General features: G+C 48.6%; 2 protein-coding genes and 1 long non-coding RNA gene across 8 annotated transcripts; 2 read left to right on the top strand and 1 right to left on the bottom strand.

Annotated features, from left to right (window-relative positions):
• Window positions 1–19,812: 19,812 nt before the first annotated feature.
• LOC108351555 (uncharacterized) lies at window positions 19,813–33,658 on the bottom strand. Of its 3 annotated transcripts, none has more exons than XR_015624995.1 (3): window positions 33,310–33,635; window positions 28,989–29,198; window positions 19,813–23,664 (listed from the first exon to the last, which is right to left on the bottom strand). It is a non-coding gene; the product is annotated as an uncharacterized LOC108351555 (long non-coding RNA). The 3 variants fall into 3 exon arrangements; XR_015624996.1 differs by having other exon boundaries at window positions 28,989–29,079; XR_015624997.1 differs by lacking the exon at window positions 28,989–29,198 and having other exon boundaries at window positions 33,310–33,658.
• Window positions 30,251–40,496, top strand: Krt75 (keratin 75). Of its 3 annotated transcripts, none has more exon segments than NM_001389262.1 (9): window positions 30,255–30,790; window positions 31,259–31,473; window positions 32,309–32,369; window positions 32,608–32,703; window positions 33,372–33,536; window positions 35,207–35,332; window positions 35,461–35,681; window positions 37,536–37,570; window positions 38,654–40,496. In NM_001389262.1, coding segments are annotated over 9 exon segments (1,629 nt in total). In that variant the 5' UTR covers window positions 30,255–30,319; the 3' UTR covers window positions 38,893–40,496.
• Window positions 40,497–40,881: 385 nt separating this feature from the next.
• On the top strand, window positions 40,882–50,337 carry Krt90 (keratin 90). 2 transcript variants are annotated; one of them, NM_001008825.2, is given in 9 exon segments: window positions 40,882–41,428; window positions 42,997–43,205; window positions 43,529–43,589; window positions 44,365–44,460; window positions 45,543–45,707; window positions 46,533–46,658; window positions 47,429–47,634; window positions 48,187–48,221; window positions 49,370–50,337. In NM_001008825.2, coding segments are annotated over 9 exon segments (1,599 nt in total). In that variant the 5' UTR covers window positions 40,882–40,948; the 3' UTR covers window positions 49,591–50,337.
• The last annotated feature ends 1,385 nt before the right edge of the window (window positions 50,338–51,722 follow it).

Here is a 51,722-nt window from a genome sequence, read left to right as displayed (position 1 = left end):
ATGGTACTGGACTTTGTATGTTTAGGTGGGCAATTATAGATTATCAATTGAATCTAAGGATATTGTGTTGTGTGTTCTTTTATGTGACGGTTTGAGTGTAGGAAAGTGTGCGGCAGCTGGAGACACTGGGCTGCCACTGAGGAGTTGGGATATGTTTCCACCAAGATATCTAGCAGATATCTTGAGGCAGTGAGGTGCCGGACCTAGCGAGATAAAAGACAGCTGTACTTTTTTTATTTTTTATATTTTTACAACAACAGCATTTGAAAATGCAAATACCAAATGTAAAAATGTTATCAGGCAGCACCTATGGATGATTGGATAAGGGATACGACCAATATTGGTTGTAATGTGTACCATGCTAACATCATAGGTCAAGCTGTGGCTAGCGATCTCCAATGTCAAATGCAGGGCAATTCAACTGCAGGAAATAGTCATTTACAAAGAGACTATAACTAAGCCACTAAAGGTCTCAGATCTCAAAATGCTCAGTGTTTTAATTGTGAGAAATGTGGTCATTTGCAACAAAATTATGAACAAAGCTTCTCTGAGGACAATTAAGGGCAATGGGTTTTCTAAATATTACCAGAAAGAAGGCCTAGGCTTCCTGGGGGTGTGCAGGTGATGTGCCAATGGTTACCACTGGACCAATGAGTACAGGTTCAAGAAAGATATCCAAGACAATTTCTTACCATCAGGAAACAGCCTTGGGAGCCTGGACTGAGGCCCCACAAAAGAAGTACAAGCCAAATTTGCCTATTTTTGGACAAGGAGTAACACACAGACCTAAAAACCTCAACTAAGTATTGCATATCCAACGCATGCTACACAAGCAGTGCTGCTCTAGGTTTGGACATAGATAAACATCGTATTCTATGCCCCCAAACTCAATGTTATGAAACAACTAGTGGAGTTTATGGTCCTTTGCCTGCAGGGACAAAAGGGATGATTTTAGGAAGGATGGAATGACTTCCCAAGGACTCATTGTACATCCGAAAATTACAGGTGAATATTTCAAAGGGAAAATCATAATTATGGTCTATTGTAGCGATACGTGCAATAGAGCTTTTATGGCTGGCTTTCAAAGTGAATGAATGGTAAAGCCGTTGTGTCTGGCTTTGAGTGAAATGTTTCAGCAAAGCCTCTGCTATGTTTGGGTCAATCACTAGAGGCTGATAAACTGTTTTGAGACTGCTTGAACCTTGAAGAAATTTTGTCTCTCCAGAGCAGCTACACTTGATACTATGTGAGAACTTGGCGGCCATGGTTCAAGTGGTTTTTACTTTTGGCTTATGGCTAGCCATGCTCAAACGGGACTAATACTTGTGTGGGTTGTCTGCTCTCATTGGCCGCAAGGGCAAGATAACCTGTAGTTGGAACCTTTCCCAGTCCCAGTCAATGTTGTATAATGTTTGAATAAAGTAACTGGAGTGAGCTAGCTGGGTGTCAGTCTTTCCCAAGAAGGCTGAACCCCTCTGTGCCTTTGGGAAAGGAAGGCTTTAGCGTCTTGGTGAGTTTACTTCTCTGCTGTAGCACCTGTAACCAACGCCAATCAATAGCCTATATAAAAAGAGAGACGCAATGTAATCCAGGTGATAGACTCCTCAGCTGCTATTGTTTCCCTCCGTCAAAGGCAAAGCCACTCCAGTAGGCACAATAGGAAAGTCTGGGAGTACTGGAAAGCCTGTGTTCTGGCAAATGGTTGTTAATGATCAGAGGCCGAAATTAAAATTGCAAGCAAATGGTATTTAGGTAGATGCTTTGATGGATACAGGAGCTGGGATAACACATATCATTTCATAAAAACCTTGGAATTCAGAATGGCCACTTCAAAAGGTTCATAGCCAGTTCCTAGGAACTGGAAAGTTATTTCAGATAACCAAGTGTGCAATGGGTGAAATATGTGTGACCAGAAGGTCTAATAGGGAAGTTAAGACCTTATGTGGCTGACATAGCCATAAATCTATGGGGAGGCAGTCAAGTACAACAGTGGGATACTCAGATTAATAGTCCTGCAATCCTAGACAGCCCATGATGAAATTAGGGGTGAACTTTTAGGTACTCCTGGGGAAGTTATTGATATATCTCATCAAAAACACCTCCAGGCTGTGCCAATTGTCTAACCACAGATTTTTGGGTACTTTGTGGGTTCCTTTCTTCCGTCCTTCTCCACCCCTCTTCTTCTACCTTATCAACCCCTTAACACTAGGTAGGAGAGAACAAAGGATAGAGGGGAAATGGGACGGTGATATCATTAGCCTACTTCCTGCTGGTTATGGGCGTCGAGTTCCTTGGGTCAAGTTTGATCTTCACTGTCAGGATACCTAATTACTTCTTACTAGTCACTTCACTCATGACTAGTTGATAAACTGCAGCCAACAGCACCCAAACACCAACTGGCCAATCAGCTCTTTCTATCTGGGCTATCTAGTATTGCAATAGACTCCGAGATGTCCCCAGAATTCCAAATGTGACACAGTAGCAGGAACTATCTGCTATTGGCAAAATACCCCTTCTAGAGCACGAGGCAAGTCATAGTCAGCTGCTTTGAAGCAGCCCCATATGTATTTATTTCTCATATGGTATCCATACTATATTAACTATGGGACCTTTGAAGACTCCAGGATTGGGGTTGGGGATTTAGCTCAGTGGTAGAGCGCTTGCCTAGCAAGCGCAAGGCCCTGGGTTCGGTCCCCAGCTCCAAAAAAAGGAAAAAAAAAAAAAAAGAAGACTCCAGGATCTCAGGTGCTTCTCTCTTTTTGTATAAAATGTTGCAGTGTTTGCATAACATCTTTCCATGACTTTCTGTAAGCTGTGCTTCATCCCCGGACTACAGCTAACCCCTCAGTGTGCAAAGGTCGGAGACTGACAGAAGGACAAGGTCTCTACATGTTCAGTGAATTTTATATCAAAAATTTTCCATTCCCTGGTGCTTTAATTCACAGATGTGAACGGTATGGACCGTTCTAACTATACAAACTCGGTGGCCTAGTTCCTCTTGTCTTGTTTTTCTGAGACTATGTCTCCCTCTATTCTTGTGTTCACTTAGAATATCTGCTGGAGATACCTACTTAGAGCAAAAGGCATATGAATATGAATGTGCATGAGTAAGTGAGAGAGATTGTGTGAGTATATGTGTGTGAGTATGTGCATGTGTGTGGGGGTGTATATGAGTGTGAATGTATGTGTGTATGTGTGTGTAAGTGTGTGTGTGTCTGTGTGAGTGTGTGTGAGTGTGTGTGTGAGTGTATGTGTGAGTGTGTGTATGTGTGGGTTTATATGTGTGTGAGTGTATGTGTGAGTGTGTGTATGTGTGGGTTTATATGTGTGTGAGTGTGTGTGTGTGAGTGTGTGAGTGTGAGTATGTGTGTGTAAGTGTGTGTGTCTGTGTGTAGTGTGTGAGTGTGTGTGTAAGTGTGTGTGTCTGTGTGTGAGTGTGTATCTGTGTGTGATTGTGAGTGTGTGTATATGTGTCTGTGTGTGTGAGTGTGAGTGTGTGTATATGTGTGTGAGTGTGTGTGAGTGAGTGTGTGTCTGTGTGTGTGATTGTGAGTGTGTGTATATGTGTCTGTGTGTGTGAGTGTGAGTGTGTATATGTGTCTGTGTGTGTGAGTGTGTGTATATGTGTCTGTGTGTGTGAGTGTGTGTATATGTGTCTGTGTGAATGTGAGTGTGAGTGTGTGTATATGTGTGTGTGAGTGTATGTGAGTGTGTGTATATGTGTGTATGAGTATGTGTATGTATGTGTGGGTGTATATGTGTGTGAGTGTGTGTGTGAGTGTGCATGTGTATATGTGTGTGAGTGTGTGCAAGTGTGAGTGCGTGTGTGAGTGTGTGTATATGTGTGTGTTTAAGTGTGTGAGTGTGTGTGAGTGTGAGTGTGTGTGAGTGTGTGTGTGTGTGTGTGTGTGTGTGTGTGTGTTGGTTCTGGGGATTCATTCTACCCACTGAGCCATCTTCCAACTACAATACTGAGGTTTGATCTATTGCTATGTGTTGTAATGCTAAGTTCTACACCAGACAGTCTAGGCCTATGCGTGACTTATCATGTTTACCAGACTTTGTTGTACAGACCTTGTTCCTTGATTCAAAATGACTGGCTAAATAAAAATGGCTACAGCCAATCACTGGAGGAATTAGAGACAGGTGGGATTAGAGTAGCCTGGGAGGAGGAGGAAGTAGAAAAGGGAGGAGGAAGCCAACATGAAGGGAGATGGACCGTGAGCACATGGCCAGGAGAAACAGCAAGAATCTGGGGTACACTTCTGGGAAGATAGCCAGGTCAGCAGATAGAAGAGCAGATTAGGGGTGACCCCCTAGTAACTGCCAAAGCCAAATAAAATAACCATTGTCTGAGTCTCATTTCTTGGTAAACTAGTCAGGGATAAACTTAAAATGGTTCTACTACACATCTCTATGTTATTCTTAGAATTTCCTCATGGCCGAGATACTTGCTTGACCACAGGATCTTCAAGAGCAAACAGGTATACACGCCTCGGGGTTAGAATCATGTTTTGGAGAGGTTTCCTCGGGTCTGTGAATAAAGAGCTGTATCCATGTGGATGCATAGAACATAATTGTCCCAACTGGGAAAAATCTAGAGATATTCTGTTGATAAAATTACAACCCCTAGAGCCAGGCACAAAAGCTCAGATGCTCAGTCACAGGGGCAAAAAGGGCAAAGTGAGAATGAGATTCCCTCTTTTCACTCCCTTCACTCCTGGTATCTTCACTCAAAGATATTAAGTTTGTGTTTTGCTCCAGTCCTCAAGAGGTGAATGGCAGACTAAGAATGGGTGAGACAGCAGACTAAGAGGAAGCTCAGGACATACTGAAGTAGACACTTTAGCTGCTTCCCACTAAGGCTGCAGTAGTTGCCATTCTCCTCACAAGTAACGTTTGTCTCTAACATTCAGGCTCTGAGACAGACAGGGAGAGGTGATCACAGCTAGATAACGAAGATGTCAAACTTATTGCTTTTCCTCACCCTCCTGACCCTCTTGACAACGCCCTGGCAACTCAAGACAAAAGACCAGTGCTGTTCCTCCAGCCAGTAGGGCACCCCTGCTGGTTCCCAGTCTGATAAGTTCAAAGCCTGATCAGGACACCTTTGCTCAAAGTCTGTGGGCCCACAAGCCTCCCTGTCTTCTTTTCAAATGGATCAACCCTAAATTAGGGGAGGAAGACTCTTCAAAGACCCTTAAAAAGCTCTCACCTTTAAAGAGAGACTAGACCATTCTTGAAGCTCCTATGTGCCCCTTCTGCTCTGTAGAAAAGCTTTATGTGCCTACTGTGTATGCATGCCTCTGTGTGTGTGTGTGTGTGTGTGTGTGTGTGCGAGCATGCCTCTCTCTCTCTCTCTCTCTCTCTCTCTCTCTGTGCATCTCTCTCTCTCTGTGTGTGTGTGTGTGTGTGCCTCTGTGTGTGTGTGTGTGCATGCCTCTCTCTCTCTCTCTCTCTCTCTCTCTCTCTGTGTGTGTGTGCGTGCCTCTCTCTCTCTTTCTGTGTGTGTGTGTGCATGCCTCTCTCTCTGTGTGTGTGTGTGTGCATGCCTCTCTCTCTCTCTCTGTGTGTGTGTGTGCATGCCTCTCTCTCTCTCTCTCTCTCTCTGTGTGCATGCCTCTCTCTGTGTGTGTGTGTGCAAACCTCTCTCTCTCTCTCTGTGTGTGTGTGTGTGTGCATGCCTCTGCTGTGTCTGAGATATCCCCTGCTGTTACCTGTAGCATTCAAGATTTCCCCTGCCCTTTAGTTCTTTAGTTGGCAGAGAAATCAAACTAATGTAGGCCTCTAGGCCATAATATTTAGATCTATTTTACATGATTGATTATTTGTATGAAGTAATTCAAGTTCCTGGCATCTAGGTATCCTCCTGTGTTCACTCCTAACCATCATCCGCCTCGTAAAAATGGATGCCTCCCCCTCTTACATGAGCACCACTTCACTTTCTTCCCCAATATCAGGCCTGAGATGGCTGATCTAAGCCCACATACTGCACATGTGATTCTATGTCCACAAGGAATGGTGAAAGTGATTCACAAAGCTCACCTATAGATGTATACATTCTCACCTACATGGATACGGATTTAACTAAAATCTTAGCATAAATAGCAATCTAAAGTACTATAAGGTAGAACTATGACTCTATGTCAATACATTTGATAACTTCAATGAAATGTACCCAAACCTTAAAGGTTGTAAAACAGTAAGACATGGAGAAATAGTCAGGATAGCCATGTACCAGCTACAGAACGCAGTCAAACCTATGAAAACAGTAGGCCCAGGTATTTTCATTGTCTGAGAATGCCAACAATGTTTAAACAAAATGGGATCAGTGCTCTGTAACCACCCCTAGGAAACAGACACAGAGGGAGAAATTTATAACCCACCCTATTGAGCCAGGGTCAGTCTAACAGCACAGCTAGATAAAGCTATCCAGAGGAAGGAAAACCACAAACTAGCCAATACCTCTCACAAGCCTTATACAACAGGGCTCAACAAGACAGTGCTGAATAGAAAGCTGTCGCAGCGACAAAGAATTCTACATGGTGACTAACCAGTTTTCATTCCAAATATGTAAGGCCGGTTCAACATCCAAAAGCGAAGAGTACAATCCAGTATCTCAATGAGCCAAAGAAGAAGAAGCAAAAGTAGGCAGAGGAAGCAGAGGAGGAGGAGAAGGAGGAGGAGGAGGAGGAGGAGGAAGAGGAGGAAGAGGAGGAAGAGGAGGAAGAGGAGGAAGAGGAGGAAGAGGAGGAGGAGGGGGGAAGGGAAGGAGGAAGGGAGGGAAGGAAGGAGGGAGGGAAGGAGGAGAGGGGAGAGGAAGAGGAGGAGGAAGAAGAAGAAGAGAGGGGAGAAAGGGAAGGAGGGAGGGAAGGAGGGAGGGAGGGAGGGGAGGGGAGAGGAAGAGGAGGAGGAGGAAGAGGAGGAGGAGGAGGAGGAGGAGGAGGAGGAGGAGAAGAAGAAGAAGAAGAAGAAGAAGAAGAAGAAGAAGAAGAAGAAGAAGAAGAAGAAGAAGAAGAAGAAGAAGAAGAAAAGACCATACAATCATATCAGCAAGGAAGAAACCAACACCCTTCTGAGGTAAAACAAATAAAACTTTTAATTCATAAGGACTAGAAGGAACTGTGGGGCTAACCTATTGTGTACTGTGTGGAAACATCACCTGTCAATTAAAAAACAAAACAAAACCTGTGGCCTATAGGAAAGGATAGACTCAAAGGGAGGGGCATCTGGCAGGGTGAGAGGAACTCTGGGATATAGTCAGGCACAGGAAGATTCCCTGCCCAGACTTAGAGGAAGCCAGGAGAGATAACTAACTACCCTTGTGGCAGACATAGAATACTAAAAACAGGAGAACAGAAGTTGTGAAGTAGTTGAGGGAAAAGCCAAAGCCAAGACCTAGGCATTTATTAAGTAATAAGACTCTGAGTCATTATCCGGGAACTGGGGCACAGGTGGAAAAGCCCCCGCTGACAGACACTCTCCTGAGCTCGATGAAGAATATCCAACAAAACTCGAGACAGGTCCAAGTGTGGAGAATAAGAGACTGTGGCCTGCTCAGCCATAAACAGACCATCTAAGTCACACTCTCCCTCCAAGGCTCAGGGACCACTGCAGAGGAGGGAACAGGAAGGAACTCGTGCCTGCACAGGATTACTGTGCTCACTGAGCCGTTTCCCCAGAAGTCCCTCCCCTCAGTGATTTATACGTTTGAGAAAGGGAGAGTCGGTTTCCTTTAAGGATGCAGCCCCTGATAGGTCAATCATACTCCAATGGGGGGCCTGACACCTATGTGTACATAGGAAGCACAAATTACATTTTGTAGGAGTGAGGAGAGCAATGAGGAGATGACCTATGGCTGAGGGTCGGGATCTGGTAGGAGGAGGAACTGGCGGCAGATATGATCAAAATACACTGTAAGCATGGATGAAATCCCCAATAAGTTGGTTTAAGATACTATTTCCCAGAGCCTTTCTTAACCAGTAGCTCACCAATCCAGCTGAGCTGTCTGTCTTACAAGCTTCAGGGATCCTCCTGCCTTGACCCCTCAGCTCTAGGTTCCTAAGCTTGTGTTGCAGGGCCAACAGAAAAACAGACTGATCCGTCAGAAGGAAGGGGAGAGGAGGAGAAGGGTGGATTTGTTATTACATACTCAGATGGTGTCGTTTCAGAGGCTGACAAGTTACAACATCTACACCTGCCAAACTGGAGACAAGGACAGTCAATATTTACTTTGATGGGATAAGATAATGCTGGCCCAGTGACAGTCAGGTGAAGGGAATGCCCTGTGACTTGGCCTCTTTTTTCTGTCACTTCCTTCGACTCATTTAACAAGAGCTATTCTCACCATTGAGGGCAGTATGCTCCATTCTACCATTGCAGAGTTAATCTCAAAGAAACACAAACACACACCCAAGTATCTGGGCTCCTCTGTTCCACTCAAGTTGGCACATAAAATTAATCATTATAATGTAGATTGCGAAATGGAACGATTAAAAAAAATGGGTGGCAGATGGTCTGAGTGACATTTCTCATGACTTTCTGGATAAGCAAGGGAAGAGCCTGGAATGATTACCATGCTAAGGATCTGGAGTTGGACATAGATGGTTGCTTGTGAAACTATGGAGCTGTGGATGCAGCTCAGTGGTGGAGTGCTTGGTTAGCATGTGGGAGCCTCTGGCTTCAATCTCCAGCACTGTGAAAACAAATGAATACCATATATAAATGAATAGTGAACATATACATATATATATGCATATATGTGTGTATGTGTATATGTGTATATGTATGTAATATATATGATATTAATTCATATATTCTTTCCCTTCTGTTACCCAATGGTCTAGAGACTATGACATTCTAGTATCACCAAACACATCTACTATCTAGGTCTTTGTCTTTAACACTATGACCCAATGTCACAATTACACTGAGTTTCATGTGCCAATACAAAAGGACCATAGAGTGTCCAGATTCTTGATCAACTATTACTCTGGGCATTCCTCCAAGGATGATGTCTACATTTGGAGAGTAGGCCAAGTAAGGACAATTGCTACCTCACTGTGAGTACCTTTCATTCCACCAATGGGAGGCCAGGGTAGAATGGAAGCTCACCTGAGTCTGAGAGAGAGAGAGAGAGAGAGAGAGAGAGAGAGAGAGAGAGAGGAGAAGAGACAGAGAGAGAGAGAGGAGAGACAGAGAGACAGAGACAGACAGAGAGAAAGAGAGAAAGAGAGACAGAGCTTCTATCCATGGCCTTTAAACTGGGATTCTAGGTCCTCCTGGCTAGGCAGAAGTGAGTGACTCAAAGTGACATTTCAGTTCTGTAGATTTGCGATTCTTCCCATTCAATAATTAGGCAAGCCAGTTCCACAAAGTGGAAGTCTTCATGCATGAATGTCCTTCTGGGTCTGTCGTTCTGAAGAATGCTAACTGATACAACCAGAAAGGGAGGCCCCTCAGAGAAATGATTCACTTTAGGGAGGGTCCTAGTGCGTCTGGCCAAGACAGACAGTAAGGAAGTGTTCAGACACAGATTTCTTTAGTCATTTGCATGAACATCTAGTGTACAGCATCAACCAGCCCCTAAAGCAAACCCACAGGGGACAGATCCCCGGTGGCTGAATTAGAATACTTTAAGCCACTTGTCGAATAAGGAATTATATCCGATTGTGGCCCAATGTACAGAGTAAACATGCATGGGCCTACATAATTATAACCAAACAACTAAAGAAATACATCAACCGCCACAAGAGAGGCAACTTTTAGGTAGAGGGATTTCAAACCGTTTGTATAAGAATCCCTCCCCCAGTGAGGCAGAGGGCAACTCCTCCTCCTCAGGTGTGCGCTCCGAGAGAACAGCTTCTTGCCAAAGGTGTGGTGTGGAAAGGAGGTGACGGGGCACCGTACAGCAGGGAAGGTGTGGAGCCGCCTTACCTAAGCGATCCAGGGCTCCAGCCGCAGCGATGGGACCTATTGATATCATCCCACGATCAGAAGGAGCCTTACCCTCTGGCTCTCCTCCAAGAATCCCAGAACCCCTGCTGGAGTCATCAGAAAAAAAATGTCAAAAAACAATTAATAGGCTGCTGTTCCCCAAAACTTTCAAAGCCACGAGAGCACAGAAACCTGAGAAGCTGTGTCGTTCAGGAGGAGACTAAGGAAACGTAGTAAAACTGTGCTAGGGTACCCTGCACCCAACGAAGACCCCAAACTAAGGGGATGGAGTGTGGACTCCTCCATACTCTGCTTGTTCCTCAGCTATGAGCTGTGGACATGTCACTGTGAAGTATATTAATAGGAGCCAGGTGAGGCCACACAGAGCCTCTCTGTGCTGCCTTCACATCTGGTTGTATCTAAAATGATTCCAAACTGAGGTTAAAAAAGCAAAACTAAGACGCCACCCGCCTCAGAGTGGCATCTGTAGTTTTAACTAACACTGATTTTGTAAGCAGACTTACGATCTGATGTGCAAGAAAGTGAGGTGTGCAGAAGGAATGAAGAGGGTAGGGAGGAGGGGAGGTGGGGAGGGAGGAGAAGAAGGGAAGAAGGGAGGGAGGGGAGAGGGGAGGGAGGGGAGAAGGGAGGGAGGGGAGAAGGGAGGGAGGGAAAGAAGGAGGGAGGAAAGGAGGGAGGGAAGGAGGGGAGGGAGGAGAAGAAGGGAAGAAGGGAGGGAGGGGAGAAGGGAGGGAGGGAAGGAAGGGAGGGAGGAGGGGGAGAAGGAGGGAGGGAAGGAGGGGAGGGAGGAGAAGAAGGGAAGAAGGGAGGGAGGGGAGAAGGGAGGGAGGGAAGGAAGGGAGGGAGGAGGGGGAGAAGGAGGGAGGGAAGGAGGGGAGGGAGGAGGGGAAGAAGGAAGGGAGGGGAGGAAGGGAGGGAGGGAAAGAAGGAGGGAGGGAAGGAGGGGAGGGAAGGAGGGGAGGGAGGAGGGGAAGAAGAAGGGAGGGAAGGAGGGGAGGGAGGAGGGGAAGAAGGGAGGGAGGGAAAGAAGGAGGGAGGGAAGGAGGGGAGGGAGGAGGGGAAGAAGAGGAGGAAGTAAGGGGAGGGGAAGGGGAAGAAGAGAAGGAGGAAGTAAGAGGAGGGAGGGGAGGGAGAGGAAGAAGGGAAGGAAGTAAGGGGAGGAAGGGAAGGGGGAGGAAGGAGGGAGGGGAAGAGGGAGTGGAGGGAGGAAGGGAAGAAGAGGAGGAAGTAAGGGGAGGGGAGGGGAAGAAGAGAAGGAGGAAGTAAGAGGAGGGAAGGCAAGGAGGGGAAGAAGGGAAGGAAGTAAGGGGAGGAAGGGAAAGGGGGAGGAAGTAAGGGGAGGGACAAGAAGAAGGGGAGGAAGGAAGGAAAGGGAGGGGAGGAAGAAGGGAGGGGAAGAGGGAGAAAGGAAAAAGAGGAGGAAGGAAGGGGAAGTAGGGGAGGGAGGGAAGGTAGGAAGGGGAAGGAGGGAGAGAGGGAGGAAGGGAAGGGAGAAAATAAGAGGAGGAAGGGAAGGGAGAAAATAAGGGGAGGAAGGGAAGGTAAGAGGGAGGAGGGAAAGAAGTAAGGGAGGGGAGAGAAGAAGAAAGGGAAAGGAATCAGGTCAGAATTCAGAGATTTTCACTAAAATACCAATTCTATCAAGCTGGTGTGAGCCCACCTCACTGTAACATTTCTAAATTTGTGGTCTTTCTTAATTAGTTTTTAAGACAAGCTTTCTCTGTGTGGCCCTGATTGCTCTAGAACTCACTTGGACCAGGCTTGTCTCCAATTTACAGAGCCTCTGCCTCCTGAGTGCTGACTGGTATTAAAGTTGTGTGTCACTATGTCTGGGTCCTTTCTTGAAATTTTAATGTACATATTAGAAAGGAATAAGAGGTCAGGTTTAGTGGCTCATGTAGGTAATCCCAGCATTTAAGAGGTTAAGGCAGGGGGATTGCTATGAAATCGAGGCCAGTTTGGGCTACATAGTGGGAACCTGCCTTTTAAAAAACGTTTTTAAAGAGAGAAGACTATTAGAAATAGTTTCCCAAACAGGCTTTAATCATAGAACATCTGAGGTAAAACCTGATTATTCTTTCTGTCACACAGGAGAAGGGACTCTGAATTTAAGGCCCATTGAGAGGAAGCGTTGCACCAGATTCCCCCACCCAAGGAGGACGAGGACGGCAGAAGAAACAACAGAGTCCTTTCTCAATGGCACTGGCACAGGAAGACACAGAAGGATGCACCATGACAAGGCTGGTTGTCACTTCACTGGACTCCAAAGGTGGCTAGCATTCAGGTCAGAAGACAATAAAGGAGTTTTAGTGTACCCTGAAATCTGAGGACATTTTTGAGTAGTTCAAGAATACACTCTAATCCACTCTACCCATGTGCACGGGAGCCCAATCCAGAGGTGAAGCAAGGTCAGAGAGGGAAATGTTTGCTAAGCAGGCTGCTCCTAGCCTGAGGAGGCAACCCTGAGGAATCCTTGAGCTATAACTCAACCCTGTAGCTGGCCTTAGGAACAGTTGGCAAGGGGCTGGAGAGATGGTATTGATTACAGCACCTAAGAACGTTTACTGCTCCGTCAGAGGACCCAAGTTTGAATCCTAACACAGGGCAGCTCGAAGCTGTAACCCCAGCTTCAGGAAATCTGACACCTCTGGCCTCCAAGGCACAGACACACACACACACACACACACACACATACACACACACACACACACACACACACACACACACAGAGGGGGGAGGTGGTGGAAGAGATCCTTTTTTAATTTTCTTTTGGGTTATTCTATTTATTTGCATTTCAAATGTTATCCCCCTCCCAGTTTACACTCCACAAATGCCCTTTGCCCTCCCCCTCCCCCGGCTCTATGAGGGTGCTCCCCCACCAGCCCACCCACTCCTGCCTCACTGCCCTAGCATTCCCCTCAGTTGGGGCATCAAGCCTCCACAGAACCAAGGGCCTCCCCTCCTATTGATGCCCTACAAGATCATCCTCTGCTACATATCCAGCTGGAACCACGGGTTCCCCCATGTGTACTCTTTGGTGGTTTGTCCCTGGGAGCTCTGGGAGGTCTGGTTGGTTGATACTGTTGTTCTTCCTATGGGGTTGCAAACCCCTTAAGCTCCTTCAGTCCTTGCCCTAACTCCTCCATTGGGGTCCCCATGCTCATTCCGATGTTTGGCTGCATGCATCCACCTCTGCATTGGTCAGGCTCTAGCAGAGCCTCTCAGGAGACAGCTATATCAGGCTCCTATCAGCAAGCATTTCTTGATATCCGCAATAGTGTCTGCATTTAGTGACAGTGTATGGGATGGATCCCTAGGTGGGTCAGTCTCTGGGCAGCCTTTCTGTCAGTCTCTGCTCCACTCTTTGTCCCTGCATTTCCTTTTGACAGGAGCAATTCTGGATTAATGTTTTTGAGGTGGGTGGGTGGGGAACACGCCTATCCACTGGATGTGGTCTCCACAGGTTCTCTCTCCCCTTTGTTGGTTATTTCGTCTAATGTCCTCCCTGTTGGGTACTGCGACCCTCTTGGGTCCCTGGCATCTGAGACATTTTAGTAGCTACTCCCAGTCCCCCCTCCCCTCTTCTACACATCTCCTTTCAAATTCTGACCCTCTGTACTGCTCCCCCACCTCTCCCCTTATTTGAATCATTCCCCCTTTTCCTGCCCACTCCTCCCTTCTTCCCAGATCCCTAGATCCCTCTACTTCCCAAGCCTATTTTCTTCCTCTTTCTGACTAGGACTGTAGCATCCACACTTTGGTGTGATCTTCTTTCTTCTTGGGTTTTTATGTGGTCTATGAGTTATACCGTGGGTATTCAGAGCTTTGGCTTTTTGGTTTTTGTTTTTGTTTTGGTTTTTTTGCTATTATCAGTGAATGCATACCATGTGTGTACTTTTGTGCCTGGATCACTCAGGATGATATTTTCAAGTTCCATCCATTTGTCTGTGAATTGCATGAAGTCATTATTTTTGATAGCTGAGTAGTATTCCATTGTGTAGATGTACCACATTTTCTGTATCCATTCCTCTGTTGAGGGACATCTGGGTTGTTTACAGCTTCTGGGCATTATGAATAAGGCTGCTACGAAGAGTGGAGCACGTGTCCTTGTCATATATTGGAGCATCCCTTGGGATTGAATTTTCTTAATAGAATTTCAGCCAAACACCAGTTTTTAAAATTAGATGTTCTAACAATATAATCCAAAGATACAGCAATTTGACACTTCCATGCTGAGGAATGGTGGTAGGAAAATACTAAAGCCTCTGTTTTCTATAATCAAACCATTTGTGTAAGAGCAGAAATTTGTAGGCCAGAAAGATACCATGATCCCTCACATACAGCAGTCCCAATATGAGCTTGCTTCAATCATGTTAGTGCTGTGTGGTAGGCAGCATTACCACTGAGAGTGCACAAACTGTGCATGTGTGTGTGTTCGTGTGTATGTATGTTGTGTGTATGTTGCGTGTTTGTGTATGTACGTGTATGTGTGTATGTCTGTATATGTGTGTATGTTGTATATGTGTATATATTGTGTATATGTATGTATGTGTTTGTGTATGTATGTATGTATGTATGTGTATGTGTTTGTGCATGTGTGTATGTGTGTATATGTACATATGTGTGTATGTATGTATATGTGTGTATGTGTTTATGTGCAGGTGTTTATATGTATATGCATGTATGTGTTTGTATGTGTATATGTGTTTGTGTGTATGTGTATGCACACATACACACATACACCCAGAGCTAAGGTTGCAGTGAAACTTCCCAAGGGAACATTGGTACACCTGGGATCCATTATGCATTTGAGTTTTGAGTTAATATTTAGTCAGTGCACATGTGTCCTCAGCATATTTTTTATTGAAAATAGTTTTTTTTTTTCCTCACATAGTATATCCTGATTACAGTTTCTCCTCCCTACAGCCCTCTCAGGGCTTCCCAGCTCCTTTCCCTTCTTTCTTTAGAAAACAAACAGGCTTATATTCTAATGCAAATTTGGGCCCCCAAGGCTGTTTGCCACAAAGACGAGTGAGTCTGCTCATAAGACACTGAGTGCCCCAGTTGATTGTGATTGGTGAATAAAGTAGCTGGGGAGAAGAGAAAGAGGTGGGGTTGAGTTTTTGTGGGCTTAGAGAGAACAGAGAGCCACCATGGGATAAAGGAAGAATGTGCAGGAGAGGAAGAACTAAGTGGGTTAGGGACCAAGAGAACATGGCCTAGAGGGCTGCCTCGCTGGAGCTAAGAGCAGCCCAGATGAAATGTAGTTATGGGTAGGAGGTTGTCTCACAGCATGGAGTCTCTTTAAGTGCCCAGATATTGTGCTGCTTAAGGCATATTAGAATGTAAAGGCTGTGTGTGTGTCTTTCATCAAAGAATATAAATGGTATAATGTGGGAAGAAACCCCACACAGGGATTTTTTTTTTTAAATACATTTTACTAAAATGGCGCTCAACGTGGGGCAAAAACTCACTTCTTAAAAATTAATTTGAGATTCCTGAATGAAAAGCGCACGCTATCCCTTTAAGATTAGCAGGCGGGGAGAACTGGTTTCTCAGAGCTGCATTGTTTATCCTGGAGCTGTGGGTTTGTGGGACTAGGACAAAATTCATGCTAATTTGGCCTGCATAATTGGGGGATACAGCTTCACCCCCAAGCTGACCCAGGCTGGGGATCCACCTGAGGCTTTCTCAAATGCTTCTAAGCTGAGGCAGAGAGCTTAAGCCAGGGATTCTGGGAGCCCCTGTTGGGAAATAAGTCAGGCTACACAGAGAGCAGGGGTAATCAAGATACAAGTAAAAAGATTAATGGAAATTTAAGAAGTCAATACTATTGTAAACAACTTTGAATGTGGGCTCAGAGGAAATTCTCAGCTGCCATTTGATAAATTGATGGCCCGAGACTAGGCTTATACAGTAAATAGAAGGGAATTCGATTGAAGTTAAATGCATAGGAAAGGAAATCAATTCAATTTATAAAAAGAGAAAGGGGAGGTGATTGTATTCTAAAGAGATATTAGTCTCCATAGAAGGGAGGAATAAGTGAAAGTCTCTTTAATTGCCTTTAAGTGTTTTTAAGTAATAATTGTTTTTAGATTGCTTTAATTATGAAAATGAAGGAGGTTATAAGTTCGGTGGTATTAATGAGATCACAAATCCTCTCTGAGAGAGGTCAAAGTAGAGCCTAATGGAAAAAAAAAGAGGCTGCTGATTTGAATCAATCAATTGATTTGCCAGACCAAGGACATGGTATTTGGGGAAAGAGTCTCTGTGTTTGTGTCAAGAGGAAAGGAGAAAAGGCTTTGGACCCCCCTCCAAAGTAATATGGATCAAGCATGATAGAGGAAGAGCCCCCCTAAAGATCTTGGGTGCAGATAGGAAAGAAAAATTCAAGAAGATCAAACATGAAAGGTAACCTGATTTGCTGATCTCTCTACAGAGGAACAGCCCTGAAACTGGCTGAGATATAGAAACACCTCTATTCAAACTTCAGCTAGTCATAGCTAGTAAGTCTTGTTGGGTACAGAATCCTCACTTATGCCATCCTTTCATATGGTGTGAATGAAGATTTATTACAACTTAGTTATTGATCAAGCTAACTCATAAAACAAAGGACAGGTTTTTTTTTCCCACCTGCTCAAACAAGGAGCAAAAGTCCATCCTAACTGATCTGTGCACCTTGCACAATCCATACAAATATCTTTATGGAACTAAATATTGGTTGTAAGGTTCATATATTACAAAATGAAACACCAAGAATTCGGCTTGGACAAGATTCACGCGGGGACGCTGAGATGACCTGCTTTGACAGCTCCCTGCCTGATCCCTGCCTCACCTGATGCTGTTTCCAGAGACTTGTCTCCAGAGCAGCTCCAGGAATGGTCGCTGATGCCCAGTGACTTCAGTTCATCCAGCCTTTCAGATGGTTCCAGTAGGACTTCAGCTAAGCCCTGAACTTTCTCAGCATACAAAGACTAGACAACAAATGCTACCACTGGCTTTCTTAAGTCTAACCATTTTTTTCCAATTTTCTTCCCCCACCCCCAAAAGGAATTCTTTGTCCCAATTCAGCTGGAAGCAGTCTCAGAAAATCATTGTCCCAATCCCCTAAATTGGGGGTGTCTGGTTTTTGGTTATTTTGTGAATTTATAGATATGTTGTCATTTAAGGGATGATTTGGAAATGGTCGTAATTTTGGACAGGGAGGAAACTAAATAGAGAGCTTAGACTCAAGGATTTCTATCTTTCTTTTCCTCATCCCTACCCTTCTTTCTTAGGTAAAGGGAAGGACATTGAAAGGAAAAAAAGGAAGGATAGAGTAATGTTATAAGAAATTAGATATATGTGGGTGGATTGTTCAATTTACTCTTATGGAGAGCGTTTTTTTTTTTGCCATAATCTTACATCTTTTATCTTTGTATATTGATGCAGATTTGAAGTTATATTCTCTTACACTGGTACAGAATTCTGGATATTGAAGGTTTAAGGTTTTCGTTGGTATAAGTCTTTGTCTATTGATATGGAATTTAAAATTAATTTTGTTACTCTTAGACAGGCATTGTGCTTATGCAACTCATTTAAGAATACAAAGCTTAGACCCAGTCCTTTTAAGAGCTGCTATTACAAACGTTTTAGGATGATTAAATGATGCAAGTTTGTGCTCAGAAAGTGAAACAAATGGTCACATTAGATTCTGATGGAGTTAAGGACAATAAAGTGTGTTCAAGCTTACTCAAACAGTAAATAGCTAAAAAGACACAATGTTTAACAATTCAGTTATGATAGATAGATAGGGAGGTAGATAGATAGATATTATATATGTCTTCAAAAGTGTCAGAGATCAACAGAATATGATATTTAATGTTATTTCACTATTAAAAGATCTTTTGACTACAAGACCTAGCTACTGCCTACCATAACCCCCTTCCACTTCAAAGACGATATTGAGCATCAATAACTCCAGGCAGAGTTACTTCATTGCAGCAAACCAGCCACTGGGCAAGAAATGCCCCAATTTCATCTGCAGACAGAATGCTGTCCAAAGAGGACAAACACACAGGAGGTTGACTGCTAAACTCTGCTGAGGGATGCCCCCCTCCCCGTACACCATGAGGAGAGATATTTCTCAGCCTACATGACCCAGCAGCTGAGATCAAGAAGTAACTGTGCTAAGGGGCAATGTTGAAGGGATAGGCTGGTCTGAGCATGAACTAACAACTAACTCAGGAATAACTGCTGGGATAGGGAGAGCACCAGGGAGAGGCCATGTGATTCCCACACCTAGGAAACAAGCTGATTAACAAGATACAGCCAGTCTAATCAATGGTCCCATCATCCAAGCAGAACCAATCTTAGTTGATCCCAGCTGTGGCTCACAGGCTAAGCATCATGGCAGGAGATCCAGGGACTGCAGTTACCCATGGCAACTGACTGGAAAGGAAGAGATTGGGCCAGAATTCATGAGAATTGTGTCACTAACTGATGGAGTGTCCATTGCACTCTCACTATGGGCATGCTATGGTGTAAAACAAAAAAAGTGCAGAATCCACTGTTAATCTTAAATCAAAACAAAAAACAAACAAACAAACAAACAAAAAAAAAAAACCCCCACGGTCCTTGGGGGCTGGAGAGACAGTACAGTGGGCAGCGAATTTGTCTCCTAAGTGTAAGGACTTGAATTTGAATCCCCGGAATTCATGCGAAGCTGAGTATAGTAGCACACATCTCAGTGCTGCTTTGCCCAGCTTCACACGACTTCTCAGGAAGAACAAGCTGGAAGGGCTGGAGGACAGACGCCCTGCAGACGTCCTGCAGAAGGCCAAGGAGGACATGGCCAGGCGCTGAAGGAGTACCAGGAGCTCATGAACATCAAGCTGGCCCTTGATGTGGAGATCGCCAACTACAGGAAGCTGTTGGAAGGTGAGGCACACAGATGGATCACTACATCCTCCAACCCCTGATGACACCTCCACGGTGTCATGTGGGAACTGGACAGAGGATGGGGAGTAAGAGGTGACACAGTCACGTGAAAAACCCTGGGGAATCAGACTCGGGAAACCAGCATCAGGGTGCAGATCTAAGTTTATTGAACAGTGCATAGCTTCTTACGCACAGTGTTCAAGACAATCCCAAGCCCCTAAATCCTCAGCCAATCGTATCTCACCACACTATCACCATGCTCCAATAGAAGCCCTGCCTGATGAGGTAACTTAGAGGGGGTTGGGGGGAGCATCGCCGACTTCCGTGAAAATAGGGGAAGCAGCCACCTCCCTGGCCACGGTTCTTTTTTGCTGACTCGTCGGTGTTCCGGAGCCATCTTAGATCTAATGCCATGTACAGCAGCTCAGGACTCTTCGAGGGGTCTCCAGAGCCTGTGGCGCCTCGCTCTCACCATCCCACTTTTTCCTTCACAAGGTTAACCTCCACATCCCCCACAGTGCCAGGAACTGAGCAGAAGATGAGGTAGCACTAGCTGTGGCCATAATTGTTCCTTCAAGGAACTCCTTGAAGGGATTCTCTGCAAACCTGCATCAGATTGATGGTCTCCATGGTGACGGAAGCAATGGCTGCCTAGTTCTCACCTGCTGCTTTCTGCTCCGAGGTTGAAAGGTGAGGGCGTTGGACCAGTCGACATCTGTAAGCGTTCTTCCCAGCTTCCCCTTCTCCTGCCCTTGTGACTGGCTCAGCTGGTCACAGTGAGTTCACCATGTCTGTGTTGTCCTCCTCTTTCTTCACAGTGCAGTCCACCGTGTCCAGCGGCTATGGCAGTGCAGGTGGTGCCAGCAGCAGCATAGGCCTGGGAGGAGGCAGCAGCTTCTCCTATGGTGGTAGCCACGGCATTGGAGGTGGCTTCAGTGCTGGCAGTGGCAGAGGCATCAGCGGTGGACTCAGCTCCTCTGGTGGCAGCTCTTCCACCATCAAGTACACCACCACCTCCTCCACCAGGAAGAGCTACAGGCCATGAATTCTGTCTCTAAGAGCTTTACCCTGATCCCAGACATCATGGCTGCAGAGCCCTTTGCTCAGAGCTCCATGCTCAAAAGCTCTCCTCACCAACTTCCCAGCTCTGCTCTCTGCTTGGGGCTGAGACCATGTGCCTTCACTATTTCTCTGTTTGTCCTTCTCTCTATCACCAGCTCTTGTCAGGCAGCAAGGCTCCCATCTATATGAGTCTGCTGTGTATCTGAGAATGGCCCATCATGTGCCCTCAAGGAAAGAAAGCTGATCTCTGCCATGCAGAGTCCTCCCTGAGAATCCTAGTTGTCCTGCCTATGGAGGTTATATTCAGCAGTTCCCATCGAGTGTCCTGCCCCCAGTGAGCGGGATTAAAACATTCAATTTCTTACCTACAGTGGTTCAGAAACTTCCTCTTCCCCCATACTGTCCATGTCTTTGGGAACCCAAGGCTGTCCTTTGCCCCTATGCTCTCTTCCTAAACTTACCGGACATCTTCATTTGGTGCTGTAGAAACTCTCTAGGGGCAGTCACCATGAACTCAGGCCTCTGCACTCAACGTTTTTCTTCTCCGTGTAGCATCAGGATAGAAAGGGAAACTATGCACCAAAAACTGGACCAGCGCAGGGGTTTTTTTTTTTTTCCTTTTCAGCCCCACCTTTTAGTGATTTGGTCCTCGAAGTCTCTGAGGCTCTTTGCCGAACTCTCTACCTCTGACTCCCCACCTCAAGGAACTCAGGGAATCCAGCACTGATCCTCCAGCACAGAAGTTGTTGGGAAGATGGCCAGAGCATCTGAACTCTGTACCAAGTCCTTTGTCTTGAAAGAGCAGCTTTGAAATATTTTTATTAAACTAAGTGGTGCAGTTAGAAAGCACCCATCCCCAGTGTGTGAGCCTGAAGCTATGTAGCGCTGACTGCTGAATGGATCCCTCGTACGCCCTTATTGTGGTGCTGCCCCGATTCAATAGGAGTGTTTCTCCCCCAGTCACTCTACCAGGATGCACTTTTCTAGACACACACTCACAGGCACAGGATAGGTGTGTTTTACCAATCCAGTCAGGGTGGCAACCAAGACCAACCATCATCCCTGAAAACTTTCCCCTCACTGGTTACACACACACACACACCCCTTTCCCTATCTCCTGACCTTGCAGGAAGGAGAGAGCAGCTCCAGCTGGTGGCTCATGTTGGTAAGAATTGAGCCATGGATTGTGCTAAAATACATTGATTACTCTCTATGTGGTTAAAAGGTCCTCACAAAGGAAAGCAGGACAAAAGCAAATAGGCCAAAATATGAATGCTGGTTAATTCTCAGCAGTGAGAGAGCCTGCTCTGCTGTGTGTACTTTGCTGCTACAGAGGGAGGGCCCTACTCCCCGTCTTAGGGGACAACTATGATCTGCTGCCATTTCTTCTGCTTCTTATAAATTCCATCGAGCCCTTTGACCTTGCCATTGTCGTCACCAGTTTTGTGTACACAGTAGGGCCTCAAGTCCTTGTTGACGTTCGGTGCTTTCCAGTTGTTTTCGTTGCCGTTGCTGTTGGGCATCCCTAGGTATAGCATCATCGTTCTGCACTGTGAAATACAACTCTCTATGCTTCGTTTTTCCTCCAAGGTAGTCCATGAAAAAAATATTGATTTCTATTCCTTGGTCTTTCTCTTGATCTTACTCAATCCCATCTTAAAGTTGAGAGGGGGAAAGACCCAGCCTCAGAAAAGTACCTTGACAAGTTAATAGGAAAGGCTGGGTCCCAGTGATGAGGACTGAGGATCTATGCTGGACTTTCCCTCTATCGGGGAGGCTTGGTCTCACTATGCACTGGGCTCTCTGTCACCTCCCTCTCAGACCACGGAGAGGACCTGGCCAGTGTCTTTTCCTTCCAGCCCTCCATGCCTTGCTTGCCCCCTGCTGGAGATACAGCTGGCCTAGAATACTAAGAGAGGAGATAGGGAGCACCTGACAAGGCCATGACTTCAGCTGGTGACAGATACACCTACACATCATGGGTGAAGTCCAAGCAATGCTTACTCTTCAGCTTGGTGACTCCAGCCAGCAGTGGGAGGTTGATAAATTACCACTCTCTCCTCCCTCAGCGCTGGACCCTAGCCAAGCTTCATTTTTCTGTCACCTTCCAAGGGTTCTTTTGTGCCTCTGAAACCACATTCCCCTGTTCTGACCCTTCTTTGTTCTTTGGTGATAAGGAGTAAAACATGTCTGTCAACAGCTCTTGTTGCCCTGTTACTTTGTTGCCTTCTTACTTTGCCTCCAAAACTCTCTTTGAAACCTTATTACTGCCTTTTCTGTATCTTTAGGAACTTAGCAGGTCAGCACTCACTCATCAACACAATTTAAGTCTGCCTGTGGCTGAGTAAGGCTCTGAATATTGAAGAAAAACTTAAAATAAGGTCGGCACATTACTCAATGCCTGTTGGACTTAACTGACTTCTGTAATTTTCTTAAAATAAAAAGTCCCTGTAAATTCCAGAGTTGTGGCCATAAACACACACACACACACACACACACACACACACACACACACAAACACACACATGCGTGCACACGCCATTACTACCATAGCAACACAGACCAAGAGGCAAGGGGGTAAAAAGTGTGTGGTGTGTGAACATGGTAGGTTCAGTTTCAGAAAGGCCAAGTGGGCACTTGTATCTTCAAGAGGACATTTTAGGAAAATACCATGAGGCTTCCCTAACACCATCAGGACAGAGAACAGTTTATCTTGTAGAAATGAGAAGTAAAACAAAACAACAAAACACATAAACTGGCCAGAATCACAGTCCCTTGGCCACTCCAAAAATCTCTACACCATCTCTAGATAGTCTAGACATCTCCAGACAGTTTTCCCCATATAGTGCCAGAACATAGAAACCCTTTGATACTTCAATGAATTCTTCCTTAAAGTAGTCCCTGGCTGGTTGCCATAGCAACAACAAAGAAACACCATGGGTTCTCTCACAACCACCTCCCCCGTTCCTCATGCCTGTTATTTCTCAATCCATTCGTCATTCTTCATGAGTCTCTGAGCTCACTTGAGGTTGCCCAACTCTTGCTTAATAAGGAGGTGCTCAGGGTGAATGAGGGGCACTCTCAGCTGTTTCCTTTAAGAGGAATTTTGTCTCTTATTGGCCTGGTGGGAGCACATGCAGAGCATGCACGAGCAGGAACCATACAGAAAGCACAGTAGCCTCACCCACAGGCCGCCTGCCATTTTACCATTTTCCATGAAGATAAAGGTCAGTGTCCAAATGGCCCAGATGTAGCCCGATCTCTTCATGTGTTCCATCCCCTCTGAGTCCAGTGGCATGTCTGTTTTCACACCCTGGAGCTACATGTCAATCAACTACACGCCAATTACACATCAAGAGAGCTGACTAACTTAAAAGGCCCTCAACCAAGTTCCTCTTCAGAGACATTGATTCTGTTGTGCTAGTGAGTCACGAGCTTGATCTATCCCTCTGCATCTAGGCTTTTTGGATTTGTACTCTGTGAAAGCGGAACAGAACATGGTTCCCCTTCTGTCAATCATTCCCAGTTTCCAACATCAGTGTCATCACTATCTTCATGGTCAGAATTCCTGATTTGGTGCCAGCAGCTCACCTAGGTGTCGTGCAGTCCAAAGGGACAGTGATTCCTAGCACAGTTCTGAGTCTTTCGTGAGACCAGTCTTCCTGGAGAAGGTGAAAAGCCCAGTCACACATCCAGAGGCACTCAGGTAAGCTGTACTCCACAGAGCTGTGACACAGAAAGGGAGAATGGGTAACAAGTAAACACAGACCCATCCCCAGGGACTTGGGCAGGTTAACTGTGCAGTACTGGCTTTATTTAATCCAAGTCAGCCTAGCCACCACCAAGCTTCTCTCCTATGTTCAGACACCAAGTCATGTCTTTCTCTTGTGTGTGCCCAAAAGGTGACATATGGAGCAACCAGGTAGAACACAGCTCTTCTGAAGTTCTCAAGGCCCATTCAGAAACTGGCCGAAATACTATCTAAATATTATATTTTCTAATAATATCATACACCCTTGCATATGACTACTGTTTTCTATATGGTCCTTTAGTCAACCTCATAGCCCAGAAAGCCACAAGAGGGTGGGAACCATAGAAAAAAGTCACCTTCCATCGTGGCACAGATAGAAACCACTGTGCTAGGAAGACAGTAGTCCTGAGTCCAGTTTTACATTAAACTTCTTCCAGGACATTGGGACTCCCTCTTTTCACTCATAAAGCATGGGGCTTCCAAGGAGGGGGTGCCCCCTCCAGAGACTGCAAAGCTTCCATGCATTCTGGACCTACCCCTAAAGGGATAACATACCATTACCAAACCAATACAGTCAACTGCCTGAGTGCCTTGGAAAGAAAACAGACAAGTTGTTCAAACAAGTCTGAGACTTTCCTTCCTGTCATAATCACACCCCACAAAAGAACAATTTCAGGTTTTAAAAGAAAGACCACTTAGCGATAATTTACCCTATACCTAACAGAGATATGACAGCTATGAAAGAAATTGTAAATATACTAAAAGGAAAAGTCAAGAGGAGGAATAGAGGAGTGTGTGAAGAATAAATCTAAAAATGGCATCACCAGTCCCTAACCAAATGAAAGAAGTGCAAAGTGAGTGTACAGCATGGCAGAAAACAGTCTCTGAGGTAACTGGGATCAGAGGAGTGGAGAAAGCAAGGAGGATCCAGTTTCCAAGTCCTCAAAGTTCATGAATACTAAAGCAGAGCCTACGGGGTAATGGGGTGAGGTGACTGCTTTGAGATTTCCTCCCCAGCTGTGAGGCACACAACAGACTCAGCAGCCACCTCCACACCAGTTGCAAGCCAACAAAGCTGTGTCAACAGCGTCCCTCAGTACAGCAGTATCGCCCAGCCCACCCAAACTGTTGCCTACAGGCTGTGTCTCCACACCAGTGCTCAGCATGCCAAGATTCTATGTAGTGTACTCCTTGTCCTTTGGAGGACTTCCGGGTCTCTGCCTCCAAACAGAGCAGCATCTCATTCTCATCTTTCTTTCCTCCCTTACCATTTGCTTCCCATAGCCTCCTGACAAGAGCCAGAGAGACTTAGTGGATGAGACAGCCCATCCTGGGGACAAAAAAAGACCACTGGAGTGGTTGGAGGTCAATGGCCAAGATACATTTCAAATCCAGCTTGTCTCGATCCCCCAACCCCCATGAGATGATGACATCTCACCCACCATGTCCCCCAGGAAGGCAACTAACTAAAGTGTGTCACAGGCAACAGAGAGTTTGTCCCTCAGTAATCTACAGGATTAAGGGAGGCTTAAGCATATGAGGGACAGCAGAAAGAAACAAAGAAACAAGGAAAGAAACAGAAACAAAAAAAGAAAGAAAAAAGAAACAAAGAAAGAAACAGAAACAAAAAAGAAAGAAAGAAAAAACAAACAAACAAACAAAGAAACAAAGAAACAAAGTAGCCTAGCTGCCAAGTGACTGGATGATTGATAACAGGTTTGCCTCCTCTGTGACCTCAAGATTCCTCATCTAAGCAGCTTCTCCAGGCTCTAAAAGACCAACTCTGCTCCTTTGTTTTATTTGTTTGCCACTGTACCCAGTCACCCGCATGTCTCCATGTGTTGTTGGATGAGTTAATGCTAAGATGTGTGTGTCTGTAGACCTTCACATAGGTAACTTCTCTGGGTGTATCTGAGGCTCTTGATTACAGAGGAAGGCATGTCTGGCTTCTCAGAAGTACAAATTCAGATGGAAAGAGTGTGCCATTTTGCTAGTAAAATTGCCTGGGAGAATCTCAAGGACTCTGCACTGCCCATCACCCAGGCCACAGGAACAACCCAGGGGAAGGAGCCCACAATGAGTGTAGCTACACTTCGACTGCTGTCTCAAGTCTTGAGTTTTATCAGAACACTGAGGTTGACTGACAGAGCCAGTGAGAAAGCAATTGTCAAGGCTGAGCACAGGTGCAAAGGGGACCAAGCATGAAGTCTGAGCCCTTCAGACACACCAAATATTGAGGAGTATAGCCACTGTCATGCACAGTCAAGTGAGAAAAAAAAGTGCCTCAAGTCTGGATGTCCATCGTTCCTCCTCAAGAGAATTGCTTTCTTCAGAGTCAGCCCTGCAGAATAAGCCAGCTGGAAGAAGGCTCAGTGTGAAGGCATCTTTAAACTGTCCCTTCCAGCATGAGCTCCAGGAGGAACAAGGCTCTGTGTCCTTACCCCAAGCTCTGCCTCCCATGTCTATAACAGTGAGCAGTTAGCACATGATAGGTTCTGTTGAGGGAGGAGATTCGGGGCAATGGGGTAGAGTGTGACTGTGGCTTGGGTCCTATGAAACCCTCAGCATGGCCTAGGGAGGAAGCCACTCCTCCTGGTCCAATTGCATTCTAACCATGCTTCTTCTCTGCACTGGCCTGACTGAAGGCCAAAGCTCTCAGGTATACTCCCAACTTTTTACACTTTGAAGGACCATCTCAACGTTTGCTAGCCCACTACTAATGGGCTTAGCACTCTGTCAAGGGCCTCAAATTCCACTGAGAATATGGCAGTCAGCCTAAGCCAAAGGGGCAGCAGGTATGAAGGGAACCACAGAATCCAGCTATCTTAGGTTTGGATACCAGAACACCCAGTGTCCTTAGGCGAACCACCCCACACCACAAATAAAGACCAGGTAAGCCTAGTAACATGGTCAGAGAGCAGAAGGGATCCATGCACCTCCTCTCCACTCCTCCCCCCATCAGATAAACTCCTGCTGCCATTCTGTCAAAGGATCAGAGGAGACACATCTTGGGGAAGAAACACCCCAAACCACAGAGATATCCCAACACCCAGACCACCAGAAGCCCGACAGACACACAGAAGTGCATGTGTTCCTGGGACAGGTCGAAAGGAGTTAGCACACGGCCCCAGCTTACTTGAGGCTTCATGGAGGTTAGTGTTTAGTTAATAGCAAAGGAAGTTAGGAAGTCATGTCAGAAGGCTGGGAGATGGTGCATGTGTTGTCACACAAGCATGAAGCCTTGAGTTTATTCCCCAGAAAGACCATCGTGGGAGCTCCTGCTTATAATTCTAGCAAAGGGAAGTAGGGACAAATGGACCCTGGAGCTTGCTGGCTTAGCCTAACTGGTGAGTTCCAGCTCCCAGTGAGAGACTGTGGCTGAAGAAAATAAAGTGATTGTTCCCAAAGAACAACATCCAAGGTTGACTTCTGACCTCCACATGCTCACACACGCATATACTTGCACAATACTTGTGAGCATACACGTTAACACACACACACACACACACACACACACACACACACACACACACACATAAATACCCCCAACAAACTTCCTTAGCGGAAAGCAAAGAAGAAAAGTATTAAGAATAGGTAGGAGCTTCGGGGAAGAAATTAGAGCAAACTGCCCTACCTTTTTCTTCTATCACAATGACCAACTTTTGGTATCTGGTTGTTACTAAGGGCTATTTTTAGAATAAAATCTGTTCCCTGTTCAAAAAAAAAAAGTAAGTAGGAGAGGAGGAGTATGGTTTGAGGTTTGGACACGATCAAGACATATTTTATACATGAATGAAATATGTATGAATATAATGTGACCGTGTGTGTGTGTACATATATATATGACATAAATATGTACATACACAATATGAATATGTATATAGTATGAATAAAATATGTATGCACACAAAGAATAAATAAAGATACTATTTTACTAAAAGAGCCACAATATTGAGGTTTTGTAGGGGGGGCAAGCTTAGCATGAGCAAGACCTCCAACACAACAAAAGTAAAGCAAATACAGCTAAAGGGGGAGTGGTTATGTCAGGGATGGTGGCTACCCTAGGTGTTTGCCACAGACTCAAGAAAAGGTTGCAGTGAAAAGTCACAGAAGAAGCGTGAGACGCGATGGAAAAGATTCACCTGCCTTGGTTTAGTTCCCAAGTGAGTGAGGCCACCTAACTTGAGCGGCCACCATATGGGTGGGAAAGTCAGAAAGGGAAGAAGAAAGAGTGAATTACCCCAGAGAAGATGTGGTTGTGAGGAAATAAGGCTACAGTAACAGAAAAGGGGGCGCCAGGAGAGCAGGTGAGAAAGTGGCCAGAGGAGTGACCAAGAAGATGCCAACCTTGAGTTGCCACACAGGCAGCTTAGAGGGAATGTGGGAGACATTCGCTTGTACTCCTTCTGGTGGGCAGGTCCCATGCTGGGCACCTGCCTTTGTTCTGCAGAAGGGTCTACAGTGCTCAGGAGACAAAGCAGCACGCCTTCCTCTGGGAGACAGATTATCACAGAGAGGGAAGCAAAGAACACAAAGTTTTTTTATTTTTCCTACAGGCAAAGGCGAGCATGCACCAACTGAGCCAGACTTAGGTACAGAGGCAACAGAGTAACAACCCGTCCTCTGCTTAGCCCCGCGTCAACAAAAGCTGTGATTCACAGGCTCCCTAAAGAAACAAGGAGTCTCCAACCCCAGCAAGAGGAGAGGCCCAGAATCCCAGGTAAGAGACCAGCCCTCCGAGTGCCAAGCTGCCATTCCAGGCAGGTGAGAACATCAGCCAAGCACTGTGGAGTTCCCAGAGGATGTCTGTACAGGAAGACCACGGCACCTGGCACTGTTTCCCACCTGCCAGCCTGTATCAGTCTGCCTCTAAATAAGCTTTCGTGAGTCTAGCTTCCTTATCCAAATATGGAGTATGAACGCCTTGCTATCAATTCCTCTTGCACCCGCCCACTCTTCCAAACCATGTCAGGAAGCAAGCAGACAGCAAGACCCAGGAGGACGAGCCATCTGCCACACCGCTCACAGTAGAGACAGGGAGAGGGATACAGGAAGAAAGAGACGAGGCACACCAGAAACAACCTGTCCATCCATGCCCTGATGCAGAATCAGGTGCTCAAGGTGAATGAGAGGCCAACAACATGGCTCTGGGAAAAAGTGCTTGCTCTGCAAGCCTGAGGACCGGACCTGAGTTCCATCCCTGGATCCCGTAGTCAAAGAAGAGAACTCTTGAAAATTACCATTTGATCTCCACATATATACTATCATGTGTGTGCAGTGCACGCACACACACACTCACCATCATCATCATCATCATCATATCATCATCATCATTGTCATCGTCATCATCATCATCAAATGAGGGCTTCTCCACTAAGTATCACTTGGTGCTGTTTTGGTGAGAGAAATAAGAGTTGGGGATAGAGATCTTCAGAACGGGATACTTCAGGAAGAAGATAGCCTCGAAGACAGCGTTATTGTGTATCATTTTGTTCAGGAAGAAGATAGCCTGGAAGACAGCGTTATTGTGTATCATTTCATTCAAAGCTACCCAGCAGGCTTCAGTTTTGTCTTCCCAACAGGACCATGAGCTTATTGATACGGATCAAGAATGTGTGCTCTATTTCTCCCCAATCCTCACGGGACTCACTCTAGGATGGACGTGTGGTTCCTTAATACCTGTCTTATCTGCAGGAGACTGACACAATGGGTGTATACCCTGCATTTACATGGCCGAGGCACTCTGAAAGTATTTTTCACACGTGAATACTCTCCATAAACGCTTATTTCACAGACACACACTGGGGCTCAGAAAAGTCATATCACGAGTACAAGGACTCATGGCTAACCACCGGAGGGGTTGGAATCTAAACCCAAGTCTTTCTGTTCCCAGTTCGGTCCACAGAAGACAATCATCAAAGGCAAGTATCGGTATAGACATGACATCCATGCGTGTGCACACACTGACACATGTGCTACAGGAAGTCTCATGTGATACCCAGCAGGCATGCCTGATTTAGAGCAGAGTCAAAGGGCCATTAACGCTGCGTGGAACCCTCAGGAAGATGAACACAGACCTGGAGGACCAGCCTGATGGGGTTGGGGGGAGGCTGGAGAAGCTGCTGAGAAAATGCTCGGGGCGTAAGAAACACAGGAAGGAACAGGAGACAGTGTGTTGCAGTCGCTTGTGTTGACACAAGGTGTTTGGACTGGAGGGAGTTGGTCCTGGGCCTAAGAAAGCGGTTCGAAAATGAGGCAGTGTTTTTGCGTCCATTAGAAGATGCGTGGTTAGGACATGACTGAAAGCAATTAAGTTTATTCTCACTGGTCTGCTGATCAAGTTACAACTAGAAAGAAGTTTCCACGTGGGGGAGGGGGAGAGGGAGGCAGCAAACCAACCAACGGCTGGCTTTTTTTTTTTAATGCCATTTTCTTCAGGGTACTCAGGGTGAGCTCAGGGCTGGCAGATGCCTAGGGGATGCCATCAGCAGGTCTCCCTTCATTAATCAAGCCCCGCCCCTTGGGGGAGGCCCATAAAAGCTTAAGGACCTGCAGCTCCCTAACCGCCTGGTTTCTCTACCCCCTTCACGCATCTACCTCGGAGCGCCCGTGCTGCCTTCCTCACCCATCATGTCCCGGCAATCTACTGTCACCTTCCACTCCGGCAGCCGCAGGGGCTTCAGCACAGCCTCAGCCACCACCCCTACCGCTGGACGCTCCCGCTTCAGCTCCGTGTCCGTAGCCCGCTCCTCAGGAAACAGTGGGGGGCTGGGCAGGATCAGTGGGATTGGTTCTGGCTTTGGGAGCCGCAGCCTCTACAACCTGGGGGCTACCAGGCCGGTCTCTGTTGGTGGTTGTGCTGGCAGTGGCTTCAGGAGTGGCTTTGGTGGCAGGGCTAGCAGTAGCTTTGGTTATGGAGGGGGTTTTGGTGGTCCTGGCTTCCCTGTCTGTCCCTCTGGAAGCATTCAAGAAGTTACTGTCAACCAGAGCCTCCTGACTCCCCTCAACCTGCAAATCGACCCCACCATCCAGCGGGTGCGGAAAGAAGAGCGGGAACAGATCAAGACCCTGAACAACAAGTTCGCCTCCTTCATCGACAAGGTGGGGCCCATGCTCACCCATTCAAGTCCCCAGTGCATGGAGTAACTAGGTGGGGGTGGCTCATCCCTGGAAATAGCAACAACATGGGGTCCCCAGGAGACGAACTTTCCTCAACCAATGCCAGCCATGGACAGAGACATGTTCAAATCATCTGGCCCACAGGACATTGTGGAGATGCTTCCTCTCTGGGAGTCCGCCTTCAGAAAGAGGGGTTCTATCTTGCCGCTACCCTGACCCAGAGTATCAGCATTGGGAAACTCAGCCCCGACTCCATGATTCCCACCATAGAGGCTATGCCTACTCCCATGCCCAGTCCATAAAAATCCTAGAGTCTCTGGGGTGCCTCTGTGGACGTTCCCATTTGGAAGTGGAGTTGTCATTACACGGCTGCCTCCTTTGTTAGCAGGTGTGCCTGGTTCTGCCTCCCTGACTCCTCGAGTGGGGCTCACTCTCTCTGCTCCCCTGCAGGTACGCTTCCTGGAGCAGCAGAACAAGGTCCTTGAGACCAAGTGGAACCTCCTACAGGAGCAGGGCTCCAGGACAGTCAGACAGAACCTGGAGCCTTTCTTCGATGCCTACGTCAATGACCTCCGCCGGCAGCTGGACAGCGTCACAGCTGAAAGGGGCAGACTGGATGCTGAACTGAGGCACATGCAGGAGGTCGTAGAAGACTTCAAAGTCAGGTGAGTGGGAGACGGGCTCCGGGCCGCACACAACCGTCCAGAAAATGCAGTGGTGTGAATGCCACACCAGCCAGGAGTACAGAAGATGGAGGGGACCAAGGTGCCTTCATCTCAGCACCAGGGCTAACCAGGAGTCTGTTCTTATTTGTCTACACCATCGAGGTAGGCACCAACATCTTCTGTCGAAATGATCACCTCTGCTCGTTCTGGTAAACGGTGCTGCCTCACCTCTGGCATGCTGTTTATCTCCACTGGATGTGAGCCCAGGGGCTGAGATGGCTTGAATTCCCCAGATGACATAAGCTCAGAGTGAAGGAAGGTAGCAAGGAAGGAGGGGTTCTGTTCTTCCTTGTGGGGGTGAACACTGTCTATTCATTGTTTGGGCTACAGTGCAAAGGTTACGCTAGCAAACCCTTTAGCTTACACTCTATGGTTCTCAATGGTCGCCCTGATGAGGATATTACCTGAAAGACTGTCCTGAGCAAATACAGTCTTTGCTGTCTCAGGAGGGGTTTTCAGAGGCAGCGCGTCTTTCTGGTGATCAGGACTACGCGTCTATAAAGTGACAGGACTGCCTGAGCACGTGATTCTGTTCCCATGAGTCTATGCTGACCTTCTGATCTTATAAAAAGAGATTGCTTTTTAAAGAGCTGGCAGAAGGAATTATCTACCTTTTATGGAGGAAGAAGCAGAGGTTAAGTGAATCACCCAAAGTCATGCGCAGGTCACCAAAGAGCTGGAAAGAACGGAAGGCCTTTTAACTCTTGCTACAGCAGCAGGAGGATGAAGCGGAAGCTTTGCTCAACCTCACGCCCCCTTGCCCTCATCCTCGCAGGTATGAAGACGAAATTAACAAGCGTGCAGCTGCCGAGAACGAGTTCGTGGGCCTGAAAAAGGTGAGCGGGGGCACGTCTCTTGAGCGAGATTGATTTATGAGCCTGCAACCCACACTCTGAAGAGTGGGGTCTGAAGCCAGCCTAGGCTACATGGTCATGCCATGCCTCAAAGAAAGAAAGGCTGAGTATGCAGCTCAGGGGCTGGACTTATCCAGCATATCCAGCCCAAACCCCTTGAAATGAGGCTAGATACTCTCAGCTCCCTTTGACGTACTGTTCTGATCTGGGGTCATTTCAGGACGTAGATGGGGCCTACATGAACAAGGTGGAGCTGGAAGCGAAGGTTGACTCTCTGACTGACCAGATCAACTTCTACCGGATGGTCTATGAGGCAGTAAGAGTCTGCAAGTGTTTCTGTTGCTCCTGGTACCAGGCCTAGAGAGGAAAGGATGCTTCACCTACTGAGTTGAGCTGGTGTCTCTCCCTTGAGGCATCCTATGTCAAAGCCTGGGGGAAACATAGTGCGGGAGAGTATTGCTGGGAACTTTGACTCAAGAAACAGTTTCAACCTAGACCTTCCCCCTTTCACAAATGGCAAACAGTCCTAGCAAGGAGGGGACGAAGACTGTACCTTCTCTCTTCCCTCAGCTATAGCTCAACTCACTGGCTCGATGGCTGCTTGGCCTCTAAAAGAGGCCTCATTAGGGGGCTCTGCCATTTGGAAAGCAGATGAAGTCACACTGTGGGAGTGGGATGACTAGGTTGGCTGATTCCAAAGAACACCTCTGTGAGGCATAGAAAGCCACATGTCGTGATCGTGTCGACCAGTGGAGAGCATCACCAGAATCAGAGAGAGCCGTCCCACCACCTCACTGATGAGTCGCCTAGAAACTTCCGGGGACACGATTAACAGAACTGGGGGGGGGGGTGGGAGGGACACCCAGAATGACTTCTGCCAGGGATGCCAGAGACAAGATCCTTAGCCTAAGTAGTTAGTCACCTCAGAAGTGCAAGGTCCTTTCCGCTTGTTCCTGGGGTGACTCTGAGTTCACAACCCTGCAGGAGCTGTCTCAGATGCAGAACCAGGTCAGCGACACCTCTGTGGTCCTCTCCATGGACAACAACCGCAGCCTGGATCTGGACAGCATCATCGCTGAGGTCAAGGCCCAGTATGAGGACATTGCCAACCGCAGCCGGGCAGAGGCTGAGTCCTGGTACCAGACCAAGGTGAGGCACTGTGCTCGGGGTGAGTAGTACTCCAAGGCTGTACTCCTTCACTTCCCTCACTGAAACTTCACAAGTGCAGGTCTGACACCAGGGGAATCTAGCTTAAACACTTACACAAGTCTAACCACACACCAGGGTGTGGCCCAGGAAGTGTAGGGCGCTCAGAAGGACACGCCCAGTCCACATTTCTCACGAAAGACGGAACTGGGTGAGACTCCAAAATGGTGAGGAAGTCTGCACCACAGCCCTGAAGGGTTTACGAATTCTTCCTCTAATCCGGTCTCCTCCGCTCTGCCAGAGGTGTAGGGTTGCAAATACAGAAGCTGCAATCAGAGGATTCGGGGTCTAGAAGTTCAGAAAGAGGATGGGCATTTGCAGAATGGGAAAAAGACACCACAGAGCTTCCAGCGAGACCTAGGTCTTTGGCCCAGCAGGTGAGCAGAGAAGGGTTAAGAAAGGACAGTGAGGAACCAAGATGAAGTTTAGGGCTAACAAGCAACTACAAGACGAGGATGAGCACTCCTGAAAGACAGAAGGCACGAGACCTCAGAGAAATACCACTGAAAGCCTGGGTGGCCAGAAGGCTTGTCCTAGAACAGTGTGGCAGACCCACAGCTGTCCACTTGCCAAACTCAGACCCGTCACAGGGGCCCTTGCTTACTGCTCTCTCATCCCCAGCCACTGTCCTGCCCTTCTGGTAGGAAGTGGGAGAAAAGACGCAGTTTTCCGATGCCAGGGGTCCACTGTGAAACTCCTTGACAGCGAGTGGGAGTTAGGATACACTTAGCCCCAGCAGGAAGTAAATTGGTAACAGACATACCCCTGAGTGTTTGGGGTTGTTTGTTCCTTCTAATCCTGAGAGTCTGGCTGCAGAGGACGCTGAGCTGTCCAGCACTTTCCAAACAGAACAGATCTTGACTCGGACAGGAGCCCTTCTACAGGATAGGCTGGAGGAGGCCCGGTGTAGCAATCCTCGTACACAGGCTTGCCCAGGGCACATTTAGCGTGAGTGCCTCTGAGACCAGAGCCCCTACCAAGCCAATGCTGTGCCTCCTGCAGCCTTGGCACTGTCCACATGGTTTCCTGTCCTTCCTCCTGCATTCCAGACACCACTGTCTCCAAGGCTACCTAATTCATGGGCATAGCTGACTCTGATACAAGAACCCCCACGGCACAGCGGCAGTGAGCAAGCTGCTTCCTCACCTCTACAACTTACCACCATTTCCCCTGCCTCAGGGTTTCCCACAGGTCCTCTGTCCGGGTTGCAATGTTCTCTCTCTGAGCTGACTGTTTAAGCCCCTCTTACCCACGCTGCAGATGACAGCTTAGTGTTTCCCCTTCCGTCGCTTCCCGTCCATGCCCTACCACCACCACACGACCCACCTTCAAACCCAAGTTGAGACCCTGTCTGTTTACCATGTGTCACATGTTCCGGAGACATGTTTAACATGTCTCACATGTTTAGACACACACGGGCAATAGCGTAAGCATCTGGGAACCAGGATTAGCCGGTGCTTGTAGGCTGTGTCCACAGCCTGTTACCTCCCAACAAGCAGATAGGCTCAGGAAGAACCTCCAGGGAAAACGAGTGAGGGGAAGGCTGGCTAGTGAGTGCCTGCCCAGCTCACAGGCATTTGACTAGGTGGTCTGGTCTGCTCTGGTTCTAACAGTATGAGGAGCTGCAGGTGACAGCAGGCCGGCACGGGGATGACCTCCGCAACACCAAACAGGAGATCTCGGAGATGAACCGGATGATCCAGAGGCTGAGATCTGAGATTGATGCCGTCAAGAAGCAGGTACAGCACAGGGAGCACAAGAATGCTTGTGCCTCCTTCCGGCTCATCCCACCTCCAGGGACGCCTACCCCAGGAGTCACAGCACTTCCAGGGTCTGTCCACAGGCTCAGCACCTTCTTTCTCCTCAGTGCTCCAGCCTGCAAACTGCTATCTCTGACACGGAGCAGCGTGGGGAGCTGGCCCTCAAGGATGCTCGGGCCAAACTGGTGGAGCTTGAAGACGCCCTGCAGAAGGCCAAGCAGGACATGGCCCGGCTGCTGCGCGAGTACCAGGAGCTCATGAACGTCAAACTGGCCCTGGATGTGGAGATCGCCACCTACAGGAAGCTGCTGGAGGGCGAGGAGTGCAGGTGAGGCAGGGTGACCAACAAGCAGACTGTTCTCAAAGCAAACAGTACTTAACTTCAGCAGCCTGAGCTGTGGTGTTGAGCAGGTGCAAAGCTCTTTCCAGACCACTAGGTGCACCTCACAAAGACCTAAGGCCTGAGCAATCACATCCTGTTAAAGGGAGGGCTGGTTACCCTGGTGACTTGAAAAAGTCGGGTAAAAGACTCCCGACTGAAAGAGACTGTCCTAGATTTGGGTTTATAGGTCCCCACTCGTTGGTCCTCTCTGTCCTTTAATTTCTTCGGGGATAGATTAAAGGGACTAGATTCTGTGACATCCCGAAGCTCATGGGATTTTGGTATTCTCCCATCTGGCGGCTATGTCACTAAGGGCAAGTTACTTAACCATCCTGCATCTCCGTGTTCCTATCTGTAAAATGAGGGTAGTGAAAATTCTGATGTCGTATATTGTTTAAAGGGTTAAAATAGGGGGCTGGAGAGATGACTCAGAGGTTAAGAGCACTGACTGCTCTTCCAGAGGTCCTGAGTTCATTTCCCAGCAACCACATGGTGGCTCACAACCATCTGTAGTGGGATCCGATGTGTCCCACTTCTTCTGGTGTGTCTGAGGATAGCTACAGTGTACTCATAACATAAAAGAATAAATACACTTAAAAATGTGTTAAAATAGAGAAGAGTCAGATGTGATGGCTCACCCCTGTAACCCCAGTCCTTAGGAGGCTGTAAGAGGAATGATGAGTTTGAGGCCAGCCTGTGCTACACAGTATCAGCATAGCCAGGGTTATATAGCACGACTCTGTCTCAAAGAAAACAAACAAACAAACAAAAAAGGTTAAAATAAGGCAATATTATAAAACACTTGAAACAGTTCTTGGCATGTAACAAGTGTTTGGGGTTTTTATTTAGGTTTTTGTTGTTTTGTTTTGCCCTTGGAGCTGGAAAGATGGCTCAATTGTTAGGAACATGTTCTGCTCTAACAGAGGACCAAAGTTTGGTTTTTGGCACCCACCTTGGGTGTGTAATAATAGCCTGTGAATCCAGCTGCAGGAAATCCAACACCCTTTCCCGGCCTCATCTGATAATTACGCCTGTATGCACATACCCACACATAGACATACACATAAAATTTAAAGGTTTATTTATTGATTTATATATGTATGAGTGGAACCTGTGGAAGCCAGAGAGGGCATTGGATCCCCTGAATGGTTGGTTGTAAACCATCATATGGGTTGTGGGAACCTGGATCATCTGTAGGAACAAGTGCTCTTAACCCCACAGTATCTCTACACCCCTAAAAAAAAGTTTTACTTAAGTTAAAAAATAAAAATATTGCTATCATTCAGTTTAGTGGCCAAAGGAATGGGCTTTGAGGGTAGATGGATCCTGTTTCAAACCCTGTGACCATGACCACTAGCCTCTCTGATCGTCAATTCCCCACCGTAAAGCTGAGATAATAATTCTTACCTAATAGGATTGTCGATAATGTTAGTGTTAGCTCCCAGTGAACACTTAGGGATGAAGGCCAGTTGCTAAGACAATAATCGACAGGATGAAACTACTGTTATGGTCACAATTTGCACGCCTCTCCACACCTATAACAGCCTTGGCGGTGTCTAACAAGAATCCCTTGTTGAGAGAGAAATCTGGCTACAGACAATGTCCTAACAGCTACAAACCACAGGCTCCGTTTATGAGACCCTTACTATTTTTAGCATCTCAAGTATTTTTAAGAGTTTTCAGCCTGCACGACCTCTGCGATAAAACAAAAATAATAAAGGGGTTTAAAATGCACTTAAAACAATCACAAAACCCATCATCAACCTGAACAGTAACCTTCCCTCCTCTCCTCCTAACCAGGCTGAGCGGAGAGGGAGTTTCCCCAGTGAACATCTGTGAGTATGACCCCTGTGGCCCGGGGCTGTCGTGGTCAGGTGAAGGGTGGGTACAAGGCAGCTGTGAGAACTCTACAGGCAGAGTTCATTTTGAGAAAGTTTGGGGGCTTGAGTTTGTTGGGGAAAAAGTCATGCTGGATTAGAGGGGCTTGTTTATTTATTTGCTTACTGTAGTGTTGGGAGTTGAACCTAGGGCCTCACCTGAATACTCTCCCATATGCCCACCCTCTCTTACCTCTGTCTCATACCTCTGTCTCATCCTGGTCATGGCTTTGCATTCTGTTTCCCACTGAGTTAAATCCAAGCCACCTCAGTAATCATGGGTGTAGAACTGGAGGGATGTTTTTGATTTTTAAGACAGATTTCATGGGACTCAGGCTGGCCTCAAGTTCCAACACCATCTTACCTCTAGTTCCCCAGATTAGATGAGAGTCTTTAGGGGTCAACCACTGTACAGGTCGGGGTGGTTCCTGAGATTATCTCACAGGATTCCTTGGTGTTGTAAGTCTAGTTTCAAGAGCTTGGAGATGAGCATTTGACAGGGAAGGGACACACAAAAACTCCTGGCTTTGCCTAGGTCCTTTGGAGAGAACACTTACACTAAACACAAACCATAGCTAGCACTCGAGATGGCCCTGCCAGCTCTGAACAGTCTGGTGAGAGTTTGCTATTACAGAGGGTTACTTCTAGGAGGTGCGAGGCTTTTCCAGAAGCTACCATCAGGGTTTACAGTGCCATGCCAGGGGGACTCTAGGGGAAAGCCATGCATATTCCTGTGAGCATTCAGAAGGAAGGAGACTCCAAAGTCAAACCTGAAGAAGCAGGCAGGCTCAGACAGAGCAGCAGTGGCCGTCCATAGCGGAGAGGGATATGTCCCCAATAGGTTCTAGAGGAGAAGCAGTGGGCAGCAGAGGGGAGGCACCACAGACCGGCAGAGGTGGAGGCCCGAGGCAGAATCTCACAGCACAAGCAGGAAATAGGAGGGCCAGCATCTGTGACTGTAGACGCTCCCGGGCACAGGCTGCGCTGACTGGCACCTTCTCTCCTGCCTGCAATTCTGAGCCCGCCTCCTCTTCCCTACAGCTGTGGTCACTTCTACAGTTTCCAGTGGCTACGGCGGTGGCACCAACATCGGAGGTGGAAGCCTGGGTCTTGGCGGGAACAGTGGCTACTCCTTCACGACCACTGGTGGGCACAGCCTGGGTACAGGTCTGGGAGGCTCTGGCTTTACCACCAGTAGCAGCCGGGGCCCAGTGGGCAGTGGCTCCAGCATCAAGTTTGTCTCCAGCACGTCATCCAGCAGGAAGAGTTACAAGCACTGAGGTGGTCAGCCGGCAGTCCCCCTTGCCACTGCTCCGAAGCCTCTCATACATTTATAACTGGATGTCTGGGCCCTTGTCCTGTATCCTCTTCATAGTAGCCACCTCCCCAGCTGCCAGGGATCCTGGCATCCCGGCTGAACCCATTCCCTGGCCTATGGCAGCCTCCCGACAGCCCTAGGCTGCTCCTGGTACTTCTTTGTGTTAGACACATAGACCCAAAGCTCGCACCCCTCCAAAGTTCACAATCAGTGGATCTGCCAGAGCCGGACATCTGCAAACGCCTCTTCAGTGCCACCGGCCCCTTTCCTCCAGGTGCAGCAGCACTGGAGGAGTCCGTGTCTCCCAGTCCACCTCAACACCAGGCTGTCTTGTCCCTCTCTGGCTGCTTACACACTGCCAGCTGGAGTCAAAGCTCCTCTGTTTCCTCCTGGAATGCGCCTATTAAATCCATGTGTCATGTGTTTGGCTCAGCCCTCTGTGTGCCGCATCGATGAGCCCCAAGTAACTCTGACTCTCAGAAGGCCCCAGCCAGTGTTATTCCACACAAGCAGTACTCAGGGCACAATAGCTGCTGCCCATTGCAGAGGGGCTGGAGGGAGGGGCATGGAGAGGGAGAAGCACGGGGATGGCGGCAGGCCAATAGTCTTCCTCCTTTAGCGGCTCCTACTCCCCTTGCTATTCTTTGGAATGCTTGTTTGGGAAGTCCCAACCCCTGGGCAGAGCCCTGCCCAGCCAGCCTCCTGCCCAGTATGTCATGCAGGGTGGGGAGGTACCCTCCCCAAATGAGCCTGACATAGGACAGGTGGCCAAGGCCCTGGCCAGCAAAGGAGCTGATTGTTCCCTGACAGCTTCAAACTTGCAGAACTGAACAGAGAAATAACAGGGCGGGAGAGGAGTTAAAAGTCAGCCCCGAGGCCAAGGAGCAAAAGAACCATAATTGTTAAGACACAGAGACACCCAGGAAGCTCCTCATTCCTGAGTTTACAGTCTCCTGGACCCCTCCCCTCAAGACCAAGGGGGATGATGGGACTAATCGTGAGCAGGGTCCAGGTGTTTGAACAGGGTGGGCTTGTCACTTAAGATTACTGACAGGAGCTGCCGAGCAGAACTGTGAAAACCACTCATGCTCAGAAAGGAGAAGTTCTGTTATAGGAGTCAGAGGAGAGGAAGGTGAAATAGGAGACTGAAGTCTAGAATGGTTAAGAGGGGAATGATTTCAGAGTAGACAGGAAAAACCCTGGGAATAATCGTCAAATTCACTAGCTAAGACCGGGGAGGAAAGAGAAGAGGGCAGAGATTTGGGGTAACCTCATACTACTTAGGAAAGACCAGAGACCTCATTATCCCCTGCTATGTGAAGTACAGAGATTCTGGGCACACAGCCCAATCAGCCACTGGGTTCTAGTATTGTCTCCAGCATTCCCTGGCCATGTGACATGGTTGCCAATGATTGCAGGTAAAAACCAAGGGCAAAAGCAGCCAAGATTGGAAGGCAAACAGTTGGGGTTCATCCCCCATGATACTGCTCATAAAAAGGTTGGCAATGCCCCATCATCTGTTTTCATAAAGTTAAAAAAATAAAATGTAATGTTTGTGGTAGATCTTGCCACGTGGTGTGGCACAGCCTGGACCCTGGGTAAATGAATTTTTAAAACACACATGGAAATGACCAATATGGGATGGGCATAGTCAGATGCTTAAGTCTGGGAGCTAGGGGTGTGGATGGAAGCCCAGAGGGCAGGGACAGCCCAGAGTGTGTAACTGACAACCTGGGCAAACGGGGAGCTCTGGACCTAGGTGTGCCTCGGGCTGGACTCCCCAGGCCTGGTCCTGCCCAGGGTAGGGTGTTCCCCACCGTGATTAGCGGGCAGGAAGATGGGCTGGGGCCAGACATGCCATTGGGGTGAACACAACACAGTGGTCTTTGATCTACTCTGGCCAAGCCCAGTTCTTGAAAGGGATAAAACTCAAGGGGAGTCCCAGCAGGCTAGACTTTGAAGGCTCTCCACTCGTGCCATTGTTTTTGCTCCGCTGCCCTTTGACACCAGTTTCCACCATGACCCAGCGATCCTCAGTGACCATCAAGTCTGGGGGCACACGGAACTTCAGCGCCTCCTCAGCTAGCCTCCTTCCTGGCTGTCGGCCCGGATTCAGCTCTGTCTCCGTGTCCCAGAGCGGGAAGAGTTTCGGAGGCGGCATAGGGGGTGGTTTTGGGACAAGAAGCCTACACAGTTTTGGGGGTAACAAGAGAATCTCCATTGGCGGGGGCTACCGCTCCAGCCGAGCCAGCTTTGGAGGTGCTGCCTGTGGTCTGGGTGTCAGTGGCATAGGATACAGAGTTGGGGGATCTTATGGCGGGTATGGATTCGGAGGTGGGATGGCCCCTGGAGCTGGAGGCATCCATGAAGTCACTGTCAACCAGAGTCTCCTTACGCCCCTGCACCTGGAGATCGATCCATCTCTCCAGCGTGTTCGAAAGGAAGAGAGGGAGCAGATCAAGACCCTCAACAACAAGTTCGCCTCCTTCATAGACAAGGTGAGAGGCAAGCGGGGTTCCCCACTGCTAAACAGCAGCCTTTTGGAATCTTTGCTTTCTGGGTTTTCCTGGGGTCACCTTTGGCCTCCCAGGATGCATGCACCCAGAGCCTAGGCTGTCTGCTGATGGGGTAGCAGAAAGGCACCCATCTCCACCCAGCCAGAGAGCATTTTGGAGGGAAGGCAATAACGAAACAAAAGCTGTATTGCACGGAAGTGCGTAGGGTCCCTTGCTTTTCCCCAAGGCAGAGGTATTTCCCTGTGGATGCACCTTGGTGATAGCCTGGTGTATAGGAAGCCGTGTGGGTCGGGTGAGACGAAGTGTGTGACTGCAGCCTCAGCCCCAGAGGCTGTGTGACTTGGCTCCTAAAGGTCCTACATGTTCAGGGAGAGAGGCCTGTGGGACCTGATACCATTGGGTGCCACCTGGTGCCTCTGCTGAGAAAGAGCCCTGTCACAGCCCTGGACCCCTCAGGCTTCCCTGGGATGATGAAGAAGTGGCGCTGAGAGGCTCAGGCTATAGCGTAGACTACTGAGAGGAAAGTCACCCCTCTTCTCAAGCCTCAGGAGGGTGGAACAGATGGACTGCCAGGTCCCATTGTGGCTCTGTTGAAGTAATAATGCCTCTTCATGGAGAGTAGATCACTGGGTGGATAGATCAACCAAAGACTCTTAAGTGTTGTCACCTTGTCACTTCAGCGACCTGTGTCACTGGCCCGGGTTATTCCAACAGGGGCATGACTTCCAGGAACCTGGCTGAGAAGGGGAAATCCTGGGCTCTGCCTTCTCCTGGTTTATTCAGAGGTGACAGGGGATTGGGTAGGACTTGGAGCCAGACAGAGGACTCCCTCTCCCATGGTGGGAGTGGCAAGGGAAAGACCCTGTTGGGATACCGCGGTCTCTGAATGGATGGGGTCTTGGAAGCTAAGTGACATTCCAGTCCCTCCCAGTGGAAGGACTTCAGGCTGAGGAAAAGCTATGCACAACCCCCAGAATCAGGATCTGGTGGAGCTAAGTCCAGAAACCAAATAATAGCTCAAGGCCACAAGAGACTCGAGAGCAACTCCAGGGAGCCGATTGCTCAGGGCCACGTGACTAGTGAGAGACATGGCTGGGATTGTGTACATGCCCCCTCAATGCGATTCCAGAGTGACCTATACTAACCTTTCTAGAATGACAGGCAACTGATTCTAAGTTCCAGATCCTGAAAAATTCTCCCAGGAGGACATGGACAGGTAGAATTCTCTGCCGTAACTCTCTCAACCTGTGTAATCAGAATCTGTTAGGGCTCAGTTAGCTATGGTGCTCTTTTCCTAAGTTACCGAACAGGATTGGTATACCTAGATGGCTTCCAGCCCCTCTGGACCTATCAAGCCTCCCAAGCCCATGTACCAACACTGACTTGACGCTCCACACCCCAGGGTCGTTGCAGCTCAGGGTGAAGGCAGAAGCCACCACCTGAGTTTTGAAGTCACGCAGTGTCCCTCACTATCGGGGGTTCTACCTCACAGAGCATGTAACAGGCTAGGAAAGGAAGGCCTCACAGTCTCTTACCTTTGGCGGGGACAGGTGCGGTTCCTGGAGCAGCAGAACAAAGTCTTAGAGACCAAATGGAGCCTCCTCCAGGAGCACAAAACAACCAGGACCAACCTAGAGCCCATGTTCGAAGCCTACATCACCAACCTGAAACGCCAGCTGGAGTGTCTGGGAGGGGAGCGGGGCAGGCTGGAGATGGAGCTGAAGAACATGCAGGACGTGGTGGAGGACTTCAAGAACAAGTGAGTGGGTCCCCCTCTATCTGGCCCAGAGCTGTGGGGCCAGGGGAGGTCAGGCTAAAGGAGAGAAACTGGTGCTATCCAGGTCCACTTGATAGCATTCAGTAGTTCTCCACACCACCCAGTCTGATTCCGGGCCACATATGTATGAGGGGGCCACACTACAACAGAATGTTCTCCAAGTGTGTCCACCTGCCATACCCCTGAGTTGAAGAATATGCAGGACGGTAGGCAGGAGGACTTCAAGAACCGGGCCAGACAGGGTGAGTCCAACCTCACTGTCAAGCCCTCCCTCCAACACCTACCCTCCTTGGTCTTTCCCACAGATACGAAGAGGAAATCCACAGACGCACAGCGGCAGAGAATGAGTTTGTGGTGCTCAAAAAAGTAAGTGCAAAGGCAATCTCACTGGTGGCGGGTTCCTGGGGCGAGGCAGAACTTTCATGGAAGCCCGTGTGTTTCCTGGAGGTTTATCTGGCTTCAAACATGAGGACACTGAGGTCTGGGGAGGTTCAGTTTGTTGAACAGAGGTGATTAGAAGCAGGTCGGGACCCAGGACTCCCATGTCCAATATATGTGAGTCGTGACACTAGCTCCCCTCTTTGCACAGGGCATTGTAGGAGGAGGGAAGCCAAGTAGACCTGGTCCTCAGCTCAGAATCCAGAACACAAAACCAATCGTCAGGCAGGGCAGTAGGAGGATTAGGCAGTGGAAGTCTAAAGGTCTGGCTGTCCTGGGCAGAGGGAAGGAAAAACCTCTGAGGATTACACTGAAGAAATAATGGAACCGCATCTCCGAGAAGGAAAGGGAAGGGAAACCGAATGGGCAGAGACGTGAGGATGAGAGGCCATGCAGTGTCTGGGGAGAGGCTTGAAGAGCTCGTAGGCAATAGGAGCCTATCACTCAGCAGAGCATCCTCACCTTTGAAGAGGACATAGGAGACCCTCGCATACGGTACTAGCTGATGAGCAACAGACAGGCACTCCTGAGAGTCATACTATGTGGACCACCCATCTCTCCAGTGCCACTTGATAGCATTCAGGAAAGGCATGTGCTCCCTGGGGAGCTGAAGCTGTCCCACTAGATTCAGAAGTAATTCCCAGAGGCTGATAGGCAACCCAGGAAGGGTAGGACCCAGAATGACCTCATGCTCTGTGCCTAGGATGTGGACGCCGCCTACATGAACAAGGTGGAGCTAGAGGCCAAGGTGGATGCTCTGATGGACGAGATCAACTTCCTGAGAGCTTTCTATGAGGCGGTGAGACCCGGGTCCCCTGTCTAGAGGGCTAGAGCTGGAAGCACTGGAGGAGGGGAACACAAGCTGCCATCACTTTCCTGGCCTCCTCTCTGCACCCTGCCCCCAAACGATCTGTGGATTTTGATTCTTGGAACACAGATCCTGATCTTTGAAGGGGTAAAAAAAAAGTGAGGTTCCTGAGTACCAAGAAGTTTCTGAAGGGAGAAAAACTCAATCTTGGTCAACTAGAATAATTCGAATAAGTGTGTTCTGTTGAACAGACAGAATATCTGCATGTTACCAAATTCTAGCGATTCCTACAGATCCGCCTGAGCACTATGGCTCGCTTAGCCCAGCCCAGCCCCGCCCCACCTTCCCCGCCCCGCCCCTCTGCTGTTCTTAGAGCACAATTCAGTGCAATTATGCTAATAAGCAGTAATCGCCCAGCCCGCTGGTGCTTTCTATCCAGTTATGGCAATCGCCTGCCTCTCCTGAAGACATGCTTTTGTGGAAAACCGGGATTCTCTTCTGTGAAATGCAGGGACAACACCACAGAAATAATCAAGACCCTCCCTTTTGGAGTTTTCTCTGGTGCCCCTTCTGTTTCTAGCTAATCTTCACGCCCCATCCCTAAAGAACATAGCATGCAGGACAGTCGGGAAAAGGATGGGACTGAGCGGTGCCTGGTCCCTTCTTACTCAGGCTTCTTGCTCAAGGTGCGGTCTTGGTTGGGTGTGAAGGGCTGGGCTTCTTCGGAAAGTGAGACATTATTGTACTGACAGTCAGTGGGCTTTCTGGAAAATGGGAGCGACTTCTGGAGAATTCTACCTAGATTTACCTGTGCTGTGTTCTCAGATATATATTATAGACTCAGTGCTCTCCCAAGTATCCTTCCCAGCCCTTCAGAACTGAGAGAGGAGTTGCACTCCACCATGCAAGAACCTCCATGCCAGAGCCTGCCCCAGGGTATCGCCATCTCCAAAGCACATGTGTGCACTCACAAACATATCTGCACAGATACACAAAAACTGTACACATGTGCACACACATATGCCCATGCATGAATGTCCGGTCTCACCTCTCCTCTTGGGGCTCGATCACAGGAGCTGGCTCAGCTTCAGGCTCAAATCTCTGAGACCTCTGTGGTGCTGTCAATGGACAACAACCGCAGCCTGGATCTGGACAGCATCATCGCTGAGGTCAAGGCCCAGTACGAGGACATTGCCAACCGCAGCCGGGCAGAGGCTGAGTCCTGGTACCAGACCAAGGTGAGGTGCCAAGATCTATCCAGCTACCGGGATACAGGGACTAGAAGTTTCATAGGCAAATCGGATAACAGTCTGCCCTCTCTAGTGTCTCAGCCTAGTGGGAACCAAAGTACCTGAGTTTAACTTAGAGCTAACACATGTTCTGAGCATCACCAAGGGTCAAATCCACCAGGAGCAAGGGGAATAGTCAGATATAGGCAGAAATGCCAGGTCTCCTTCCAGGACAGATAATATCTACCTCTAAAGCTTTACATCAGAGAAACGGGCATAAGTGGTCAGCTGCAGTCACCATACCAACAGGAGGCAGTGAGGTCAAGACCAAGGCCTAATGCCTTCAAGAAGAGGACAGGATGTAAAAGGAGCCAGCTGGAACTGGCTCTGGGCACAAAGACTTAATATAGATCACAGAATGAGATTTCCAAAGTTGGAGTCAATACTCTGAGCTAGGAGTCATGGAGACAGAATGTTCTGGTGTCATGACAAATGTATGTGAAGGAAGATTCCCTATCAAAAAGCATCCCCACATGTATGACCCTGATCTGGGAGGGTCAGATGCATGGAGCAGAAGAGAGGGAAGAGAGGCTGGGAGCAGGAAAAGGGGGAAGAGCCACAGGTGTCTCCTGTTGGCTGATGTGTGTGGATATGGAGAGTAAGTTCAGAGCAAGGCATGGTGTCAACGGATTCAGTGGGCACCAGGGTAAGATAACCTAGGACTCTCCAAGCAGTGCACCAAAAGGCTAGAGGGTCCACAGTCCTCACCGCTTGTGCCTGACTATCCCCGGTGGCTGCACACATCCCTCACCCAAAGTCCTTTCTTCCTCCTAGTATGAGGAGCTGCAGCGGTCTGCTGGCCAACGTGGGGATGACCTCCGTACTACCAAGATGGAGATCTCTGAGCTGAACCGGGCCATGCAGAGGCTGCGTTCTGAGATCGATAACCTGAAGAAGCAGGTAGGACTGATATCTCAAAGGCCATCCCATCCATGCCCCTGCATCGGGGAAGAATTGGATCTGGGCTCTCTTGGTTAAGGATACACTTGCAGTGACGAAGTACCGTGACCAAAGCGACTCAGGGGAAATCGGCTTCCATATCAAGGTTCATCACCAAAGGAAGTCAGGACAGGAACCCAAGCAGGGCAGGAACCTGGAGCAGGAGCTGATGCAGAGGTCATGGACGGTGCTGCTTACTGGCTTGCTCCCCATGGCTCGCTCAGCCTGCTTTCTTATAGAACCCAGGACCACCAGCCCAGGGATGGCACCACCCATAATGGGTTGCCTCCCAATCGATCACTAATTAAGAAAGTCCGCCAGAGCCCAATCTTATGGAGGCATCTCCTCAATTGAGGTTCCTTCCTTTCAGATAACTTTACCTTGTGTCAAGTTGACATAAAGCTATCCAGATAGAAATATCTCGAAGGAGGGCCTCTCAGGACTTGGGATGCACACTGGGACAGGCCTTTCCTCTGGATCGTCTACATGGTCAATCTTGTCTTGGCTTTTATACTTACCCACTGCCCAGAGAAAGACCACAGAAAGCCATTTTCTCATCCAAATTAACTCTGCATCACCCCTGGGGACTGAGAACAATCTTGTTTTCGAACACAATACTCTGACTTCCACTGCATTAACGTGTTCCGGGGAAGTTAATCTACCCCACATGTGGTCCATGAACAGTATCACAGACTCCTCCTCTCTCCTGTGAGCAGTGTGCCGCACTCCAGGCTTCCATTGCTGATGCAGAGCAGCGTGGGGAGCTGGCTCTCAAAGACGCCAAGAACAAGCTGGCCGAGCTGGAGGACGCCCTGCAGAAGGCCAAGCAGGACATGGCCCGTCAGCTTCGCGAGTACCAGGAGCTCATGAACGTCAAGCTGGCGCTGGACATAGAGATCGCCACCTACCGCAAGCTGTTGGAGGGCGAGGAGTGCAGGTGAGCCCCCACCATGGCTACCAGACAGATGTTCCCAGAACAGGAGAGTACACTACTGAGGCCACATGAGCTACTCACTACAGTGCCCTTGCACAGAAAGACCAAGGTCAGATGCCAATGCTGCTTGCTGTTCCTCCAGAGACTTCCTCCTCCAGGTGCTCTGGGCCTGGGCCAGGGTCAAAGCTGTGAGGCAAAGGTAGCCACAGTCTCCTGGAAGGCCCTAAGCAGGGACATTGTGACTTGGGCCTTATAACACTGACAGGACCTCAGGGACAGTAAATCACCCAGACACGTCTTGCACTTTACTCCATTCTGGTTCATTGGCATGGGGTCTCAGTTTCTGTTTCTTTCTGTACCTTGGCTTGATTCCTCCTCTAGGTTGCCCCTTCTGTATTTTTGTTGGCTTCTAGAGATCACGAGAGAAGCGACAAGCTTATTAAACAGGGGACTTGGCACACAGTGGGTGCTCAGCACTGATGATTTCATACGCAAGGGACCCAGAGCTCCCTAAGCCCTCAGCAATGACATGCCTTCTCCTTCCTTCTGCTACAGGCTCACTGGAGAAGGCGTTGGTGCCGTGAACATCTGTGAGTAAATGTCTTGGGAAGATAGAAGAGTGGAGGGGGTGGGGGCAGGAGAGGCAAACTGGAGTCCCTAGCATCCCTGAGATTTGAAAATGAATAGCTTGGGTGAATATGTCACTAAGCCCCTCTCCTCTTTCCTTTGGCTTTGTTCCCTACTAGTGTCAAGAAGGCTGAGCATTCCCAGTCTCTGGGGAAGAAGTCCAAGGGTCTTTTCCTTATTCTGGGAAAGTGTCCTTGACTGCAGCAGGGGACCTCTTATCCCTAAGTGATTGTGATGTGGTCATAGGTCCAGCCTAGCCTCAGAGGCTCCTGAACAGGACAGGACTCCTCATGCCAGCCAGGGTCCCCACTCCTCAGCTCTTCTGGCAGAAATATGAAGCTGCCTAGAGACCTGTACCGCGTACATAGCCGCTTCCATAGAACTGAAGCAAGTTGGCTGAACAAGTAAAACAGACATCTCAGCATGGCCTGGGCATCCAGGAGACCGGAAGGGGTGACCCCCTGGTGTCTTAGGTGGCGTAGCAGCACTGAGTCCTGGTCGTGGAGATGAGAACCCCTCAGCCTCTGCTGGGTCAGAGAATACCAGGGAAGCCAGAGCCTGTGGCCCACTAGATGCTAATATATCTAGTAACGAGGCTGAGGAGACTCCAATAGTTGGTGGGGAGATCTAGGTGGCCATTGGATCTGTCCTGATAGGAGAGGACAAAATCCTCATGCAAATTTGAAGCCTTATGTCCCATCCCATGTGGAGCCCCAATACAGAAAGAGACAATGCAGTCCAGGAGCCTAAGACCTGGTCTCAGGCGGAGGTGACCTTGTGCACGATGCTTCATCTCCTTGTACTTCCGTCTCTTCATCTGTAAACCGCGGGACCGGGCCACTTTGGGGGACCTGTACATCACAGCTGCGGAAGCTTCGAAAGTCACAGAGCCCCTTATGGATGTTCATTCTCAGTCAGGCAGTGACAGAGTCCTGAAGTCAGCCTCGCCCTACCTCCCCCTGCTTATGGAGGCAGCTGTCTGTCCTCCCAGCTTCCCTGGGGAGAGAGCAGCCTGGAGCAAAGCCCTGTGCAGGAGAGGCAGCCTGGAGAGGGAGGAGCCTGGGAGGGATGTCTGACAACTGCCAATGACCACCGCGCCTTCTTCTTTCAGCTGTAGTCTCTTCCTCCGGGGGCACAGGCTACAGCGGAGGTGGCGGCCTGTGCGTGAGCGGCGGTGGCTACGGCGGAGCCGGCTACAGTGGGAGTGGCCTCTGCTACGGTGGAGGCAGCAGCGGAGGCTTTAGCTCCACTAGCGGCCGCAGTGTGAGCGGCAGCAGCTCAAGCATGCGCATTGTCTCCAAGACATCGTCCACCAAGAGCTACAGGAGCTAAAGTACCACCTGCCTCCGCACTGTCCCCAGGCCCCCAGCTCCCCAGCACTAAGGCCTGATGCTTACCCCATGCCCGCAGTCCCCAGCAAGAGGCACGGATAGCAAGTGGCCTGTACTTGATCTCAAAGTCCAACCTTATCCACACAGACCCTACTGCTCTAGGCTATACCTTTCCTCTTAAGCAGTGGGAGAGCGGGTACGCAAAAAGTCCTTCTCAACCTGCTTAGACTCTGCAACCGGAAGAGGCTCTTAGTCCTTCATGGGAACTTTAAACTTGACCTTGGTGACCAAAGTCACCTTTCTTTGATTCCCAGCCCCTGAGTGACTCTGAGATGTGAGGACCGTGCATCCCTTGTCTTGGCTACAAGAAGACTCTAATCCCCTCAGGGCAGAGGCAGTCAGGAAGCTGGAAGAGAAAGGCAGATCTTTGCTGCCTGCTCTTGCTCTAGGGACACAGGGGCACTCCTGGTTGCACAGAGGGAGGGTGAGGTTATAGGAGGGGATTGCACAGAGGGTTTTTAGAACCTGGTCTTCACAGTGGTTTAGTCTGAAGGGTTGTGAGTCCTCAAATATCTGCTACGAGTTCAAGACCAAAATACTTCCCAAAGGCAATTGGTCTGTCTGCCTCTGTGCTGTGTGAAAAGAAAGTTAACTGCTTCAGAGTAGCAGCCAAACCTCCCGAGATGTCCGCTCTTCTTACGCATGTCTATGTCCCAGAACTGCTGTAATAAAATGTCACTGAGCACCCACGGTCGTCACCGAGTGTGTTGTGTCTCATACCCAGCCAGAACCTCAGAACTGCGAACTCTGGTTACAAATGGTCCCACAAGTGCTGTAAAGGATCCTGCCTTCAGCCCTGAGCCTGGGGTTCCTGAGACCAGCATCCATCCTGGAGACAGAGGGAGGAGGGTTGTGGCTTTGTAGCATGCACATGGCTCCAGCAACCCGAGTGGCTCAGTCCACTACCCATCCCTGTAGCAGTGCCACTGGTCTTCAAACCGCTTCCTGGGCCCTAAGACTCCCATCTTCACCTCGGAACACCCCAGCTCACTCTACTTTCTGCCTCCCAACCATCGACTGGCCTCTAATTACACCCCTCACTCTCAGACCCAAAGCTAAGAGGACATCATGAAATGGCCCAATTAGGCAAGAATTCCCAAGGCCCAAGACAGTTTCGCATTCCAGTCTGCTGATGTACAGGTAGCAAGACAAGGAAGACAGGCTCTGAACCCAGGCTTCTTCCTCTGGAACCACAGAGCACATGAGGGCGGACAGAAAGGGGTCCAGTCCCCGCCTTGTGGCCACCAGCCCCATATTAGACTATAGCTAATTAGATTATAGATACAAAAGGCCCAGGATGGTCTTGGATTGTTAGTACAGCCCCTATCAACACTTCCATACTGTGGGCTCCTGACCGGAACGTAATCTCAATAAAAAGGGAAAGCCATTTGGCCCAGCTGGTGGGCAGAAAGAGGAGTTAAAGGTTGAGGAGGCTTTGAACATCTCATGCCAAGAGCTTGGATCCATCTGGAACATTCCCAAGGACAATACTGTCCCCACAGACACCCCCAAGCTGGAGCAGGCCTCATCATCATCTGGGGAGGGGGTGCGGACAATGGTTCAGACTTCACACAGTCATTCTTGGCAGGGGCACAGAGTGTAGGAGGGTGTCATTTCCTTTCCTCTCCCTCTCTATTTCTCTCTCCTTTCCCCTCTACTCTCCTTTCCCCTCCCCTCCATTCCTCTTCCCTCTCCTCTCCTCTGTCTCTCTCTCCTCTCCTCTCTCCTCCCCTCTCCCTTCCCCTCTTCCCTCCCCTCTCCTCTCCTCCCTTCTCCCCTCTTCTCTCCTCTCCCCTCTTTAATCCTCTCTTCTCTGCCTCTCTCCTTTCCTCATGCTCAGGTCTCTCTTCCCAACTCCCCTGCAGTCTGGATGTGTGTCCTGGATCCAGTATCTGTGCCTGGAGGACCGTGTGACCTAGCTGTGCAGGGACACGGGAGCTTCCAATGCAGGGACAAGGTGTGGTACACCATGGGAAGCTTCTTCCTCCATGGATATGTCTAAGGGATATGTCCTGGAAGCCCCTGGAGTAGTGAGGTATCTAGAGGAAAACGCTGATACAGCCCTCTAGTAAA

The sequence above is a fragment of the Rattus norvegicus genome, chromosome 7 (genome assembly GCF_021556685.1).
Source record: "Rattus norvegicus strain SHRSP/BbbUtx chromosome 7, alternate assembly SHRSP_T2T, whole genome shotgun sequence".
Lineage (NCBI taxonomy): Eukaryota > Metazoa > Chordata > Mammalia > Rodentia > Muridae > Rattus > Rattus norvegicus.
Note: the sequence above shows the minus strand (reverse complement) of the source record. Positions and strands in the feature narration are given on the sequence as shown.

Excerpts from the sequence above, each read along its gene's own strand:
- Krt75 (XM_087556856.1), top strand. The coding sequence starts at position 30,320 with ATGTCCCGGCAATCTACTGTCACCTTCCACTCCGGCAGCCGCAGGGGC. Across the intron at positions 35,682-37,535 it reads CTGGAGGGCGAGGAGTGCAG|GCTGAGCGGAGAGGGAGTTT; the intron begins GTGAGGCAGGGT and ends CCTCCTAACCAG. Across the intron at positions 37,571-38,653 it reads AGTTTCCCCAGTGAACATCT|CTGTGGTCACTTCTACAGTT; the intron begins GTGAGTATGACC and ends TCTTCCCTACAG.